General features: G+C 35.1%; 1 protein-coding gene across 2 annotated transcripts; it reads right to left on the bottom strand.

The window, feature by feature from the left end:
* Positions 1 to 22,770: 22,770 nt before the first annotated feature.
* On the bottom strand, positions 22,771 to 66,124 carry LOC145661289 (uncharacterized). 2 transcript variants are annotated; one of them, XM_081726696.1, is made up of 11 exons: positions 65,880 to 66,124; positions 53,448 to 53,520; positions 43,088 to 43,148; positions 37,051 to 37,187; positions 33,391 to 33,499; positions 31,843 to 31,901; positions 30,950 to 30,985; positions 29,060 to 29,198; positions 26,398 to 26,483; positions 25,837 to 25,864; positions 22,771 to 23,431 (listed from the first exon to the last, which is right to left on the bottom strand). In XM_081726696.1, exons 2-11 carry the CDS (start codon positions 53,481 to 53,483, stop codon positions 23,352 to 23,354), a joined length of 771 nt encoding a protein of 256 aa, XP_081582822.1. In that variant the 5' UTR covers positions 53,484 to 53,520; positions 65,880 to 66,124; the 3' UTR covers positions 22,771 to 23,351. The 2 variants fall into 2 exon arrangements, with proteins under 2 accessions (XP_081582822.1, XP_081582823.1); XM_081726697.1 differs by lacking the exon at positions 65,880 to 66,124 and adding an exon at positions 59,363 to 59,587.
* Between the last annotated feature and the right edge of the window lie 5,965 nt (positions 66,125 to 72,089).

Raw genomic sequence — 72,089 nt, 5'->3', positions numbered from 1 at the left:
ACTTTTACAATATGCCAGCACCGGGATGACCGCAGCGAAGCGGGACGGGTTAACATAAATGACAGGCGATATAATGTTAAGATTTACTGCAATCTTCTATGGTTTTTATCATATCACTTGAAAGCGAAAAAGTAAAAATTATCTAAGTAACAAAGTTTATTGCGTTCCGGGGTGACCGCAGCGAAGCGGGGTGAACGCTGCTAGTTTCAAATAAGACTTATCTTTAAAACGCATAGTTGACAAAATGGAGGAAAATTACCAGCGTAACAATAGAAAATCTAGTTAGGTCAATGTCAAGGAGGGTGCAGGAGGTCATACGGCGAAAAGGAGAACCCACAAAGTATTAAAAGCTGGGGCACAACAACCCAAGCTATTGCAGATGAATAGTATTTCTTAGTAGACGAATACTTTATTGACGTGAAATATGTTTAGTTCATTTTATTTGTACGTTTTCGTATGCTTTGAATATGAAATAAGTTCATTTCTATGTTTGGTATATATAAGTGTAGTGTAATGAAATATCTGTATTTCGCTCTTCGTTTTAATATTGAGTTGAATGCAAATTATATGCGTACAAACATTTCAGTTCTGGCCGGACGAATACTTATTTTGCTCACTTTACTACATGGAAGTGCGTCGGGATCGTAATACGGCAAATTACGGATGCGTTAAAATATTAAATAATACTTTTGATAAAGTGGATATTTTCTAATATCTAGGATCAATATTAACAGACAAAAATCATATTCACGAAGAAATTAAATGTCGACTAAAAGCAGGGAATTCGTGTTATTATTCAGTTCAAAATCTCTTGTTATCGCGAATTCTGTCTCTAAAATATAAGACGATAATCTTGCCTGTTGTTCTGTGTGGTTGCGAAACATGGTCGCTTACTGTGAGGGAAGAACATAGACTGAAAGTATTTGAAAACAAGATCATGAGGAGGGACGTAAAACTCAAAAACTCAAAAACTCAAAACTCAAGATCCTGAGGCGAATATTCGGACCCAGAGGAACGGGAATGGGGAATGGCGGAAACTTCATAACAATTAACTACATAATTTATACGGTTTACCAAACATTGTTAGGGTCATCAAGTCTAGGAGGCTTAGGTGGGAAGATCATGTAGCTAGGATGAAAGAAAGTAGAAACAGTTTCAAACTCTTGACTGGAAGACCAATCGGAAAACGACCATTAGGAAGACTTAGGCGCAGATAGGAGGACAATATTAAGATGGATTTCACAGAAATAGGAATACAAAGTAGAAACTGGATCCAGTTGGCTAAGGATAGAAGTCAATGGAGAGCTTTTGTGAACGCGGCATTGAATTTCCGGGTTCCATAGTCCATAGAGTTAGTTAGTTAGGTATTCCACTATGAGCCCAGACAACACGTACGTGTACGATACATGTTCACTATCCATGCATAAGCCGTACATTTGCACATGTGCATTTGTGTGGATGATGAACACATACAAAACCCGTGCATAAGCCGTACACTTGAAATGAAGCACACATACATAACCCGTGTATGTGCACATGTGCATTTACGTGGGTTATGCACACGTACATAACCAGTGACTAAGTCGTGCATGTGCACATGTGCATTTGCATGGATAAAGTACACATTTACATAACCGGTGCCTAAGCTGTTACATACACATGTGCATTTGCGTGGATGAAGCACAAGTACAGAACCCGTGCTTAAAACCGATATATGCATATGTGCATTTGCATGGATGAAATACGCATTTATATAACCCGTGCTGTAGCCGTTATATACACACGTGCATTTGCATGGATGCAGCGCACGTACGTAACCCGTGCTTAAGCCGTTATGCACACATGTGCTTTTGCGTCGATGCAGCGCATGTACATAACCCATGCTTGAGCCGTGCATGTGCACATGTGCATTTGCGTGGACGAAGCACATTTAAATTACCGGTGTTTAAGCCGTTGTGTACACATGGGTATTTGCACGGCTACTTCACGTGTGTGTGAGACGTCCATAATACCGTACAAGTGTATACTTACACTTTCATTCTTTTACTCTCATTCTCATCAACAGAAAGTAACCTCCATTTTTGGTAGGTGTCGTTTTTCCTCCAGACGGGGTTATAGAAACTTTTCGACGAATAACAGCTGAATGATTGTAAAAATTCAATAACGTCCACTGAGCTAGGATACAAGATCAACAGGTGGCAGCATTGTACTGATGTAACTACAGTCACACAGTTCATAGGTTTACAAAATTATTTTCGTGACGTATTACAGCAGAATATGTTGCTTTATTTGTTACTTGGCAAACATGTCAAAGATACTACCTAAAGCTTTGCTTGTTGCAAATAATAAACTCCAAAACAAATTCTCACTGACAATTATTAGTTACTTGTTATATACTTTGAAGGTGATGTCTTTGCAGTTGGTCCAAGAGATCAATCGAACACTGCAGATTGCAATTGACACCTTTCTCGCTTGGTGCAGACGCTGGAGATTGAAATTAAACGCTGGCAAAACACAAACAATCATATTTCTTCCTCCGAACAAGCGCACTCGCGTCTATCGCAATCCGGCTAACTTCTCTGTCCATGTCGACCACGTTCCTCTCCAGCCACAAAACACTGTTACATATTTAGGCATAGTTTTCGACAGACATCTTAAATGGACAGCCCATCTGAAATCCATATGTGCCAAAGCCTACAATCGTCTCAATCTTTTACGCCGCATCACTGGTACAACTTGGGGCCTAAACACCCGAACACTTTTAACCACTTACAAAGTTTTCCTTCGTCCCGTTCTTACCTTCGGTTTTACTGCCTGGATTGCCGCTGCTCCCTCGTTTTATACTCGACTACAAATTCTTGAACGGCATGCCCTCCGACTAGCTTTCCGAATCCGCCTTCCCAGCCCTACCAACGAACTCTATGACCGCACGCCATTTCCCCACATTCTTTACCATCTCGAAACATTGCGACACCGCTACATTTCTTCTCGGTTTCAAACTCATCACCCCATGCTTCTAGCCACAATGCATCATTTCGCTTTACATCCTTCCAATATCCTTCTACGCCATACCCCGCTTTCCCTCCTCTTTACCCTCTACCACTTCTCCCTACCCCCCGACAGTCCAGACCATCTATTCATCACAGACTACATCACCGCCACGGCATCACCTTGCATCATTCCATCTTATGCACAGTAGTCCTATTGTCTAACTGGGCTTCCCCTGTCTCCATCAGATCCGGAGTCGCCCCCGGATCAGAAGATAACACGCATCTGTTTTGCTAACTATACCCGATGTTGTGACGTTTGGTGCACCTCATTTCCATTCATTCCATCCACCTTAATTTATGATTATGGTTAAAGGCCATAATGTCCACCCCTTTCCACAATCTATGCTTATTTAATCAAATGAATTAATGTATCCCCACTGTATTTATGATTGTGTATAAACTGATGCTGAATAAAGTTTAATAAAAATAATAATACCCATCCACACTCCCCAAATCCTCACGATCCCATTACTCCACTTCCCGATATAAAGGGCGGTACCCTTTGGGCGGGAGCTAGTCGACCGCGACTAGCAAAAAAAAAAAAAAAAAAAAAAAAAAAAACTTTGCAGTTGATACTTAGCAGCTTGACGTACCATACGTCACAAGCTGATTTTTGAACCAAGCCTAGCCTAGCTGGGAAGTGTTAACGTGCCTTCTATGACATTGTGTTGCATACGCTTCACTGGGATTGACAGTGCTTCTCAGTACTGGAGGGTGAGACTTATTTATCATCTCTATTATCAGGATAACTCGATCATAGTTTGAGTTTCTAATCGTGATTCAAGCCACTCGAGTGCCTATTATTGCATTTCTTTGGGATCTTACTGGTCCGAGAGACCATGCATCGCTTGCCTCCGGTAGTTAAGGGCCCAGACCCGCCACCTCCGGGGGATAAGGGGAGGGATCCCCGTCAACAGCGCCGTAGTAGACAGCTTTCTGAAAGCAGTATCGGATCCGTTGAAAAGCGCTCTCGCTCTAAATCACCGCACTATGTTGCTCCATCTACCAGCATTGAGGAACCCATGCAATGTTCGTTTAATGCAACCTCTGAAAACAATCCAGGAACTAAAAACTTAATTCCTCCACGTTTACCAGTTTATTCATTTCTATTGACGGATTTCGATCTCAAATACAATAATTCTCGGCTTATTTTCAACCAAATAGTTAAGTACCTTCCAAGAGCTAGCGTCAAGCAAATAGTCTTCACCAAGAATGGTGTGATTATCCGATCAGAGGATGGGAACTTTGGAACTACATTACGAAACAAGGCTAGCTATGAAATCTTCGGAAAAAATGCCAAGCTGAAACAGCTTACCAGTAAAATTAAGCAAACACCTCCGCCACCAAAGACTCCAATGTTATCTGTTGTTATCCGTGGTGTTCTACCGGAAATCACTGATGCAGAAGTACTGGAAGAGCTTACAGCTGAAGGCATTCCTGTCGACAAATGCATTCGCATCAGAAATCAAACGGGACCTACATACATGGTTCGTGTGCTAACCTCCAACAAATCGTCTATTGATACCCTTCTTCAAGAGGGAGCGTACATCTTTAAGAAAAGGCACAGAGTCGAACCGTCACGTACTAATTCACCCCTGCCTATTCGATGCGAACGATGTCAGACTTACAACTCCCACGTGACAGCAAAATGTCCTAACATCCCTAAGTGTGGTTACTGTGCTGAACAGCACGAGACTAAAGACTGCCCAAATCACCAAAAGCCTGCTCACTGTTCTGTATGTCCTGGGTCACACCCTACATACAGCTACAAATGTAAAGCTAAGCCAGCCCCACCAGCAGATCATCCTGAACTCACAGTGCCATTGCGTACAACTGATCCACCAGTTCAAGCCGACCAATCAATCACTTCCGGTCTTACAGTTGAAAATTTTCTTCGATATTTCACGCTTGTTCTACAAAATATTTTTCCTTTTCAAAGACAGTTCATTCTTGAACATGTCATTGCTGCCGCCACGAGCATTTTCCATATCAATCTGTATGCCACATATTCAGGGAATTATGTACACTTTCACATATCTCCGAGAGAAACTGCTGTCTAAGCCAATAGCTTACTATATTATCATGGGTTTGGCTTTCTTATTTATGAACATACGGTCATTGCCGCAACATAAAGCTCTTTTTGAACACCTGCTCTTAGAAGAAAATATTGATGTTTTCGCATTGAATGAAACTGCTTTAAAACCAACAATGCCATCATGATTTCCACGGTATCAACTCATGCGCTATGACTTTTCACAAGATAATGTACGAGCGCAAGGTGGAGTGGCAATTGGCATAAATAATAAATTATCTTACCGACAGCATCAGACTCGGCTTCCCTACCGGCTTCCTGAAAATCTTACAGCAACTATCTATCTACCTAACATAGCAATTACGATAGCAACAATATATGTACGTCCCGGACACGTGATACCACTCGAGTATTTCACACATTTGTTTCAAACATACAAGCATCTTCTGATACTGGCAGACATCAATATCCATAGCCGTTCCGAGAGGGAAAAGACTCAGTTTGCAGACCATATAGCACTTTCCTTACATGGTCACATACATCTCCTTCCGAAGCACACCAGACCAAGTAGCCAAACGACACCGGATGTTGTTCTTTCTACCACTTCACTCATAGACAGGTGTCATATCGAAGTCTTGGATTGCATAGGTAGCGACCATTTACCGGTGAAAATCACGGTCAACGATGTACGTAAAAATGTTTCTCCGACAGCAGCCGAACGTACCATATATTTGTATGACAAAACTAACTGACATAAATATCGCTCGGATATTGACGCTGCCTTAGAAACTGTACTACCACCGGGTACAGAGGAGAGTCTAAACACAACCATAAGCACACTCACGCAGGTCATTGCTACTAGCGCACATGACAACATTCCCACTTATCACGGTAAAACATATCAGCCTGTTTTGCCTCCGCAATATTTGCACTTAGTAAGAAAATCTCGGCATTATTATAGACAATATGAGCGCACTCATAATCCTGAATATCTAACACAGGCACGTAGATGGCAAAGAACTGTGCACAATTATATTGTCGCCCATAAACGCTTGACGTGGCACAAAACATGCAGTCAGTTGAATGAAGAAACTCATCCCACACGATATTGGAAAAAGTTTCATCAGTTGACCGGACAGCAAACAACAACAAGATATCCACTGTTCCGAAACAATGATCCTTTGCATTCAGATCAGGATAAAGCCGACGCATTTGCCTCTCATTTACAAACTGTGTTCACTCCGCCCGTCGGTCAACATGACGATAGTCCCAGATTCTCAGAAACTACCATCGCTCAATTATTACAGCCATCAACTACTCACACCTTAGATGAGAATCAACCGTTAACATTTTCTATCACCCATGACGAAATACAGACTAGTATCAAAGGAAAACGCAACACAGCGCCTGGTTTTGATAAAATATCCTACCGACTTATCAAAGAATGCTCAGTAAAGTTTTTTATTCTTCTCGCAGCTATTTATACTTTTATTCTCCGTACGGGATATTACCCAGTTGAATGGAAAGTCTCTAAAGTTTGTATGTTTCTAAAACCGAACAAGCCACCACATTCTGTCAATTCGTATAGGCCAATACAGCTGACTGCGACACTGGGGAAAGTATTGGAAAAAATTCTTGTAAAACGCTTACATCAATATCTGCATGATCGTCAACTCCTTCCAATTTTCCAGACCGGTTTCCGACCATCATACAGTATTAATGACCAGTTGCTTCGTTTGACGACCACTCTCGTTAACCAATATAATAGATCGCTCCCATCTTGTTTAATTTTAATGGATCTAGAGAAAGCATTTGATCGAATTTGGCATTACGGTCTATTTTACAAATTGCTTAAATTTGGACTACCACTGACATATGTTAGAGTAATTTTCTCATTCATACTGAATCGAATCGCATATGTATGTATCAACAATACCATCTCCCATCCCATCTTTCCATACACAGGAGTACCTCAAGGGTCCAGCTTGTCTCCTCTTCTATACATTTTGTACGCATCAGACGTACCAGTACCTGCTCCTCCAACTTATTTATTCCAATATGCTGATGATACTGCTTTTCTAACTCTTGAAAGAACTATACAACAGATTAATAGAAGCTTACAACTCACAGTTAATCAATTTCTTGCGTGGTGTACGAAATGGAAACTTACTGTAAATGAGGAGAAAACTCAAACACTTGTCATCATACCACCTAAATGCCGCAGTAAAGTTCACCGCAACCCTAACCTGCTTGATATCACTGTTGGAACACACCGATTAAAACCGACTAACTCAGTGACGTATTTAGGAATAACATACGATAACAAACTACAATGGACGGCCCATTTCCAGAAACTTGTGCTTAAAGCAAAAAACAGGCTACAATTGCTTCGCAGGCTCGTAGGACAGCATTGGGGGCTAAATTCAAGGCTGCTTATTAACACTTATAAAGCGTTCATGCGTAGCATACTTACATTCGGACATATTGCTTGGTCCCCAGCACAGTCTAGATTCTATAATAGGCTCGAAATTATGGAGCGCCATGCAGTGCGCTTAGCATACCGCATCAAATTACCATATTCTAACCGAGAACTATACAATCGAATAGACTTTCCACCACTTGTAGAACATATCTCACTCTTACGTAAACGATACATAGCCAAATGCCTAGAATCTCATAAACATATCTTTCTGGACACATTATTCATAGACTCAGAGCAGGATTCCACTTTCAAATATTGTCATACACCGTTAAGTATCTTGATCACACTTCACGTAAACAACCTTCCTATGGATCACTTTCATCGCAGATTCTTTCAACGTCAAATCATTCATGAAGTCATCCCTCATCTTTTTCCATAGCTGCACAGTTCTTCCTCAACAATAATCTGGGCTCCCCATGTCTACATCAGTCTTGAGCCGCCCCAAGACAGAAGCCTAACATGCATTCGTTTATATTAACCATTTCATTGTGTTGTGGCGTATAATGCACTTTCATCTCATCAATCATGCTAATATATTTATAAAAATTCTCATTATATTCAACATAAAATATTATATATCCTTTCAGTTTATCTTTTCATTATTTTTCTCGCTGATTCCTTGTTTATAACTTTCTCATGTTATATCTTTCGCAATGCTCAGTATCTTAATGTTTATTATGTGTGTTCATGCATATTGTTCTATTAAGCACTTTTGGTAGTACTTGTTTCATTTCGCACGTATAGTTTTCTTTATATCACATTGTACAACTAATATTATTTATGTTTGCACTTGTTTACAGCACATCACATGCCGAGAGAGAGGGCGTAACCCTCTAGCGGCAGTTCCATATGCAACTAATTGATGATTAATACCAATGGAATGAATTTTGCCCTACAAATAAATAAATACTACACCAAAAAAAATCCTATAAGAAAACCCATTCCTTGCTCAACTTAAAATCTTCCTCTCAAAAAAAAAAAAAAAAAAAAAACTTTGCAGTTATACTCAGATTCTATACGACCGAATGCCTTTTCCTCACATCTTATTGCATCTCGAACAACTTCGCCTTAAGTAATTTCAGACACGTCTCACTCTTCATCACCCGCTTCTCCGAGATACTATCAACGCTCATACCAACTTCGATCTTCCACATCCCATCACACATTCTCCTCTTTCCCTCCTTTTCACACTGTATCATTACTCTCTACCACCCGACCACCCTGATCTTCCACTGACTCGTACTTTTCTCATAGACCATCCTCCACCTCATATCACACCGTCATATTCAGCACAGTAGTCCTCTGTTACTAACAGGGCTTCCCATTGTCTCTCATCAATGCTTGGAGTAGCCCCCAAGAGAGAAGATTAACTTGCATCTGTCCTCTAACAATCACCCTCGTGTTGTGTTGTCTAGTGCTTCTCATCTCATAGTCATCTCATTCTTCTCTTCTCCCATATAGAAAGTATTGTCCAATCTTACAATCAATCATGCAATACCGACATTCCCCTACCTCATGATTGCTATCGCAAAGATAGCAATATCCACTTGCTGAATAATAATAAATTTTATGAAATAAAGTGATAATAAAATAATGAAAATTCCCTTAGACCATCTCCCAGTCCTTTCCTCCCAATTCCCAAACTTCTCTTTCCCCATGGAGGGCGTAACCCTCGGGCGGGTAGCTAGCCTTGGCTAGCAAAAAAAATTGCAGTTATAGATGGTGTTACAACGTAAGACACCAAATATATAAACTCCCTTTTTTCGTTGCATCTCGAATTTGCTTTTAATCACCTCTGTACTACGAGGAAATCACCTGTGCACTACATGTAAGTCATCTGGGTACTGCTTCAAATCATCTCTATCGTACATGTAAATCATCTGGGTACTGCGTGTAAATCACCTGTGTGTTACGTGTAAATCATCTCTGTCCTACATGTAAATCACCTGCGTACTGCGTGTAAATCACCTATGTGTTACGTGTAAATCATCTCTGTCCTACATGTAAATCACCTGGTTACTGCGTATAAATCACCTGTGTGCTACATATAAATCACATGTGTGCTACGTGTAAATCACCGCTGTCCTACATGTAAATCACCTGCACGGTAGGTGTAAATCACTTGTGCAGGACGTGTACGTGTGCATTGCACATGTTCTGTGCACGTGAAGATTTTGAATAGGACCTGGCATGTATATGTGCATCACATGTACAGGCGTGCATTTATACAGATGATGCACATGTTGCATCCGTGCAATTGTACATGTACTACTATGAGCAAAATAAATGACGCGTCTCTTTATTTTGAAGTTTTTTGAAAATATCTCCGTTTTCTTTATATGTTCGAAATTTAGGAAGGTTTCCCCAGCAGGAGAGGTTAATAACAAACCCGTTTTTAATATTTGTGTTAGATATTAGCTTAAAATAAAGAAATTAGAAGCAAAAAACATTAAATCGACAGAAATCTCGAGAATTACCAACTCTGCTAAAGTGGGAAATTTTCAGGAACGCGAGGGAATTCTGCAGTTCAACACGAAGCAGCGACATCTATGTCATTGAGAGAAGCGTGGATTAGATCTACAAACGAAAATTTTAACGAAATATTTCTAGTATGTCTTATTATATGCATTATCAGCAAACTCCAAATATATGAATCTATGCTAAGTATTAACGTAAAGATAGTGCAACTAGTGGAAATTACCTATGGAAAAAGACGAATTGTTAGCCCAATCGTAATGAAAAATCGTCTTTACTGTAGAACAGGTTCAGCTTACGTAAGAAAGCAAATAGCTCAGTTAGATATGAGTTTGTATACCGATGGTAGACGGTTCGAATTCCGTGGAAGTAATTTTGTCATTTTTATATCTAAGGTTATTTTATTTATTTTTTATTTGGGAAAGAATCAAATTGTAACATATGTGTAAAACTCATGACGATACCAAAAAAAAAAAAAAAAAGAGAAAATGTCGCATTTGCATTAGTGTCTCTAATTTTTGTTTGCAAACAGATTCGTAATAATTTCCCCTGTGCTCACTGATGCATAACGAATGTTTTCCAGTAAATGTTAATTCTAATTTGGAGAATTTTATAGTTTCACAATGTTTCTCACTATATAGTCTTCTATCTACGTGTTTGGATATTTTGATAACAGATTTCCCTATTAAATGTTTAATTTTCTCTATAAATATTTGTCTTAAATTGAAATTGTTTTGAATTTACTACATAAGCAAAGTTGCCCGAAGGAGGAGAGCTCAAGTAATAGATATTCTACGTAAAAGCAACCTATTGTAGAATGATGATGCTTCTTATCTTCAGCACATAATCTTAACGTTAGAGAGTCAGAGAGAGAAAAATCCTGTTTTTCCTCCCCTATGACCACTCATCTTAAAGTTTTACCTATAATGATTCGTGTCACATAATTTCGGCTCTCCAAAGACATTCATATTTATTATTATTATTATTATTATTATTATTATTATTATTATTATTATTATTATTATTATTATTATTATTATTATTCCTGAATATGCCACCCTTACATAATGTTGTAACTTTAGACATCTTAGTTTAAAGTGCTTTCTTTAGTAATAATTTGAGCACCCACGTCACAAAATTTAAAATGTATGAGGGGGCACGACGTTTTATTTCCCCTCCTCTCTTTTCAGCACCCTCCAACAGAAGGTATATAATTTCTGAGAAGCAGGGCAGACAAAATGAATAAGAAATATATTTAGAGCATCCTTTCCTCCTTCGTGAATGTAATATCACGTAGCATTTTTTATTCTACTGAAGACGACCCTAGGCCGTTATGGTTAGGTAACAAAAGAAATACCTAATATATTTATAGCGCCCGTAACTGTAATATTACCTCTTCTTTATTTGTTCGAGGCTTCCCTACACAACCAAGGGTGACAAAAAGAATAGGAAAAGTGTCTAAAGATTACAAAAGACTTTATATTTTGTCAGAAACAAGGCAGTATATACACAACATTGCTTTCGTTAACAAGTGTTTCACCCTTGAGTCGCTTATAAAATTAGGCAGAATAACTTTTGCCGATCATTGTTCTAGAGGGATTTGTCCAGGATGGTTTGGTGTCGAGCTAATAACGATGAGTATGTTTATTTACATCACCATTAAAGAAAAAGCAAACTTTCTGAAAGGAACTTACTTAGGAAATAGATCTTCCTTCTACTTAGCCAGAGCCCACTCTGAAAAATTGCATTTGGCGTTCTGAGTGAAAGTTCTATGGGACTATTAGAAAAATATATTCCCGTTTCCACGCTGATGGTAGAATTTCTTAAACAGTTAATGAATTACGTTCGAAGGGTAGGCGTAAATAGCGCCCCCGCAACAATGTGGCGTGGGGACCGCACAAGCTGCAAGGCCAAAGAATATACAGAAAGTACGCAGGGGCGGAGCAGGCCAAATTTTCACACGGGCAAAGTGACTTTCTGGCGCCCTTCCCCTAGTAGTAGCCTATATTTTACATTTTATCATAGTGTTTTTAATAATTTAAACCAGGAGCGTCATTTCAGATTTTGCTTTGGGGGGGCAAGACCTCTTGATATAAGTAAAATTTCGCGTTTTTCACTGATTTACTACTATTCTAATGATAAAATCTATATACATCTCAAACTCAGGGGGGGCAAATGCCCCTCCCTGCCCTCCCTAAATGACGCCCCTGTTTTAAACCCATTTTCAAAAAGAAATCCATTACCTAGGAAAACTTCACAAAGAATATGGCCCGCTATAAACAATACCAACTCCACCCCCCCTGGTCTAGTGGCAAGCATGCCTGCCTTCTGTGGTACCGGGTCCAATTCCCGGTGGATTACTGTTGAACGATAAAAGTGGTTCGGATTCCACTATAATTAGTATCCACATCTCCCTTGCCCATTAAGGCATAACCATGGAACGCTAAACTCAAGCAAACAAACAAACAATACTTAATTCCCGGCACTCTTTATTCTACATGCCATCTCTCAATTTTTCGATACAGCCCCCTTAGTACTATGAAACTCTCTTCTTCCATAGTGAAATGGAAAAATATCATATAATTGCCACTACTTTACAAGAATATAAACCAAAAACGTCAGTAGAAAGCACATTATAAAATTTACTTTTTGAGGCTCGTTTTGGTGCCCCTCTTTCTCTGGCGCCCCGGGCAGTCGCCCGGCCCTTAGTCCGCCCTTGAAAGTACGGACGCATAACTAAGGACTGCGGAGGAGAGGTTAACCTTCATGTTATGCCACTGGTTTGACGTGTTTGAAATGTTCAGTAAGTGATCGGTTAGTGAAATAATTTCGACGGCTTATCGCGATGTCACAATTTGATTTTTCCTCACATAAAAAGATAAAAACAATAGTAATAAAAACCCTTACTCGTACTGGGCTCCTAACTAACTAACAACCTAATTCTTACAGACTAGTTGCTCTGACCAACTGAGTTTCGATTTCTTACGCGAAAGAAGTCTGTTATATTAAGAGGCATGCTTTTCATTATCAAAACTGTTCGAAGTAATACGAACATGGCTTAAGAACAGAGACGGAACTGAATTACCACTCGATTGACCTTGAAGGCAAATCACCAAAGCGTAGCTATAAACGTAAGTTCAGCATGCATTTCTCTGGAGTTGTGTTCAGTATTCCTATCTGCCAGTCATGCTTGTTCGTAGGAGTAATATGTTACAAACCTAACCTTTCGATAGAGCACAATGACAGAGCATCACAGGAAAGGAATTCTTGCCATTGTGAACGTGGGATACCACCATGTGCAATAAAACTGACGCGTCTCCTTGAAGTGATATTTCATCGAAAATAACTCGTTTTCCTTTATATAGTCTATCCGAAGTTTTTGAGGGTTTCAAAATGAGGAAATGTTACTGACAAACAAGGACGCATTTAGGGGTGGATCCAGGGGGTCCGGACCCCCTCTGAAACCCCAACTTTTCTGTAAATTTAGCCTAATTTTGGGGATTATCTTTTAAAATTTTATTATAATTTATCCTAATATTGAAGTCGAATTTACACTATTATAGCCCCTAACACCGAAAAAGTTATTTTTCGATACATGTCTATCTGTTCGTCCGTCCGCTCGCTACACTTTTCTGTGCACTCGCCTAGAGGCCATACCGTTCAACTTATCTGCACCAAATTTTGGTTTAAGATTTTCATAGTATTTCCTATAGTTTTTTTTATTTCCCTCCTACTCCCAAAACAAGGGTAGTTTCATGTACGATGAAAATAGAAAAAATATATTTTCTCATAACTGGCTCTAACGATCTTGTTTTCTTTTTTTTATAAATCAATATTTAATTAGCAACCCTATTTTGTGGTATAAGGCATTTATCTGAGAAAAATCTACAAGGGGTAGTTTATAATAAGGGGGTGAGTTTTTTCTCAGTGATTTTCAAAAAAGACTCAAAAGAGTTTATTCATATTTCAAAAATAAATATTTCGTTAATAACCGAACAATATGGCATAGCTCGTTTGTCCTTAAAAATGCGAGGGGTAGTTTATTCTTGGTGGAGTGTTGTCTGTGCGATTTTCTCAAAAACGACTCAAAAGAGTTTATTCATATTTCAAAAATAAATATTTCGTTAATAACCGAACAACATGGCAAAACTTGTTTGTCCTAAAAAAATATGCGAGGGGTAGTTTACTCTTGGGGGTGTTTTTCCTCCACGGTTTTCTCAAAAATGAGTCAAGCAATTTTGTTCGTACTCAGAAATAAATATTTCATTAAAAACCTAGTAATATGGAATAACTCGCTTATCCTGAAAGAATCCTCAAGAGATAGTTTATTCGGGGAGTTATTTTTCCCTCACGATTTTCTCAAAAATTACTCGGACAATTTTATTGATAATTCATAAATAAGTATTTCATTAATAACCCTATATTTTAGTATAAGTCATTTCTATGAAAAAACAATTACAGCGGATAGTTTATTTTTGGGGTCAAGGTTATTTCCCCGACAATTTTCTCGAACGACAGGCGATTTTGTTCAAATTTCGCAAATAAACATTTCATTAATAACCAAAAGTATATCTTAACTCATTGTTCGAAACAATTCACAAGAGGTAGGTTACTCCTGACGTGTTTATTTTTCATTAATCAATATTTAATTAACAACCCTATATTGCAGTATCAGATATTTCTCTTAGAAAAATTTACGAGGGGTAGTTTATTCTTGGAGATGACTTTTTCTCGACGATTTTCTCAGAAAAGACTCTGGCGAATTTTGTACACACTTCATAAATAAATATTTGACCTTACAACATGGTATAAGTCAATTGACCTGAAAAATATATGAGTAGTAGTTTATTCTTGGACTTGAATTTATTCCCAGTGAGTTTCTCAAACACGACCAGTTGGCAACCCTGTATCTCGACAACGAAGCTGAATTCGAAAACTGCAAGAGGACCATTTGTCTCCTTTTGATGTCACGAATCACCTCCCGAAGTTTGTGGACATCTTTCAGGTTCACCCTTAATGAAGCTTCTTTTCGAATAGGCATTGTTTATCTTTTTTTAAATCACAAATGTCGTTATTAATTTTAAGGCAGAGAACTACTTTGTGAGAGAATAGATCTTGAAAAATAATTTTAAAACTTAGACTTTTGTTTTTGAGACATTCCAGACAAGACGAGACATTTTACAAGCTATCTCGTGTCCAAAACATTTGCCTCGTGTTATCTTGGATGTCACAAAGCGCGTCTTGTCTCTTTCTCGAGACATGTCTTATTTCGTGCGCATTCGTTAACACTTGGAAAGGATTATCTTTCTACTCAAAGCATTGTTTTTATAATGGTTGCATATTTATGATAATTGCTGTCCACATAAATTACAGTCCTTTCAGTTGAATTAATTTTTATTATTATTATTATTGAAATTGCAATATCTAGTTTAACGTTGGACGATTATGCACCTACGCTAAGGGAGAATGATGATGAATGAAATGGTGAAATGAAGAAAGTGGGAGGAAAATGGAAAATCTCAAGAAAACACATACCCATGCACACGGTATATGTCCACCTCAAATTTCACTTGGCACGAAGTGGAATCGAGCCACGGACCCCCTGCACAAAAGGTCCCTGCAATGCATTATTATTATTATTATTATTATTATTATTATTATTATTATTATTATTATTATTATTATTATTATTATTATTATTATTATTAATAATAATAATAATAATTGAAGCGAGCTTAACGAGTTTCAACCGTACGACTCAACCAACGTTCGGGTGCCTGTTCGTTCGTCTGCTCCTCTCATAAAAGACATTTCATTTTAATGAAACTAGTAAGTGCCTTCTTTTAGCGCTGCGAAGTAACTATTGCTTGGAATATGAATCTGCAAAACATAAGAGGTAAAATTAACCAAATGGTGCAAGTTTCCACTTATATATTTAAAACAATTTTGCAATATCAACTACGTGGATCTTGTCCCATAAAGAATGAGTTGAGTTGAATTTCAGTTTAGCGTCCCTTTCAGCAGCGAGGCGATGTGAGACGTGGACCTACTGATTAACGTGGAATCCGAACCACATGAGCTCCCGCCGGGAATCGAACCCGGGTCTCCCGCGCCAACGGCGCGTACGCTAACCGCTTAGCCACGGAGGAGCTCTTGTCCCATAAAGAAGCCGAAACCCCTACACCGAAGAGCCCTCTGAGATTTGATCATTGTCCACACGGACTGAAATTGTCATTTGAAGCCAAGACTTTAATATGAAGCCAATAATTTCTTTAAAATAGACGGAAAATTCGGAAGTTATAAGCATTTTCATATTTTTGCCTTTTCCCATAAGGGAGCCGTAGCCCCCTATACTGAAGAGCCCCCCCCGGAGATTTGATCATTGTCCACTCGGACTGAATTTGTCATTTGGAACCAACACTTTAATACGAAGCAAAATATTTCTTTAAAATAGACGAAAAATTCGAAAGTTATAAACATGTTAATAATTTTGCCTTTTCTCATAAGGGGGCCGTATTAGCCTACACTGAAGAGCCCCACGAGATTTGATCATTGACCACTTGGACTGAAATTCTCATTTGAAACCAAAACTTTAATATGAAGCCAAAAATTAAACTTTTACATCAATTTAAACTGACTGGGTTCCAGTTCCCCCCACTATTGTTTAGTTTCGTTAAGTGGTAATTTGTGACAGCTTCACATCATCAAAAGAATGTTTTACTTTCCCCTCCCCTCCCCCAGGAGTTCGTGCTGGATCCACCATTGGAATCAATAGACACTCTTCCTATTCTTTTTGTCACCCTTGATTGTGTAGGGGCTCCCTCGTACAAATAAAGAAGCGGTAATATTACAATCAAGGGGCGCTATATATTAGGTATTCTTTTAGTTACCTACCCCTAACCGCACAGGGCCATCTTTCGTAGATTAAAAAATATTACGTGATATTCCAATCATGAAAGGGGAGAGGATGCTGTAAATATATTTCTTATTCATTTTGTCTGTCCTCCTTATCAAAAATTACTTTCTGTTGGAAGGGTACTGAAATGAGAGGGGCAAAATAAAAAGTCGTACCCCCTCCTACATGGTTGCTCAAATAAGTACTAAAGAAAGCATTTTAAACTAAGATATTTAAGATTTAAACTAGGAAACTAAGATATCCTTACATTATGTAAGGATGGCATATTCAGGATTATTTTTATTATTATTATTATTATTATTATTATTATTATTATTATTATTATTATTATTATTATTATTTGAATGTTTTTGGAGCACCGAAATTTTGTGAGACGAACAATGATATGTAGAGGTTTAAGATGGGTGGTCATAGAGGAGGAAAAACCAGGATTTTTCTCTGTCTGACTCTCTAACGTAAAGATTATGTGCTGAAGGTAAGAAGCATCATCATTCTACAATAGGTTGCTTTTACGTAGAATATCAATTACTTGAGTTCTCCTCCTTCGGTCTACTTACCTTATGTAGTAAATTCAAAACAATTTCAATTCAATACAAATACATTGTAAAACTTTCCCGTAATTAAACATCTAGGGAAAATTAAACATTTAATAGGGACATCTGTTATCAAAATATCCAAACGCGTAGATAGAAGACTATCTAGTGAGAAATATTGTGAAACTTTATAAAATTCTCCAAATTAGAATTAACATTTACTGGGAAACATTCGTTATGCGCGAGCGAGCATATGGTGAGCAGTGAGCACAGGGGAAATAATTACGAAACTGTTTGCAAACAAAATTAGGGACGCTAATGCAAGTGCGACAACGGCATTTTTTTCTTTTTTTGGTATCGTCATGAGTTTTACACATACGTTACAATTTGATTCTTTCGCACATAAAAAAAATAAATAAAATAACCGTAGTGTAGTGATAAAAATGACAACGACACTTCCAGGGGATCGCCAGCTACCGCAGACTCGTTGCTTTAACTAACTGAGCTATTTGTTTTTTTACGTGAACTGAGCCTGTTCTGGTAAAGACGATATTTCATTACGATCGTCCTACCAATTCGTCCTTTCCCATAGATAATTTCCACTATTTGCTCTATCTTTATGTTAATACTTAGCATATATTCATATATTTGGAGTTTGGAGATAATGCATATAATAAGACATACTAGAAATATTCGTTAAAAATTTAGTTTGTAGATTTAATCCACATTTCTCTCAATGACATAGATGTCGCTGCTTCGTGTTGAAATGCAGAATTCCCTCGTGTTCTTGAAAATTTCCCACTTTAGCAGAGTTGGTAATTCTCGAGATTTCTGTCGATTTAATGTTTTTTGCTTCTAATTTCTTTATTTTAAGCTAATATCTAACACAAATATTAAAAACGGGTTTGTTATTAACCTGTCCTGCTGGGGAAATCTTTCGAAATTTCGAACGTATAAAGAAAACGGAGATATTTTCAAAAAACTTCAAAATAAAGAGACTCGTCATTTATTTTGCTCATGGTAGTACTACACGGATACTGTACGTGCATTGTGTTGTCTGGGAGAGCACTTCCAAAAATTAATAGAATCAATCAATCAATCAATCAGAATTAATAGTATACAGTCATTAAAGTTCATCATTAGTTATTATTTAGGGGAGAGAGGGGGAATACCGAACACTTAAGAATTTCGACCTTTTTCTGGAAGACCGTAAACCACGACAAAAAATTCTAGGGTAAACGAAAGAATAATGTCTTGTGCTTTAAACGGATATAATGTTCGATCATTATTTTAAATAGTAGAGAGTACATGAGCAGTTATAGAAGATATATCAAAATTTGAATTTACCCACTAGTGCGGTAAATCCGAACGACAGAAAATGACATCGTACACTGTACAATGACACTGTATGAGACTGACAAAATATAAATATGACTGACAAATATGAATATGAATATGACTGACGAAAGCCTATTTGAATTTAACATATGAATGAAAAACAGGTTACAGCATAGCGCTTGCCACTATTTTTTTTTTCAATATTCGTAAATCTGCTGTACTAATATTTGTAACAGACGAAGTACGAGAACCTTTTAGTTCACGTAGCCCTACTCTGATACCACTACCAATTATATTTATTTTAGCAGCACAGATCCAAGTAGAGTTACAATTGTGCAGACTTCGTACTTCACTGTTGACTTATCTACGCCTACTAATTTCTGCACGGTACAGATCACACTGGGTTAAAGTCACTACAATCCTCGTGACATCACTCCTTATATTTGTCACACTGATTCCACTTTTAGCTGTGTGAAGTTAAGTAATTTTTTCCGTCATATTTCTTCTACGTCCATCATTCCGCCTTTCCCGATGCGAAGCCGCAATTTTAACGCTGTGTTTACAGAACAATTAGACCTCTATCTAACTGTCAACATCCCTGCTTAAATTATTGCGTCATTTCGTTCGTGAAACACGAACTCAATATCAACATTTTGTAGTGAAAGAAATCCGAACTTGTTGTGAGCCTTCTGTTAATCTTTACCCCACTTTGTACTTGAATGGAATATTCCACTTCCCGTCTCAACACAGCAGAGCAATATGGATATGATGTTACACATTAGTAATTCACCAATGTCAATCATAAAATATTATTGCCAACACCATAATACTATTTGTGCTATTTGGCTACAACTACTTACTTATCTTTATAACACAAAGGTGTCAAATTGTTTTTTGAGAATTCTTTCTACAGGTACAGAGTGTCTTCACACTTAACCATTTCTCGTACAAATCTCTCACGTGAAGAAACAAATGAGCACTTCAGACCACTTCACAACGTTGCCAGTTCCTTCAAATTGCAGTGTTCGGAATTACCCGCCGTTCGGTTTTACTCCTCGTTCCCTTAATTAGAAATAGAAATCTTGTTACTTTTCCTGAAGAGCCTATTTCTTTCCTCCTACGGGGCTCTTGTCCTTTTGAGTTGGGGCGAATGCCGCACTTTCACTACTCATGGGACGATCTTGTTCCCACTTGATCGCAAACGAATTATTCCGAATTCGATGCCAAATTAAATCTTAATACGAAAGGTTCTCCTCATTTCTTCATGTTAATTTTTTACTTGTCGGCAATTTCCCATACGCTGTGTGCTACTTACTGTAACTTGAATTTGCCCTATTTAATATGCCTTTTTAAATAATTGCAGGGCATATTAATGTGTGGAAAGGCACGAGATTTTAAAACAGAAATTCAGTGGATCCAATCTGTTTGAAGTCATTTATTTATTTTTAACTTAGCGTTATGTAGAAGAACGAATTCATGCCAGTTTTGAATATTTTTAAATTTACAGTATAGTTCTTAGAGGGGCTGTTTTACTGTTCCATTTAATATGACGTCCAGCAACCAACTTCCTTCCCAATTTCGGCTTAAGATTCGTGTCATGCTCCCAACAAGCCTTCATATATAGTTGGGATCTGTTTCAACTCCTCCTACGCCTTTCCAACTAACTTCCACAAAACCATCTTGTGCAGTTGGAGGTGATAAAATCTATATATCTTTTATTATCCTTTGATTTCCGACCAGACGTTCCCATATCGATTGAAGGTTATTGAGTTCATATCATAATCTATGGGAGGCCAATCTACGGCATTTAGATTTGCTTTACCAGAAAGCCACTCTTTACCCAATCGAGATATATGAATTGGGGATCTATGTTCGAAGTGGTTTACTCTATCTTCATAAAGAACATCTGACAGTAGGAAGCATTGGACAGATGGCCTGATGGATGTGTAAATACTACGTAGCTGTGAATCTCATCTCTGTACGATGAAATAACCAAAAGTCCATGAGAAGACACTAATCCCCAAGCAAATACAGATATCTTATCAGAGAATTTTCAGTAGCAAACGTATAGTGAGTCATGTTTCTTGACATTGTGTTCTTTCATGGCGGTACATAATTGCGCGGATATCATTTTCAGAAGAAAATGTGCACTCGTCACTAAAACAGCGATTCACATTTTCTTGAGTAAATGCAAGACGCCGTTGAATGTGACCTTCCGACTGAAACTTTTTGAATGTTACTCTTTTGGCAAAGAGATTGACAACCCTCTGCCGCCTTCTTGCGGCGTCGTGAGACATAGGAAAAATTGCTGCTTGTCTTAGTTATCTGGGAATATTGAATGTCCTTCCTACCGCAGTTCTCACAATCTTCTTGAGGATGATTAACACATTTTCTTCCACTTCCAAGTTGACACGCAGTTTCTCCTGTCTCTCGATACCACACCAAAAACTGAGCAGTTCACGGAGAAATACAGTATCTCTCAGCGATTTGCTCAGCGCTACAGTCTTCTCGAACTAAAACGTCTTTCACACTTCCGTTCTCTGCCATTGTATCCAGAGCCGGCTCTAGACAATTTGCTGCCCCGTGCAATAACATCATTTGCCGTCTCCTTTCTCCAGAAAGAACAAATCTTAAAAGCCATGATTCTAAGTATGCTACCCTATTATGAATAACGAAGGTGAGAGGAAGCGCATTCGCACTCAGAAAAGCCTGAATACTACAATCTCGTTGTGTCTGTTTTTTTCTTTAAATAATAATCTAGTATGTTAGTGAAAGATAAAGCACACACACCTACAGTAGAAAGATAGTAATTATTATTATGGACTTTAATATCGAGCTTTAATCTCAATATATTGGTTTGCAATTCCAGTGCAACTACGAGCTCTTTTACCTTTATTTCTTCCTTTTCCCCCAAATCTGATTTATTTATTTATTTTTAAAAAAAAACGTGTTTCCACCTTCAATGATAAAGAACTTGTTTGTGATAAAGACAAGACTAATTTTCTCATTAAAACTGTGGTAGCTAACTAAATGGAACAAGTGTTACTGTTCGAGAATTGAGTTCTTATATTTGACAACGACCAAGAAATTCATGCTGAAATTTCTTTGGCCATTTGCTTTAGCACTGTTCATGTGGCCTTAAACTAATGCGACTTAAACATGATTTATGAATGTAGTAATCAAATAGAAGGTCAACTTAATACATTTATCTACCATTATCATAAAATCTGTTTCCAACAAGAAATATTTATTTTAAATAATATGACTAAAACAGAATTTTCCGCCCCTTGAAATTTGCTGCCCCGTGCAAATGCACGTGTTGCACCTATGGTAGAGCCGGCTCTGCAAACAATAAGCTTAACAACGGGTATTGTACTTGGCTTCGTTTACAAGGTTGTAAAACATTGACAATGATTTTGTCTGTAAATAGGAAAATGCTTTCTAGCATTTCTATGTTACGGGTTTCAAATGTATGTGGTCTTACAATAAATAGATAACGCGTATTTTTTCCTCTCTCTCTCTCTCTCTCTCTCGCTCTCCCTCTGTTGTGGAACGTCCAACCACAAATAGAAGCAACGATCCAACACACACACACACACACACACACCCCTTACACACAAAAAAAAAAAAAAAAAACTGAAATGTTTTGTTTCCTTCTTCCCTTATCTGTTAGCAAGAAAACAGTGTTCCTTAGACAATGTAGAATTAAAGACGTTGTTTATGGCGTATTCAAATACTTTATTAAAAGGAAATTATTTATCATTATTTTCTTCATCTTTGAGGGATAACCGTAAGACATGCAGCTATAAATTACAAAGAAATAATATAAACCTCGAAGTACTTTCTTGAAATATATGATCATAATAATACTTTTGTTAATATCCGACAAATTGAATGTCACTTTGTCTAATCGAGGAACCAGGTGTAATAATTGGAACATAATATAGTTTCTTATGTTTATTTAATAACCAAAAAACAAATTGATACAATAGAATTTAAGGTATATACATTTCCTTTATTGCATCAGTTTCACATTTTAAATGCAATGGATCGAAATATTAAATTATATTTTCAGAACAGAACATTGTATCCTAAAATGTTGATTTTTAGAAAAATATATTAAAAAATCACTACATTCAAATATCAGAAATTTACGAAATATTTTAAGATCAGAATTCTAGTTAAAATTCCTATACTTATTATACATGTTTAGGTAAAGAGGTACTCTGATATTGTCTATTGCCTTCGCAAACATAATAATTCAGTTCGATAGGTTTCCATAAGCTTCGGAACCCTGTTACTATTAGCAAACAATCATAACTCCCACCATGAACTATATTGCATGAAACGGAAAACCAATTTAGCCTACATGAACTATTCAAAAGTGACAAAAAAGTTCACTTGACAATAAAATGCTTTCAAGCTATTTAGCAATGACAGTAGTATGCTGCTAAATAGTAAACTGGATGCACCACAAATCATTCTAACATACTTTCTGTGCTAGCAGCCAATCTGTTCCATCTTCTTATTTGCTTCCAACTGTAGATTCTGGAATATTGTGGCCATTCACCTCATGATCATGTCGGTTCCTTCTGCATTGACCAACTGCAAAAAGCAAAAGGAAATATGTATCGCATGATAATTAAGCTTGTGGTACGATAACCTATGATATGTGTAATATGACAACCTAATGAAAATGTTTGCTGAAACAATATACAGTAAAATAAAAAAAAAAAAAAAGCGTTTTCAATGTTTTCATTGAATAAACAGGGGCACCAACTCGAGCACTCGCACAAAAAGAAAGAAGAAAAATAAGAAGAGAAAAGAAGGAAAAGGAAGGAAATAAAACGAAAGAAAAACAGGGCGAAAATTTAATTTTTCGTCGTGTTTCTTAAATGATTTCTTTCTTTATGAAGTGGTGATGACCCAGTAAAGAACTCCCACTACGCTTGGAGGTATTGGAGAGGTATTATTGATTGCGAATTAGAGCACAACTGTTGTGTTTCAAAACCGAACGTTCCTGTGAATCACCTTCTCCAGCTCATCTATTAATTAAAATATAAGGGATTTCTTTTACCTCTATTTTATATAATATGAAGTTAATTAATTTCTTAAATTATGTCATGAAAATAAATTCATAAAACAACATTTTAATATTCTATACTTCTTCATTTCAAACAAATACACACATGTTTTGTACGGACATCGTGCAACTTTCTCTTGATAATACCAACAGAGATTTTGTGATTATGGTACTCACCGGTTAAATCTGGTAATAGAAATTCAATTTTCAACATTCACCAAATTAAAGCGCTGATTACGGCTAATCGTGGTTAATTTTCGGTAATCATGACCATTACGAGTCTCACAGTAATATTGCGAAATTTTAGATTCGTAGTTTAAATTTTGAACTATACAAAAGTGATTATTTCGAATTGGTGAATTCAGCCATTGTATCGATTATGGACAAGTAACGCTAGATGTGGACAAGATATTGGAACTGTTGAATAAGTTTAAAAGAAACTTCTCATCTTCTTAGAAAGCCATATTATATCATAGAACGTGCTACTACTAAGACATCAAAATAATAATAATAAAAAAGCAAATTCGATAATACAAAAGCCAAAACTTTCTTGACATGTTTCGGTGTCCATGGAGCGTAAAAAAATTCAAAATTTGGTATACTGTTTGGTATATTGATTACATGTATTGAAATTGTGTTGCTAAATATATCATTAAGTAGCTAAAACACAATAGTTTTACCCATTCTCAATAACTTGATACTTTCGCTAATTAGGCACCAATTCGTGCAAATAAGACAAATTAGCGAGAGCATAGTATATAAACACTGAATTTATGCATGCAAAGATGCATCGAAATTTAAAACGTTTCAAAATTACGCTTAAAATACTTCTGTAGTACTTATTTTAAAACAAGCATTATATCCTTATATGTTTGGTATAATTCCCGAGTTTATCGGCTTTTAGTGTGATAATGTTAAAAGTACATTATCAATTACTGTGCTATAAATTAAAGAGTAACACGGTAGTTGTAGTTTTTAATTTTAGTAAATGATTGGCAATATTTTTGATCGAGTTAAGTAAGTTTCTTTTATTGTATACTCAGACGCCAAAGAACTTTTATAAATACCTTACAGTCTCAGTTAGGTTTTGGAAGATACTATGGACTTTACTGATGTGATCTTAATTTGTACGTGAAATTGAAATATCTAACGTACTCTAAAATCTCTTCTTGTTAACTTTTTCGTATTACGTGTTACTTTTTTATTATTATTTTCTTATCATATATTTTGTTCTGTTCTCGTCATGTGACTTCATGTTTATAAATTTTTCTGCTTAATATCTTATTTTGTAGTACTTATATATGAATTTCAACTACATTTTCTACAGAAAATTATTTTGAACGTTTAATGTACACTATGTGTCGGTCATTGGCTTTATCGTAACGGACACAAATGGCCTCGCTGTTGACACCCTTATTAAATCCTAATCATTAATTTATGGGTTTGTAGAAACTAAATATAAAAAAGCATTTATTCATACATCAAATTCCAGGCCGGAGCTCAGAGGGTTGCGCAATAGTTAAAATGTAACTACTGAAAATTTACCAAACGTAAATTATTATTTTTTATATATATTTAAAATATCACACTACTAAAAATAGCATTTCACTAAGTACAGGACGAAAAGATTTCAAATATTTAGCAAAAATATTGCCAACATTCCAAATGTTGGATGTGAATAATTGCAAACAAATCAAATCTGCTTTAGATGAGCGAACAACAACGATATAAACTATTCTACCCACTTTTTAGTAACGAATATTAGTATCTTACATGTTAGTAAATGGATTATTCATTAGTCAGGCTTACACCTATAAGACATTAGGCTAAAACCCTCAATTTTTATCTTTTTTTCATTGAAATAAAGATTAATTTCTAAACTTTCTTTGTATAACTATTAATTAATAAATCAAATTATTCTACTTACTCATGACGATATGTTCTTGTGGACAGTTCTGAAATATATGAAGTTAGGTAATGAGTTAATGTGAACTTGTAATGGAAGTCTGTTATAAGTAATGAAAGTAAGTCTTACGCAATTTAAGTTTCATTAACAATTATTATTTGATCCATGGCTTATTGATCGTGATAACAAATCTACTGCTTAGTGGAGCAAATTGCAATAGTATTAAATTTATTTATAATTGATAAAGTACCAAATAGTGGTTTTAAATCTTTTTAAATTTTTTTTAACTTTTTAATACTATTTCTGTTACTGTTTACTTTTTAGTGCAACTTGTATTTCTTTCTAAAGAGTTGAAGTGAAATTTAATAATGGTACGTACGTATTTTCGAATTCAAAGCAATAGTGTTTGAAAAATTGAAAAATTAACAAATTTTCTTTTTAAAAATCTTTGTGTATATAGAAACTTTGAATGATTTTGAAATCGGAATTATTTCTGAGTGTTCAATAATGCAGATGGATAATACTCGTATGAACAAAATTTTCAAAATTCAATTAAACAAAAATTATTGCATAAGAACTTACCCTTTTCATTTGATTCTTCATACATCTGACATAGGTTCTTGAAAGAATGCAAAGAGTTTCCTCATCAAGTCCTCCATAAAAGAATTCTAAATATGGAAAAAATACACAATCAGTCAAATCCAGTACTTTTATTATAGTTTATTATAAAATTTATATTTACCAGTAAAGTCAATAAATATGACTCCAGCTACGTCTACTATTCAAAATTTCAAGCTTTTACTGTGATAAGGAATCTCAATACTGTTCTGTATCAGGTATGATGGCTAATAAAATCTTCATTATTCGGTGCAGCGTTATACTGACGGCTATGTGGCGTGGCAACATATTAGCCGCAAAGTGAAGCCGAAAAAAAAATAGTAACAAAAAAGAAGAAATGAATGCATTTATAAACGGAAACTCTATGGATATTCTGTTAGATGTAATGGGATGAAGCTGTGAATGGTATTGGTCTTTTACTCTTCAATAGGTACTAATTGTTCACTACGTCCGGTGTCAGAAGAACTAGGAACATATCCGACAAGTACAACAGGTTGTCCGTGAAAGTAATTCCCGTACAATTGATCAGAAATATCAGCTGTCAGGCAATTTTGGCAGAGCACTTGCACATAACATGGTTTCCTCACACGCCAAGAGAAGACTATCGGAAGATATACAGGATCATTTGCGGGGAGCTATCTGGCAATATTGACAATGATCTAACATTTCTAAATCAAATTATCACGGTGTTCAGTCATGGTTCCTTCTGTACGAGCCACACTTGAAGTGTCAATCTGCAACCTGGAAGTTGACCAAATGCCCAAACAAAACCAAACAAGAAAAAAGAAAGAATCATAGCAGGACCGATTCAAATGCAAAGTCAGGTTACAAAATTTTCTCGATTCCAGCGGAATCATACAAGAAGAATTTATTCCTTGGGTTAATTACCAAGGAATGACTTTCTGTATCGTCTGCGTAAATCCATCAGTTAAAATTCCATCATCTTTGAAGGAACAGCCATCAACTTTTTTCTTCACGATAATGCTCCATGCATCTCTCTGTTCTTGTGCAATCTGAGCTTACGAAACTAGGAACTATGGCCCTGATGCATTTTGCATATCTCTCCGACCTTGTCCCTGTGATTTGTTCCTTTAGGACAGCTGCATGGAAATCATTTCCGGTTGTTTGGGAAAGCTATCGCCACAGCGATGGAGTTGCTATTGTAGCCCATAAATTCCAGAAAATGTTTGAGCGCTGGATGTATTGCATTATAGGCCAAGAATATCACTTCGAAAATCAATACGCATAACAGGAACGCGGTTCCAGGTATGAACTTTGAAAGCACCCAGTCTTCGAGCTTATTGGCTTGAGTTGTGTAATTATTAATTTAAATGCAAGGTTTAATAACATGAAGATTCTCAGTGTTAATAATTGATTTCTGATACTAAAACTATGTATTGTTTATGGAATTAGTATTAGCCAAAAAATATGGTATTACATTTGTAACGGATTAAAGAAACTAATCCTATTCGTAACATTTTGAACTTTTTTGCAATTACTTTATAACTCAATAGCACTTTTAAATGTTCATCGATTGGTATCCCTTCTATACACGAGGTCGAAATGCTATTGAAAATTGAAATCTATACATTGTTCTTTTACTTTTTGAAAATGATCAAGTTTCTCATATATTAATCAATTCAAGCACAATATTAAGAAAACGAGATACAAATTCTGCAGAGTATATTTTCCAGTAATTACAAGAAAAATAATGTTCTCGAATGCAATATATGAAAGTTGATCATTAAAAGTTTTTTATGAACTTCGTATGATGACGAGTAACTTATATACACACAAAAAGAAAGATAATTTACGATGCAATTCTGTAATCTGTATGAAACTTGTGTACCAATTCTGAAATCTTAAGAGTGCTGCATGGAATATATTTTATTCTTACCGTCAAACATAGCTTTTTACAATGCGTTCAAGAAGCTATTCCGCAGTGGATGTAGGCAGTTGTTATTGTGAGAAAAGGATTGAAAATTCACTTTTCTTCGTGTGTATGCATATCTTATATTGTCCAAATGTCCAACCAGATACGAACAAAGCTAACTTTAACTTCCAACTCTATAGAAACGTATATTGCATAGTTAAGACAGTTTGTTTTACATTGTGCTCACAAGTTATGCTCATTGTGCTCAACAGTTGTTGTGCTCACAAGCCAGTCAGAGGTCTGTTGAATATCGAGTAATACAGGTGTGTATTACAATGTTTAGAATGGAGGAAGAAGTGTTTGCCAGTTGAACACATGTTTCGTGCGGGTTGCAAGTATAGAGAACATGTGAAATACTATTCATTGAGAAGCGATTTAAGACTGTTCATTGAATAGTATCGGAATCGATCTAAAACTATTTATGTACTGAGGAACGCTGTCACATGTAAGGTACATACAATTTATCGATCACCAATCTTTACTTCGAGTATTCCCAAAACTGTGTAGAGGATTGACCTCTGCCTTCAAGCTAAGATAAATAATTTTCAACATTTACTGTAGTGGAGTGTTCTCTTTGCCTAACGCACTTCGCAGATGCTTTTTAAACACAATGTATAAAAAGCTATGTGGTCTAGTCATTTAAATATGCAATTTTAGGAGGAATGCATTGACAAAGGTGAAAACTATACTTACGGTAGTATTGGATCCAAAACGACAAACGAACATTGCATTTTACGTTTGATCTGCTTATTGCACTTGACCATTCAGGACCAGACTTTTCTTTGAGCATTGACTCGTATTTGTCTACATCTGGTAGGCCAGAAGAACGGATCTGAAAATAAAATGAAGTGAGGTATTAAGTAAACTAAAACATTCATTATGTTGATACGAAGAACAGAAGTAAGCTAGGTCCATTAGTGCTATTCAAAACATCGAACAGCCGATTCTATAGTTATGAAATGGTATGAAATCTGTAACGTAACCTAAGCTAATTGGAGATCAAGCCACTCAGCCCTTGAAGGAATGCTCTACCATTGAGAGCCATTGTGTCCCCAAATCAATGCTTATTACAATAACTTGACAGTTTTAAACTTATTACTATACTTGTGTTTATTAAATATTAAATTCACACATCAAAACTCTACTCTCATTAAAGATAGATATACTCTTAAACTACCTTTATTATACTAGAAATCTCTATATCGATATTACCCAAAAGCAATTATCAACAATGTAACTAATAAACAACATAATATAATCGCATCACAGACTAAAACTGCATAGCAACGTTTTCCAACTTCCTTATCATATGATCTGGACTCCATGTCCAGTTACCCATATATATACTTAAAGTTTACTTCCCAACAGCATTTATATAATATTATTACGCATTTTTATATTGTTATTAATTCCATTAATGCCCGGCGGGAGCTCATGTGGTTCGGATTCCACGTTAATCAGTAGGTCCACGTCTCATATAGCCTCGCTGCTGAAAGGGACGCTAAACTAAAAATCAACTCAACTCAATTCCATTAATACTAGTAACAGTGACCAGGATTAAGTTATGCAGCATACTTATGTTAACACTTTGTTAGTAAAATTCATCAAATGTTGAGTAAACGATGAGGATAATTTATGTAAACTGCTCTCTTCTCAACATGACATTAAGGAGGTTTTATTTCATATCGGTTTGTGTTTCTGATAGGAAATTAAACATACTTAATAGAAATGAACTACATCTGCACATAGGTATACTCATATTTCTATTGATTAAATGCTCTGGAAAATCAAAGTTGTTTTTGCAATATATTTTAATTGTCTTCTTAAAACTGAAAAGGAGAAAAACTATACTAGATTCTCAAAAATAATATCCCTCCTGTTTTGCAGTTACTAACCAGTATAATTTACCTGCTTGAGTATATTTCTTTTTATAATGCAGAAGATTCTGTTCAAATTTCTCTTTTATAATTGTGTTACGGGATCTTGATTAGGTAGATTTGACCATTGGATCAAGATACTAAAGTAGCGAAGTCTACAATGGAATTATCGTTAATCCTTACATGTGATTTAACGAAATGAAATTAATGATTGAGGATTTTTTCTAGTTAAATACTGATGTAAAAATCTGACATTTAAAATAGTATCTGGGGCATTTCAGTATGTCTTCGAAAGAAAAACTTGTACGCTGAGAGAATCCCAGCATATGCAAGCTATTGATATTTTGTAGTTGTTTAATGAATAAGAGCTTGTCTTATAGTAAAAGCTACGCCTTCAAATGTAGATGTTAACATCACAAGTTTATATTTCATGATGATATTTCTATATGATATGTAAACCGATACTTGAACATTTTGACCTATGTTAAAACGTAGAAATTAGCTGAGGATTGTAGTGCATGGGGGCTTTTAAATTTGCCGTTAAGTCATTAACCAGTAATGGTAGAATACTAATTATTATTAGAATACTTTTGCTTTATATATTACATCTCAGAAATTACTACATAGCCAACCACGAGGGTATCTTTAAAAGAACATGCGTATAAATTGGAGATTAATTTCTAATTTATGGTAAAATTCTACTTACCATATCCATTCTCTCCAGCACACACTTAGAACCACACTGAAATACAAAGGAAAATAATTGTGAATATAGAATAATCAGACTTTCATTATGTAGAATATAAACATAGAACAAACATAATTCACTTCAGTGTGTCTATTTTTAAAACATCGTTTGAATAAATGTAACTGTGTTGCCTAGCAATAGCCTAAACGTGAATTTACGAATAGCTAATTGTTTAAAGTGAAAGTAAAGTATAAGAACCAGCTTTTAAACTCAGTACAAACAACTAGATTTAATTCATAAGTTTAGTGATGTGATCAATACTTATTCTGAAATGATTTAAAATGACAAAAATATTATTAAAATTACTGTATACTGTATATAAGAGAACATAATTTAAATTATTAAACGCTTTAATTCGTAATTCCTAAAATTATTTTTTAATGTGCAGCAGGGATGCATCATTCATGAAAATAACATATTTACATTACACGCCTGAATTAGATTGTTTCTGGATTCAAACACAATGTAACTTAATATATTTCTTTGACTTCCTTTTCTAAGTTTATATGTCTTTGTGCAACTATCTATCTTCAGTTTCAGTTTAACTTATATACACTAAACCGAGATGGTATCAGTTACAAAATATCTTAATAGCATTTTGCATTCGATAGTCTTTTATGCAATAGCGTTGTTGAATATGTTAAGAGGAAGGTCTGTGGATAGGAGTAGATATCAGCAACACACATAATAGAGAATGTTTGTACTCTGATTTGTAAGAGACTTCTTTGAACGCAATAAAAAAAAACATTACTTAAAGAGATCTTAATTTTGCACAAGTAAAACATTTTTCACTTATACAGATGTTGATATATCATCATTATACAATTATATTGGATTAAGTTTATACTTACAGGTTCTAGTGGTAACTGTCTTCGTGTTCTATTCGCCCTTTCACCAGTTTCAGAAACTCCTGTCAGGACAGAAAAAACAAACCCTTTAGTATTTTATTTGTGATTTGTAATTTTACTTTATTTAAATTACTGCTGAAAGAAATTTTAAGATTGGTGTGTGAAATGTAGCTGTCTTCTTTCATATTGATTCACATTATTTAACATTGATTTGACATTTATTGTATAACTGCAGATAATTTATATAAACTAATAAAATTATTGATTAATTTAAAGAACATAGTAAATGACGCAACAACTAATTTCTGTAGACAAAATGAGGAGTATTTGTAGGAATTCTGTAAGGTCTGCACAAAATGCTGAAAGTCTCTACTCTGCTGGTGAAGACACAATTGAACACGTCGTTCCGTTTTTCTGGCTGCACTTTTCAAGTAACCCCCCGGCCCCGAAGAAAAAAGTCGTGAGTCTCCAAGAGCATTGCCAGAATGAACTAAAAAGAAATATTTTTTCTTATTAACTTCTACAGACCAATTGTTCTATGTACTTTATTATTATACTCAATATATATATATATCTATCTATCTATCTATATATATATATATATATATATATATATATATATATATATATATATATATATATATATATATATATACATTTATAATTTAATTGAATACTAAAATTTTTTCACATGTTTTGTTTAATAGTTCTGTTAAAACGTTCTCCGATATCTTGTTTTACGAAGTCACACGCTTAAAATTGAAAAAATTTCAAAATATCATCTCTCTATCACTTACGGTTTACGAGATATGGCTCCTTAAGTTTACCGAAATCCGAACTTTTTTGCCAATATCTGGGAAACGGTGACCAGTTGGCCAGTGGCCACAGGTTACTATTTGGTGCTAAAATGTAGGTATTGATCAACATATATATGATCTCTCTATGACTTACGGTTCCCGAGATAAGGATCTAAAGCTCCCGAAATCGGAACTTTTTGGGGCAATATCTCGGGAACTGTAAGTCATAGAGAGATGATATTGGTGTTGATCATTACCTAAGAAAATGGTAAACATTTTGGTACCAACGTAGTAACCAGTGGCCAATGGTTATGGCATCTGATGGCAGAATTGGGAATGTCGTTTGGAAGCGTTCGCCAGATTGCGTACAGATATTCTGTAGACGAAGAGGTGAACACTTAGAGAAAACGTGGCTGAATATGAAGGATAGGATTTTTACCAGAAGGTAATCTTGAAACTCATCCCACAATGCGATAAATGACGCAACCGATATTGAGGCTATATCGAAAAATAAGCTAATGTATGTACTATCTGTTGGCTGTATTATTGTATGAAATAATATATAAACGTTTCAATGCAGGCTTTGTAAGCTTACTTTCTGATTACTCCTCGTACAATTATAAAATATTTTATATTGAAAAAATTTACGCTAGTTTTACGATGCACGTTTACTACTTACTTTCCAAAACTAGGTTAATTGCTAAGAGTATGAAATTACAAATAAACGAATAAGAAGAAAATAATTTATTTTTACCTGGAACGGGGTCCAATGGCACTTCTGTTTCACCAAACACCAATTCGGCTCTACATTTGGAAATAGCATCATGCATGGTTGGAGGAACATCTGGCATATCACACCGTACCTGAAAAATCAAATTTTCTTATAAAGATACATGTGCAATAAAACCTTAATTACTCATCTCTTATGTCTGTAGTTTTTCTAACCTTTAACGACTCTAGTGGGGTAGCACAAATCTCAGTCATCATATATTAATCTCTAAATTTAAAGGTGCTCAAAAGATAATGCTGGTTTTCTGTCTACCCTCATAATTTGGCGTAAATTATCATTTTATTAATAGGAACAAAAACGAGTACTGTGACATTTTGTAATGTGAGATTCTTGAGGTTTGAGATATCCCAGAAGAGTATAAACATTAGTATTTTTTTATTAAACATCGTGAACAACAAATTCTACTGGCTCTAGAGAAGCGGCTAGCCAATTTTCAAGTGAGAATGAAAGTTCATTTTAAAAAATAAAAAATCAAATATCAGTTGGAATATGTATATGAGATTACGATTTACTTGCGAAAGCCAAGATAAGGATTAAATATCTAGGATGTTGCTCATAGTTTTCAAGAAAGTTAGAAGAGGAACAAATTAGGAAATGGAAAGCGATGTAGTAACTGAATATGAATTGCAAAAGAGTGGTCACTCAAGTATTAGTAAAGGAACTTGTCTTGAGAAAATACATGACAGTGACAATGTGAAAGAATGAGGTGGAAGTTATTTTCATTGCAGTCTTACATTGTATATCTGGAGATGAAACTAGCAAAAAAGCTTAAAAATGTCTTTATCAACTAATCTATCCAGCCTCTTATTTCTCAACGTAACACTAGCCAGTTCTCAGCCGATTTGAGTTGAATCATTCGAATTTTCATATATTGGCAAATTTATAATACGAGAAACAAACAGAAGAACATTGACTTAGCTGTGAACTTAAAAAAATTAAAAACTGCAACAAAATGCAATATTTGCAGAAGCAATTATGGTTTGTCAGATCCTCCAGAACATATCTTTTACCAGAGTAGTTAAAGGTTAGTCTTAATTCTAAATATATTTCTCCCCTCCTATTCAGATTTCTCTATGCCTTCTAAACCATAGAGAAAGACAATCCTACACCGAACTTAATGATCTCACTAACTACGATTAGTATGTAGATTATTTCTGCCTTCAGGGAGATAATTCAGACTATATCAGAAATTCGTCGCTTTGGTTTTAGTCACTCTTTCAGCTTCCATGTTCGTCTATTGATTATTTTGTGCACATATGGTTCGGATCTAACGTTAAACTTTAGATAAACGTCTCATATAGCCTCAGAACAGAAAGCAATGTTAAACCGAAATTCAACCAACCAATCATCTATTGATTATGTGTAATTTATTCACGACTTGAGAACATCAAATATGGGTTATTCGTAACTTTATCTGTTCGTAGCTGTAACATATTTTCTATTTCTGCAGCACCTATAACACCTATACTCTTTAAATTTTAATTATTATCCATGAAACTTCCATGTGTGAATATAAGTGTAAAAATTGTAAGGAAAATCGACAAATAGAAACATATTTTAACATCTTGTCTGACTGACTAACTCCTTGTCTACTTACTACTACTATTATTAATAGTATTATAAATTGTGGCGATGCAGTCCTTAAGGTGTCCTCCGAGTGGGGAACGTTTAACAGTGTGAAGAGTAGGGAATGAAAGGATTCTCCCGAACACCAACTGATCACTGGACTGCACAAACTGGAGCGTTCAGATGCATAGCTAAGATTTGCGTTGTGTTGATTATAATATTAACAATTTAAACTAGAAATATATCCAAATAAGAGTATGTAGAAATAAAGAAAAAATATAATTTCCTTCCCTAATTTTCCTTAAATGAGGATAGGACATAGATATAAATAATAGATGTTATAATTTTGAAGAAACTTAATTTTGAATTGCAAATCTAGAAAGCAGATGTTGGTGGTACATATATGAAAGTCTTTTGCAATGAGTATAACAAAAGTGATGTAGGATAACATAAACGTAAATCAAAATTAAACAGACACAATCATATCGTTATTACGGTACTGTACATTTTTAATAAGAGACACCATTTGAAAATTCGATTGGCTATCTTTACTATTGAGGCAATATTACTAAAAGTAAACAAGTAAATGTCACTTATCCAATCAAATTTGGCATTTGATACCAGAGAGGAATGTTTACAATAGTAATAATAACGTATTCAAAGTCTGTTACGTAGGAAAGTATAAGTAAGGGATGAATCACCTTTCTGCACAGCGTCATAGGTTCGATGCTAGTCATTAGCTTTATTTCTAGTGATTAGACGAATGTTTATTAATATTCATTAGGGTTATTCGTATTAGATTTTCGAGATTAAAATACCTGAAAATACCATTTTCATTTTCGTGCCTTGTGTGACTCGGTGGAAGGAAGAAGAGTATTTAGTGATACTACCGAATGTCTCGTTTCTTGATTATTTCAATATATAGGCTATTAGGCTATATTATACTGAGCTATAATTGTAGTTGAATTTTAAGTTACCTACGTCTTTTCGAAAACTCTTATAAAAATTCATAGAAACCTTGTTTCTCGACAGATTCAATGACGAATGTTGATGTCAATAATACTTGCTTTGTGCATGCACTCCAGATGATCGAAACTTTAAATGTTTATGTTTCATTAACATGTATTTATTACTCAAATTTCTAATAGCAACCTTCTCATGTTTGCACGTATTAATCACGTTCAAAGATTCTAATAAACTGATGGGTATAATTAACCTACATTAATTAACATCTATTTATGTTACTTACTTCTAAAGTTAATAAGCAAAATCATTAAGCTTGGATATATCCCTTCCGTAATTATATAATGTAGTGCATTTCATTAAAAATTGTTCTTTTAGAAAACAATATCACAGTTTCTTTACCGATCATTCTGCAGCAAAATATCTCTCTATATAAAATGTCAATTTTATAAATCAATACGGGTTTAAACACAATACTACAAACGGCAATTTCAAATTTCCCCAAACTCAAAGTGAATGTTAAGAAAACCTAGATAAATATCGTATTTCTTCTATTCTTTACTAGCATCATACTCATTTGGATCTACCTCATTCTTTGACATTTTCTTGTCAAACTGATACTGGCCTTGCACACGTTAAAGAAGAGAAAAGCTACATTTCTGCGTACCACCCCTTCCATCAGAGCCCATGACTCAACTTTGAAGCTCATAATTAGTATTATCGGTTGATATCTTTCTTCCTTCAAAATAATTTTACTCAACTGTAACATTCTAATTGGGAAAAATGAATAATAATCTACTCAGTGTACTTCTGATCACTTCTAATTGTAAAATAAAATCATGATGACATTTCTTCCGTGAGCTAGGAATATAGGTGCTTATAGCAAGTGAGCTTCCAACACCTAATCGTTTATTTGTTAAAGTGATTTAATTACTTTCAGATATTACTTAATTTGTCTCATTTGTAAGTCACTTTACGTATGTGTGCTTGGGTTTTAAGAACAATTAATGGGACATCTGGATACTTCTCATTAACCGATAAACAGCATTGTTGACTTAGTCAATGGTAATAATTAAAAAGTAAAACATTCCTTACCGTACAATCACGACTATATGCAGCTTGTTTGTGATGACGTCTTTGTCCATTTCTCAAAGGGATGCTTATAGTTAATTGAGGTTCACCATACTCTATTCCCAGTGCTTCTATTGGAATAGGGTAAGCTGTTCCTTTACCTAAATTTAAAACAAAGTAATGCTTAAGTGTATACGAATGTATATGAACTAAGATAAATGATATATTATACATATGAACTTTCAACATAAGACATCATGAGTTAATTAATCACATTTGTGTCAGTTTTATATATATACAAACTGAATTAATCTTAAGATCTTCCTAGTACTTATCTATACTTAGAGTAATTATACTAAGTATTTCCTTCTGAATAAAAATTTAAGAAACGAAAAATAAAACAGCTGGTCAAGGTCCATTTATGCTGCCAATTGACGACACAAGTGAAGAGATCTCTTTTTGTGGAAAAATGAATTTCAGATTTCAACAAATTTATAAGTTTAATGACCTTGTATTTCTGATTAAGTACTTTTTTGATGTCCGGCTTCCGTTCGTTTCTAAATTTTGTCAAGATGTATAGTTCTAAAACGTCCTCCGTTCAGCGTATAGACACAAACTTTATATATATATATATGTACAGGGTTTTCATAAAGTCTGGACGGATTTAATTTGCTTATAATTTTCATAAAAATGCTCATAATGAAATCAAATAAAGTGCAAACGGTAGCGAAAGGATTAAATTTTTACTTGGCAACACTATTAGATTAGCGGCAACTCTGAACACGTTGAGAGAGGGAGAGGGAGGGCAAGGGTCAGTTTCTTACCTAATTCCATCCATTGTTGTTTTCATTGTTGTTTCAATGTTGACTGTTAAAAGTAAGTTGTAAGCTGTATTGGTGTGTGTGTCTTTTAAAGAAATAATGAAATGAAAAACTTCCCTGAGAAGACTATTTTTTACCGTATCAAAGATGGCGTCGGTGAAAGAGAAAGCGCAATGTGTTCTGTGGTACGCAGAGCTAACATCACCAATTCTGGTGTGTCGAAAGTTCACCAAAGAGTTCAAAAAGCCGGCACCGACTGAGAGTGCAATCCGAAAGTGGCATGCTAAGTTCTTGGAGACAGGAAGCGTCCTGGACCGTCCTCGAAGTGGGAGGCCGCCAACATCGCCTGCAATAGTGAGCAGGGTAAGGGAAAGCATCATCAACAGCCCACAGAAGTCGATTCCTAGACGATCCATGGAACTCGCAATTTCACAGACAACCGTGTTTAAGATAGCCAAGAAGACGATCAAGGCCAAAGGTTACAAAATCAAGATAGTCCAGGATCTGCATGATGAAGATTTGGACATCCGGTTCAACTTATGTGACGCCATGCTCAAGCAGTTGGAACATGGCGACGTTCTCCTTTCAGCCATCATGTTCTCAGATGAGGCAACCTTCCATGTCTCCGGGAAGGTTAACCGACACAACTGTCGCGTTTGGGGCACGGAAAACCCAAAGGAATTTGAGACACATGAGAGAGATAGCCCTAAAGTGAACGTTTGGTGCGCTGTGCCCTATGATCATCTGATTGGACCGTTCTTTTTTGAAGAGAAGACCGTGAATGGAGATTCGTACCTGGATATGTTGCAGAAATACCTCATTCCGGAACTGGAGGCACGTGGAATCCAGAACGACATCGTGTTCCAACAGGACGGGGCACCCCCTCACTATGCAATCAAGGTGAGACAGTTCCTTGACGAGAAATTCCCTAACCGATGGATTGGCCGCGGTGGCCCGACCGCTTGGCCGCCAAGATCACCCGACCTTACCCCCTGCGACTTCTGGCTTTGGGGCCATGTGAAAACGGAAGTTTACGCAAAGAAGCCAAGTGGTTTGGAGAACTTAAAGGACAAAATCAGGGCGTCTGTGGCTGTGTGTGTGTGTGTGTGTGTGTGTGTATAAAGTATATATCCCAGCTCTCTTTTTTCACTTGAAGTTGAAAAAGAGAATTTTATATTGAAGTTTGTTTCTTTACAAGAAGGTACCAGCATGGCAAGACTTTGACACGGGTATTACTATGGTCATACATGAACAAAACATGGTCATCTAATGAAATTATACTCTCTAGTATTCAGTTGTTTCAGCTATACCAAAATAAATAAATAAATAAAGGAGAAGAAATCGCATTGCGTTGATGACATTCCATTTATGGGAATGCAAGAATTTAGAAGAGATGTTTAGTTTGAAATATAGATTGGCATAAAAACAATTTAGATTATTATGTCTATCTCATGGAAGAAATCGGATTAATTATAGACGTCATAGACGCAGACTTTTCGATGTTCAAAGATCTAATAAGACTACCAGACCGATTTTCGATTTAAGTAGCAGAAAGGAAAAAGAATTCACATTAAAATTTATAATTAACGGAATGTTCGAATTGGGAATGTTTGTGACTTTCCTTTTCTTTCTTTCTTTTTTAATACTCTCGCCGCCACGTGCACCACCGGTGGTCACATCATATTCTTTTCAGCGGGCCACGTGTACCATCCGCAGACACGTAACCTTTACTCTTTGAGGCCTCGTGCTCTTCCGATGTTATACGTAGCGTGAAGTGGCATGTGCGTTTTAGAAAAGAGAACTTCCACATGTAACATATAAAAATGATTCACGGTTTCCTGTAGTATTTAGTGCTTTTTTGCATGTTGAAAAAGAGCTCTTGATTACCGACTTATTTTATAAAGTTAGATTTATCTTATTTCATTATTTATTGTTTTTTGGAAAGCTATAATCGCACATGTTTAATTGATTTATGCACAAAGATGAAATTTTGTGGGAATAGGTTTCATTTCCAAACTTACTTTTGTGCACACACACACACATATATACTTTTGTGTGCATATATCCTGTATTCAGAATGAAGAAAAATGTTGTGTCTAGTCTTTTTTATTTGTATTTTCATTATCTATTTATTTTGGTGTAGCCAGAGAGAGGAGCCGATGCAGCAGGTTCCATTTGTGATACCGATGAAGTGACTTCTTTTATTAAATTAATTTATCAGAAAAGCAAGTATTGTACAGTCACCTCCAAAAACTTAATTAATTAACACTACATAAAATTTCCCTAATTAGTTATATGCTATATTCTTTTTTTAACCTATTTGATCTCTTTCTCGTTAGGATATGCTTCAAAATTCACCATCTGAGGATGCGAATAGACAGCATTTAAAAAAGAGTAAAGATATTTAAATTTTAATTTCTTTTAATACTTTGCTTCTGTTAAACCGAATAATAAGGGCGCTCGAATTTGGTGTCTGTGGACCCTTACTACCGGTTTTAGAACTAAACTTTTCCGATGTTGATCCAGCTCATGAGACAATTTAAGAGCAAACATGAATTAACATGTAGGGGAACATGTATCGAACAACGGTCCAGAAGGCCAGAAACAATGGAGCTTGGTTGACAAAGCACTGACAACGCATCACTCAATTTAACGAGCGTCATCTGGCCGTTCATAGATATTTATAGACTATAGCAGAAGGAAGTTTAGTCTAGTACTTTCTTGTACCTATTACCTAATTTTATCAGTACGGTGGAACTAAAGAAAACTGAAACTAATGGACGCGTAGTCAGTGGATTGGCTTCCAACACAATATTTCTATCATTCATAAGACAGCATATGTAATTAATGCTAATAAGACAGCGCGATGCTCGAATCCAATTTGACACATAGATCTACATGTTCTGGCTAGACGCCAGGTAAATCCAACTAGTGGAGTAAGTACCCAATACAGCAAGTTGCAACACGGCTCTACGTTCCCTTCAACTTTCACTTTAATTGATTTCAACATAAAATTTAGTTAATAATGCGAATCATTCTTGATTTTTCGCTATGTATGGCGTCGATCCTTTAGGGGGAAGGGTGTCAGCCCTCAATCTACTTGCTTCCTCCAGGGTAATATATATATATATATATATATATATATATATATATATATATATATATATATATATATATATATATATATATATATATATATATATAATTACAACATTACCATTGCCTATTTCACAGTTATTTCTACTTTTGATCAGTTGATTCGAATTTGATTAGTAACTAATTCTGGACACTAAATTGTATTTATGTTAGGCTTTATTTGGCTTATCCGACGATAGGCGATAATTAGTTCTCTTACAATATATGTCATGCTAAAGTCATGCTTGTTGTGACCTCTTAACTTCACCTATGAGGTGTAACGCTTGTCGCTTCGTGGAAGGAAATCTGTTGTAAAAATGTGAAGAGAGAATTTCAGAAATGATTTTAATTTTTGAACAATTATTTCATGTAATACCCTTGAACTTAACCTGAGGTATTTGAAATATTAAACATAAATAACTATTCAAAAACACAGTTGTCCGTTGTTTAAACCTAACAGTTAGTCTTCTGGTATCAGTTCCGATTGTAGAAGCTTTCCATTCTAATCCCAATATGTCACATTAGTAAGTGATTTTTATTTAGACAGGAAAATATATATATCTACAGTATTGGAAAGTCTAGGGAAAGAACTATTAAATTAGTGAATATATATATATATATATATATATATATATATATATATATATATATATATAAAAGGTTAGTCCTTATTTTTTAAGTTCCGAGTTTTTTGAGCTTTACCCCTTAAAACTGTTCCTTATTAGACCAACATAACCCCTGAGAAAAAATAGCTCAATTGAATAATATTAAATGGTGCCTCAAGCGACCTTAATTTTTGAACAGTATATAGTATGAGGCAGAGGTACCTGATAAGTTTGAGAAGACAATTTTAAGTTAATGAAACAGATATTATAAGGGCAGTGACTATTAAATGATTATAGGTAAGTTGGAAATAAGATAACATGCCAGTTTGCGGTGAAAAGCTACCTCAAAATGACATGCCATAAGATCCCCTTCCTATTAAATATTTTGAGCCCGAATCCAAGATTTATTTTATTTTATTTTTATTTTTATTTTAGTTCAAGCACAACACAACAGGCTCTAGGCCCAATTATTGTGTTGTCTTTGACAACGAAATACATAATAATACAAAAGAGTGAAATATACAAATAATTAAAAGAAATACACTTTACAAAATAGACAATTCAAAAATACACATTCATATTGTCTTTGCATATGTGCTCTTTATATGCCGTTTCCAAAACATGCCTGTTTAATTGTTCTTTTGTACACACTTTCCGACATGCTAAATATATCAGTATTGAAGTCTTTTTCGACCTCATTGTGGAAAGTGCTTATCCTCCATATAGGAGATTTCCGAAGGATATTTTTTCTTGCCTTTCTTTGATAAAACGTAGATGTGTTTCCTATCCTCGTTCTGGTTGATAGGACATGGAAACAAAGCAACGAACGCATGTCAATAGAGACAATCTTATCATGTATTAATTTATATAAAAATATTAGATCATTATATCTTTTTCTTTCGTATAAAGTGGGTAGTTGATAATTTTCCAGTAACTCTCTGTAAGATTCATATTTCGGGTAAAGCCTAGTTTTCCTGTACGTTAGAAGTCTTAGGAATTTTTTCTCTATTCCTTCAATCATATCACAGTATTTTTGCATATTTGGTGCCCACACAACAGTAGCATATTCTAATTTTGACCGAACGTAAGTGAAATACAATTTCATTAAAGATAAATCATTACGAAAGTCTTTTACCTAGCCTCATGATAAAACCATAATGGCACACTTTAATATGGCTGGCTGCCATGATGATACTATAAAGTAATAGATGTAGTTCTACCTCCTTTATTTCGATTCAAGATATGATCTCACTCTATCTAGCGCTTCCAAACATACAAGGTATTTTTGCCTCATATTGCACACCGTAAATGCACAAAAAATTTAAGATCGATTGGGCCACCATTCAATTAAGCCAATTTTTCTCAGAAGATACTTTGGCCTAATATGGAATCAGTTTAGAGGGAGAGATTCAAGAACAAACTCTTAAGTTGATAAACAAGTACCAACCTAATGTATCATTCATTACAAGTAAAACAATATGGTAAAATAAAAATGCTCACCTTCGGCTGACGTTAAGTTCTCAAAGTCATCTGTGTCAGTGTTTTCAGTGTAGGAAACAACCTGAAATTAGAAGAATCATATAATTATCATTTAGAGAAGGTGAAGAATTTACTGTACAAGTTTATGTTAGTTTCGGATTTTAAATACACTAATAACCAAAACAATAACGCACAACTTTCTTTAGACGAATATAGCTGTAGAATATTTCGATATATCGATAGATTGATCGATATTTTCAAATATTGAAACATAGATATTGATTTTTTTCTGACCAATATTTAGATATCTTAATATTTCAATATATTTCGATATCTTGATATCTCAATATTTTCTATATTTCGATATTTTTTATATTGGAATATTTAGATATTTTCCGCCTAATACATCATACAATAATGGAACGATCTTGTACACGTATATGTACACATCATGCAAAACTGGTTAAACTTTTAAAATTGACTTTCGAATACAACTATCACCTACCTCGAACTCGGTTTTTAAGATGTTGCATTGATTAACATGTATCTTCAGGGAGATATTGGGGTGCTCAAAATTTACACGAGAAATGGAGTATCTCACGAGTTACTCAAGTTAGGACGATGAAATTCGGTATATGAACCCCGCATTAAAAATATGAGGACATGTGTTCGAATGTTTCTGAAAATTCCCGTTTGAAGGGCGGAGGAAGTAGGGCATTTTCTATATTTTTTCATCACATTAAAGGTGATGTTGTCTCTTTTTTTGTGATCACATCACGGTAAAAGATAAGTTAAAATGATTTTTGGAACATAGTAGACAACCCTTATATAAGCAGGGATTTTATTATGTCACTTTGATTAAATGACATATTCTAAGGAGGGTAGGGAATTCAAAATATATACCATAAAATAATATCTTACGGACTTCTATAATTATAATCACTGAAATGCATATCCTAAGGGGAAAAGTGGTTCAAATATTTTTCACAAACCTCTTCTCCCCATGAGAAGAAAGAGCATTCAGATAATTTCCTTATAAAAACTAATAGTTGCTTGATGTTGCACTATATACAAGATCGAATAGTTCAATTGCTTAATAATGCCATAATTTAGCAGAACATATGCTAGCTGTTTGGATTTTTCTTACTTTAGAGCGATGAAGAAGAGAAGAAAGCATGACGGTTGTAAAAAGACTCTAATTCAAGATTTCAACGCATTTGTACGTTTTACGAGCTGTACATGGCAGGGAAGTGATTCCTCGATGCTTTTCCTTCTGTCAATGCGTCCGTTTTTTTTTCGGTGGGTTTAACTTGCTTTGAGACACTTCCATTCAACGTGCAAAAGATTCTCCAGTCTGGGGAGGAGGAGGGTCGGATTTTGTATGACACTGCTTTAAATGACATTGGTGGTTTACTGGAGTAAGAAAATAAAATATTGTAAATTTCTCAAAATCATCTCTAATGATTTTCTTTATCTACACACACACACACACACACACACACACACACACACACACACACACACATATATATATATATATATATATATATATATATATATATATATATATATATATATATATAACAAATATTAGGGATGGCCAAAACCAGAAATTTTTAATATCTGGATTTCGGGATAGTAAAATCGGAGAAATCCCGACTTTGGTTAAAATCCTGATTTGGGATAAAAATTGCTGTTTATAAACAATTTGCATCTAGATTGCTTTGATTTGATTTTAAGTTTATCGTCCCATTCAACAGTGAGTCTATATGGGACGTGGACCTACATTTTAATGTGGAATCCGAACCACATGAGCTCCTGCCGGGAATCGAACTTGGGTCTCCCACGCAATTTGCATATAGAATCATAGTTACTCTTCAATATAACTGGACGAAAGGTAAGTCAGAACATTACTTGTGCGAACGAAGATCGACAAAGAGACTTCAAAACAGTACATAAATGGCCAATAGCACTGCCATGTCTCGATCTAGTACAGGTTTACTATTATAAAGTAATTACTTATTGTATCAAAGATTATTTAGTGTCTAATTCTGCATACGCCATTCCATTTAAAATTTCCTAATTTCAGGACGTGGAGAATGTAGTTTACGGTCCACCGTTTCAGAGAATTTTCTGAATTTCTTATTGGAAACTCAACCAAACACATGTCAATTGATTAATTTTTGTTGATTTTTTTTTCATATGTAGACACTGTTACGAAATATATACAGATTTCCTCTATCATATGCTCTTGTATTCCTCTGTCTCCTGAAACAAGTTATTTATCACACTGTGTTTGTCTACATGACTCATTCCCTGTGTTACAAATCGTGTTACAGTGTCTGGTTTTCAACCAGACAGTATGGTTTTATTATTTGTTATCTGGTGCCCGGTTCATTAGTCAGACCAGACACCTTTCGTTTGGTCTTTTTATTTGCAAAAATTATGCACATATTTTCAGATAAAGATATGTCGATTAGTTAGTTAATTTTGTACTTAAGTTGGGACTTTATAGAAATATGTTACAGTGACCGGAATCCAAATGTAATGAACATTGTGTATGATCATATTTACTATTCCCCCAAGCTATAGTTACATAGATAAGATTAACAGTAGGATGAAACATGCATGAAATAATAACAGACTGCTCAACTTTTAATGTATTTCCATATCTCCATGTCATGTATTGAATTTATATTATTGAAAAACAATTAATGTTGCACACGAGACGAGAAGCACCTTTTCAAATTCGAGACGAGACGAAAATTTTCTCGAGTCTTGCAGGCAAAAAAAAAAAAAAAAAAAAAACTTGTTAACCCGTTAACTGAAATCTTCGATCTCAAATACCGTTTACTATTAACTCTATTAACTTGTTCATAGTATTTTACAACTATAAGTTATAAAAGGATTGTACGAACATAAGAAGATGTCCACGTTTAAAGATATGCAAGTCATTATCATATACTCCATTAATACATATAGTTTAAATGTTCTTATATCACGCTGTTCGTGGACTTATTATCACACGGAAGTATTCTGTAACTTCTAAATTAAATTAAGAAAAAAATTAAGGCATAAATTTTGCTCATAAGTTTACAAAACGAGACGAAAAATGCTTTCCGAGAATCGAAACGAATCAAGGGGCCGCGGTAGCTCTGTGGTAGAGCGTTCACCCTTGGTGGGTCCTTCATTCAATTCCAGCTCGCGCCAATTGCAATTTGTATTGGACAAATACTGTGTGCAAGGGTTTACTCGGGGTTCACCCGGTTTCTACCACTTTCTTCATTCCAACATTTCATACATTTCTCATCATCACCATCTCCCTCAGCCTTGGCTCATAATCGTGGAACGTTAAACTAAATAGTTCATTTCATATTTTTCGAAACAAACAGAGAAATAATTCGTCGAAAATAAAAGTGAGACGAGAAAGAATTTTTCGAGAATCGAGACGAGACGGAAGTTTGCAAAATGTACGAACGAGATGAAAAAGTGAAAATTTTAAATTTTCCGTCCCACTATGCCGGTTAGGCTAAAGAAGACGGTAATGGTGGAATGTAGAAAGTGATGATGAGAACCCCCAGAAATCCATGCACACGGCGTTTGTTCACCACAAAGCTCATTTGGCGAAGGCTGGGATCGAACCGACGACCCTATGCATCATAGGTGAACGCTCTACCAGTGAGCTACCGCATCCCCAATAAAGCAGACGAGAAAACTTTATATTTAATTTCGTCTTGTTTTATAAACAACATTAAAATCGTTATAAATTTTGTTAGGAAATATTACAAGCTAGGTAGAATTTCCCCTTTCCAGTTAAGCAAAATTGAACTATAAAACTTATGCAACAAACTTAATCTTATTTATTTGAATTTCTCATACCACTGATAACATTTAAAAGTTTTGGATTATGTTGTAGCACTACAAGAATGAAAAGTATTTATTTAGTAATGTAAGCATCAACTAGTATACAAAATTAGCTGCTGTTTTGAGTTTTATGCAGTGAGACTATAATATCCTTTGTCACTAACCTCATTTGTTGATTCAAAGGTTCTTTGAAATAACATAGGCCTTATTTATCCTCTTAACCATATTTAATTCACAGATAAACTACTCAGTACTGGAAAACGGAAAGTGGCAATTCAACGAAAATACAAATAGCTATGTGATTATTATTGCTGCTAATGTAATTGCACAGTATAATGTAAATTGTATTATAACCTAGTTTAGTACCACCGAAAAAAAGGAAAGAAACAATATCAAATATATTAGCTAAAATTATTGCTGATGGCTATATCCTTTTTCGTACTTCAGATAAAGTAATTTGGACAGATCTTGAATTATGGCATGTGTCCGGTAGACCAGAAAAAGAGAACTAGCAACATTGGTTACAAATAGCACTATTCGAACTAGGATTAAGAAATGATGCTATAATGTAAGTAGAGTTTTCCATAGTTGATTTGCCAACACATTTATTAAAATCATGGTCAGTTCTTTTTTATACATTTAATTGTGTCGCTATCTGACTCACCTGGAACAAGATGTACATTTAATAAACTACGTATATAAAAAGGGGAAGGGGCTGCCCCATATCAATCTCTCCATCATTGCAGTAATATTGAAAATTGACTTTGCTTGCATTCAAGTACGTTAAATTTCAGATCCCCGATGCTACAAAGACTTTTTTGATGGTTCATTATGAAATACAATGGTTGTGTACAGTCATGTTAAGCAAACTTCCTTCTCAAAAGGTCTATCTTTAACTCAGGGGAGGTTCTCTAACAGTCACACAGTCACACAGTCAGGGGAGGTTCTCTTGTAGTCACACAGTCACATGCCTTCCCAATTAATACGAAGAAAAACAATAAAAAGAATAATTACGGACATTTATTTATGCAAGCAAAAGGGAACGACTGAATAAACAAATATCTTTTTTGAATATAAAATTTGCAACCCTGATTGGTGTTCACGAGAAATTTGGCAACATAACGTAAGTCACGATGCTTCTTGGTATTCCCTGTTTGCATGTTTTGGCTTAGCTCTTTCTTGGATTATCCTTCCTCACAGAACAGTCGTTTAAACGCTCACTCTTGCGTACAATGTAATCACACTTTTATCTTGACTAAATAAACGTAATTTATACCAAGCTCTTTGCGGCAGGCGGGAAAGGAGAAAACGCGGTGAATCTTTCAAGCTGATTGCTGATTATGCGGCTGCATTGATTGCACACAAACAAGATGGGAAGATTTCGTTGCTGATCGCAGAAAAAGGCTGACTTGTAATATTTCAAGGGAGAGACTCTGCAGTAGATTTTTGAAGCATTGTGCATGGTTATATGCAAATTATTATGAAGAAAAGTAAAATGCTTTATTAGTGCATTTCATAATTTTGAAACTTAATAACAGCTGATTTACAGTATATTTACAAAGCTTTTCTTTGAAGACATTTATGGAAAGCATTTAGCATATTAATATTTTGAACTACATTTTAAATTGATTTACCTCTGTGAAAGTGAGCATGCAAAGGCACGATAAATGTAAATGTTACACTTGTAGTTGAAATAAATAATTATTAAATATCAGAAAGTTGAAACTAGTCATTTGTTAATTTGTGTTCAAGTTAGGGTAAGTTTAAAGTGGGGAATAGTCACGGGTTTAAGTAAATTCGGTCTCCGCTAGATTTACGGAATTTTGTGTGTATTTTGAAGCTTTCCCGTGGACATATGGTTAACAAATGCATATCCGAATGGGATAACAGCAGGTCTATATCTTGGTGCTGAAATGAATTGTCGAATGAATTATCATTTGCTTTAAGGTTGATTCGAGATAAGCGCTCCTTTCAATGTATTGCTAAATTTTTGGGAGATATTTGCTCGACCGTTTGCAGAAACATAGCAGATATCCTCCCCTTATACCCTCCATTACATCTCTGATTTAGATTTGATTTTTTCACCCTTTCAGCACCGAGGCTATATGAGACCTGGACTTATAGCTTAGCGTGGGATCCGAATCACATGAGCTCCCAAATCATGAGTAGAACCGGTGTCTCCCACGCCAAAGGTGTGTATGCTAAGCGCTTAGCCACGAGGAGCTCTACATCCCTGATTTAAAGTGAATATATCCGAACTATAAAAGTATTAGATGGGTATACGCCTTATACTTTTCACTACATTCCTGGCAATAAGACTGTGTGAGACGTAACGTGGGACTCAAACTACCTGAACTCCTACCGGGAATAGAACCCGGGTCTCCTGCGCCGAAGACCTGTGAACTAACTATAAAAGATGGAAGATAATTCCACCAGAAAACTTTGGGAGATGATTCCTTATATGAAATAAACGAAAGAAGTTCTAATAAATTGGTCATAAAACGTCTCCTTTTAGAATTATGAACGGCTGAAAATTTGAAAAATTCACGTTTCAAAACGCCTTGCCTTGAAAACTATGGATCTATGCCAAGCGATTCAAGAAACTGCATAGGAACTAGAATACATTCTACTTAAATATCCGTTTTAGAATCCCTCGGTACTGGCAAAACGAATGTACTATTAATACTTAAACGAGTATCCACATACCCCAACTTCTTTATACAAACTCACTTATTTTTATTATTTCTTTTATTTACTTTCAGTTTAATTGCTTATACGAAACAGAATAAACTTTTAGACGAATCTAATGATCAGCTGTCATAAAGTATATGAATATAATAAAAGTTTGATAAGAAAGTAGTATAGCCGAAAAATGCAGGAGAAATATGATAATGGAGTGTACGGGCAATTATATATTTGTGACTTTCAAACATACATATATTGTATTCGAAATATCGGGATAGTGAAGATAGAGTAGTAATATTTATCCCTTTCCGGCACCTGGTTTTTTGGGCTATTTTTTAGACTTTCAGTCAAGCAGCTACTGCATCGTCACTATTTATCCTAGGATCATGGTTTATACCTCATTCTCTTCAGAATGGAGCTGGCTTTCAAGTGCTATCACTTACATGCTCATACCATATACCAGGAGCGGGAAAAATGATGTCAAAGGGAAAATTTCGGAGGGAATTTTTTTCTCGCAGTTTGGGCCCATCTGGAGCGGCCCTGTGTGAACGTAGCCATATAAATCTGATAAATAGTACTTGGTATACTGAATGTGTGTGCCAAATTTCAAGTTTCTATCTTGAATACCAAGGGCGGGAGAAATTTTATCAGGAATTCCCACCATGCCCCAAATTACCGTAAAACACCATGATCTCAGGTAAAAAATTTCCTGAGACATCCCTAATTACCCTAGGGTCATGTTTCGCCCATCATTCTCTTCAGCTTAGAACTGCCTTTCAGGCGGTATGACTCACGTGTCTCCATCATGTATCTAAGGCGGGAAAATGAGGAAAAACGGGATTTTTTGGGTCTAAATATCCTTTTTTTCAACTTTTAGCCCCCCTGGACCCCCCTGTTTTAGCGCAGAGATCTGAAAAAAATCTGGTAAATACTACTCGGTGGGCTGAATGTTTATGCACAATTCCAATTTTCCAGATGCAAAAGTAAGCCCGCCAAAAAAATATACCGACAATGTCCCATATTCCCGTATACAGAGGGAAATTTTTAAACATTCCCTGAGACATTCCTAATTACCCTAGGGTCATGTTTCGCCCATCATTCTCTTCAGAATAGAACTGCCTTTCAGGCAGTACTATTTACTTGTCCTCATCGTGTATCTAAGGCGGGAAAATGAGGAAAAACGGGATTTTTTGGGTATAAATATCCTTTTTTTCAACGTTTAGCCCCTCTGTATCCCCTGTTTTAACGCAGAAATCTGAAAAAATCTGGTAGATACTACTCGGTGGACTGAATGTTTGTGCACAATTTCAATCTTCTACGTGCAAAAATAAGCCCGCAAAAAATAATACCGAAAATGTCCAAAATTCCCCTATACAGAAGTATATTTTGGTAAAAATTCTCTGACACTTCCCTAATTACCCTAGGGCCATGTGTCGCACATCATTCTCTTCAGAATAGAACTGCCTTTCAGAAGGTACCATTCACTTGTCTCCATCATATATCTAAGGCGGGAAAATGAGGAAAAACGGGATTTTTGGGTAAAAATATCCCTTTTTTTAACTTTTTGACCCTCTGGTTCCCCCCTGTTTTAACGCAGAAATCTGAAAAAAAATCTGGTAAATACTACTCGGTGGACTGCATGTTTGTGCAAAATTTCAATCTTCTACGTGCAAAAATAAGCCCGGCAAAAATACTTTACGTAGCCCCCCAAAAAAAGTATTACACGAAAATATAAATTTTAGACTTATGACGTCATCACCTCCTATGTCTCGACGCAGAAAGGTGTGAAACCATACGTAATGTCTTCTACAATGCCTCTGGACTTGAAAAACAAACAAACAAACAAAAAAACCGGTCGAAAAAGCTCAAATAGGAGAGCTATAACGCAATGTACCATGAAACACCCCGTATGGTACAAATTGTACCATGGGATCCCCAAAGGGTTAATTTTGAATGTAATTTGTCGACTGAGTTGCAGCCTGGATATTCTAATACATGGATGCAAATAAGCAACAAAATTTTACTAGTCCAAGGGAAAAAAAGCTACTAGCCCAAATTCACAATAGAAATCATTTACTTATTTCGTTATGATATTAAATACCACCCGCACCAATGAATCACTTGCCCCGGGCGAGTGGTTATTTGCATCCCTGCTCTAATATATATTCTCTTTCGTTTTCATTGTTTCACCGTAATTGATACCTCCAAAGTGATTTTTTCTCATGTCTAGAAGGTCTAACATTATAACAAAATGCATTTTTCGCTCTTTACATACGAACGTCACTTATTTCTTTATTAGGGATGCGCACAAGACAAGATTTGTGTCTGTCTCGTCTCGAAAATGTGCTGTGAAAGTGATGTCTCGACTCGAAAAATGTATATTTTACTATTGGAAGAGCCGTGTCTCGACTCGAATTTTGTCAGGAAAATCCTGTCTCGACTCGTCTCGTGCGCATGCCTATTCTTTATTTTGTATCCCTCTTTTCGCTATATGAAATTTGGTAATGTCAAGAAGGACTAAAAAAAAATTTTCCCCTCCTAACTATTGTAGATATTACAATGAAACTTGGAACACGCATTACATATAAATCCCAGTGGTGTTCAAGGTATATTTCGGTGCCTGTAGCTGGGCCCGCAGCTGAAGGGTGTTACAATTGAAAAAGGGATTTTCGGACAGAAAATTTCCAATTTTACTCCACATTTCCCCTTTCTCGTACATCACACGCACATTATCATGGTACCATTTGAAAGCCTGTGTGTGTGTGTGTTTTTTTTTTCTGAAGAGAATGACGTATAAGTCATGATACTCAGATGAATAGTACTGTTTGGATTCTTTTTATTTTATCTCACTTTTCCCTATATGAAATTTGGTAATATCAAGCAGGATTGAGAAATATTTTTCCCTCATAACTATTGTAGATATTACAATAAAACTTAGCACCCCATTAGTGTGAACCCCTGTAGTTTTCAAGGTATATTACTTTTGGGTACCTGTAGCCGGGGCCGCACCAGTGGTCACTACATTGAAAGAATGAATTTTTGGAGGGAAAATTACCAATTTCACCTCAAATTTCCCTCCTCTTGTACATCATGTACACATGCACATAGTACCATTTGCAAGCTTGGTTTATTCTGAAGCGAATGACATATGAACCACGATACTCGGATGAACAATAGTGAAACAGTAGCTACTTAAGTGAAAGTCAACATAGAAAATGCAAGAATCTGAGAGTTAGAGCAAGAAATTAACACTACATAACACATATTTCTGTCGATTACACTTAAACTCGAACCAATTCAGTACTTTTATTATCATTTTCGTATTCAGCATCCTCATTTGCATAAGAAAATGTACTTTTCATTTCCAAAGCATGAAAAAAGTTAAAATTTGATGTCCAGTGTAATAGAACAGAGTTAAATAGTTCTTATATAACAAGTGTGATATGTCCTTCTTATGACATTATGACATGTAAATAATTTCGGAAGCATAATTGTGGTTTTGGGGTGTAGGGTGCTGATAATGAGTTATTGAAATATTGTTCTTTTATAATTTTATATTAATTTAACTGGTCTTGAAGAGGAAGCTTGCTACATCACTGCATATAAATATAAAACACTTAAATCGTTCAATAAGTTTCAATGCCAGGGAGTTTACGAAGCAACATGTAACGCATAGGAACACGGAAAAATAGCTTCTAACATTTGATTCTCATTAGTAACAATCTTCAGTTTAATTTCTTTTATTCCTAAATACGTTAAGATGTTACACATTAAGGCGAAGTACTCGCTAACTTATTCGCTAATGTAATTTATTGAACTGGATTTTACATACCAAAATTGCGGAAATCACAGTCAGGTAGCCAATCATTGTGTGAATGAGGTGCACTATTCTTCTATATGTGTATCTGTAACGAAATATGAACATAATTGTTGTTTACACTTCTCAACATTAAAATAACAATAATAGGTAATAATAAAATTTTCATAAGATTATAAAGATTATGCAATACAATACTTTGAGTAACTATGGTGTACCGAAACAAATGAGGAGCATTTTTCAAAACTCAGTAGAGTAAAAGACGTTATTTTTACAGAACTTGCATTTTTGTCATTATTGTACATAATCGCTATCGAGTTATGACAGAACGCTTATGATTTAGTATGCTATACTCACGGCACATATCGAGATTTGCCAATTCGATTTCAGAGCTCGATTGGTTCCATAAAAAATTTACCTATCTCATATATACATCAATTTCTCAAAACTTGTGTTCTATCGAGTTTAATAAAAACGCTCCTCAAGTTTTTCCAGATTCACTCTCCATTGCTACCAATTTTATGTCTTAATTGCAACATAGGACCAATTTGAGCTCGTATCTTTGCTACCTTTCCTCAAATCGAAAATACTATTTTTACTAATTAAAACAACGTGCATATCGAATTACGATCAATGTTTGAATTACCGGTACGGAAATCTTTGGGCTAATTATTAGCGAATGTAAACTGAAGTATTTGTGTGATGGTAATCTTACTGGTAATTGCACTCGTACTGAGGAAAACAATAACTATATTTTCCAGTGCGAGTCTATTATCCCTTCAAGGTTTGATGAAAGTGTTAGATCTCTATTGAGGGATGTAAAGTTTACCCGTAACTGTCCTCGAGTGTTAGAGACTTGTGAAATCCTGACTTACTTTCCGTATTGCTGGTAGATATAGTTTGATATATAAAATAAAAATAATTTGCACTTAATAATTTCTGTGGTCACTTCTTTATTCCATTATTGTCCGTTCAGAATGTATATGTTTTCTTTGATGTCATCACTCATCATCATAGGTATTCTATCATTATTGGGAGGTCACTTACCGCAACCAAGAAGCTTCCATGCTCTGCGGTCTTTAGCTAATCTCCCGTCATGTTTTGATATCGCCCATCAATTTTGCCTCTTTTGCCCATTCACTCTCTTTCCTGCCGCCATACCCTCTAGCACGTCCCTCATGATTCAGTCTCTTCTTAGCCAACGTCCCAAGTAGTTTTTCTTTCTCTTTTCAATAATATCTAAAAATGTTATTTTCTCTCCCACCGTTTCTAGCCTCTCATTCGTTTTCCGCTCCACCCAACTAATTCTATCAATTTTTCTCAACATCCACATTTCGAAAGCTTTCTGTCGTTTTTAATCATTTTTGCGTAATATCCCACGTTTTGCCATACAATACAATACTCCACACGAAGAATTTTATGATCTTTTGCTCAATTCCTCATTCAAGGTCCCATAAACTAGACTTTTCTTCCTCCTAAAGACTTCTTTCGCCACTATTATCCTTGCTTTTACTTCACGTCCGCACTTCATATCATCACTAACAATACTATCCAGGAATCGAAAACTAGTCACCTGCCTTATTTTCTCCCCTTCTACTTCCATATTTGACACTGATTCCTTTATTCCAATCACTATGGCTTTTGTCTTTCTAACATTTATTTTCATTCCATATTCTTCACAGCTCTTCCTCAAGTTTTCAAACATCTTATTCATTTCCTTTTCAGATTCCGCAACAAGCACCACATCTTCTGCAAACCGTACACGCATAATCATTCTAATTCCTACCGAAATGCCGTCTTCGTCATGCAGACTCTTTTTCACTATCTTTTCTACATATATATATTAAATAATGTAGAAGAGAGACAGCATCCCTTTCGAAACTCCCTTACTCGTCCTTCCTTAACTATCTATTAACCCGGAAGTGGTTAAAATTAGCTAATTCTAACTTATCGCCATTAAACAAAAATGGTAATAGATAGTGGCAAGTGCTTTTCTGCAATCGATATAGTGTCTCAAGAGAGCATATCGTCACAACCCACAAAACTCTACCGCGACCAGAAGTGATCTAAATTTACGACTATTTCCGGTTTTAAATTCTGCTTTCTTAGAGCAAAAACTGTAAGAGATATCAAAGTGCAATATTCTTTGGTAATCGATTGAGCAGGTTATGATTTTGCAATCCAAAGAATAGGTTTCGCCTTCTCCATCAACCCTGTAATCGAACCAAACTAGTTCAATTTGATGATTTTCGGTTTCAACATTCATTACCGTAGAACGAAAATTATATTAGTTAGCGGCAAGTGGTTTCCTGCAATTAATTGATTCAGGGTGTTAAGAACATACGACCACAATCAACAACACTACATGAAAACCGGAAGTATTTGAAATTTACTACTACATCCGGTTTCAATACATGTTTCCGTAAAGCAAAAATGGTAAGAGATATCGAGATGCAGTTTTCTGCGATTGATTCAGCTTCCTATGAATAAGTTCTATAACCCTCTACCTAAACCGATATTTACTACTACTTCCTGTTTGTATATTAATTTCCGTAGAGCAAAAACGGTAAGAGATATTGAGATGCAGTTTGTTTGTAGTCGATTGAGCTTCCTCCTTAACCATCTATTCAATTTAGAAGTTGTTAAATTAGCTAATTCCGATTTCAACAGTTTTCGCCATTGAACAAAAATGGTAACAGATAGGGACAAGTGGCTCTACAATGGATTCAGTGTCTTTAGAGAGTATATCGTCGTAACCCACAACACTCTATGAATACCGGAGGTGGTTTAAATATACTACTATATTTCCGGTTTCAATAGGCCTACTGTTTTTCATGGAGCAAAAACGGTAAGACATATCGAGATGCAGTTTTCTGCAATTGATTCAGCGTCCTGATTAACCCTTTAGCGCGCAGCTTTGCATATATGCAAAGTTTACTTTGAAATTGTGTTGCACCATGTAGTTTCTAGTTCGGACATAGAAAAGCAGCTTTGCACATCAGCCAAAATTCCCTTTCATTAATGAAGTTTTGAATTTCCCGCTAGATGTCATAGTAAGCCAGCGTTGGACTCTTTGTCTTACTAGGGGGCCGCGGTGGCTCAGTGGTAGAGCGTTCACCTCTGATGCTTGGGGTCCCGGGTTCGATCCCAGCCCCCGCCAAGTGAACTTTGTGGTGGACAAACACCGCGTGCGTTGGTTTTCTCGAGGTTCTCCCGTTTCCTCCCACTTTCTTCATTCCACCATTACATTCATCACTCATCATCACCGTCTCCTTTAGCCTAACCGGCATAACCGTGGGACGTAAAACTCAAAGATTTCATTTTTTTTGTCTTACTTGTTGCACGCGGAGTTAGGCCATATTGTCATTTTCGAGCTTTCTTTGCTCGTTTAGATGGACAGCTTTGAACTGTTGACTTCCTTTGTGTTAGACAGAAGTGTAATGAGTGCAAAAGTGCAAATAAGCTGACATTGATCGCGTTTTATTGGTTCTAACTGGTTTTAGTGGACTTAGTAGATGTCAGCGCGCAACTTTGCTAGACTCTATATGCAAACACCATAAAATATCACATAGACCCCATATTATTTGCGTTAATGTTTTTTTTTTTTTTAAATCCCGTGTTTCCTACACCGAAAGAACTAGAAATTTTAAAAAAATCAGTCTGATCGGAAAAATGGTGCGTTAAAGGGTTAAATGTCCCAAGTATTCTGTTAACCCTCTATTCAAACTAAAAGTGATTTAACTTATTGATTTCCAGTTTCAACCTTTATCGCCATAGAACAAAAACAGTAAGGTATAGCTGGTAATGGCTTTTTGATATGGATTTACCGTCCAAGAAACAAGTTCTTTCTTTCATCTTATTAATCTATTACAATCAGTAGTTATAGATGCACCTGTAGTTTGAGTATTTAATTCTTATAATTTGAAATTCTACTGTAGTTTTATATTGTGAAACGAAACTCTTGTTTTCTTGGACAATCTGTACTTTGAATAACCACTGATTGTTAAATTATAAGTACTAAGAACAATGTTAGTAATTTTCTAAAACCTTGCTCATACCAATCGCAACATTACAAGATTTTACTCAATATTTTAAAATTTACTGTTTTTGAACAACATTTTACAACCTTAAACAGAATTTTCCAAGAATTGTGCTATATATTTTAAATAATGCTTTATGCTTTATTTTCTAAAATTATGTTTTATTATGCTTTTAAAATTTGTTTCTTCTGGACCCATAGACAACCACAAGTATGTTCAAGGTACGTGTAAATTGCTGTTATGCTTTTTATGCTTTTGGGTTGCCCTACTCAATAATATTAACTGCAAATTTAACATACTGTATTTATATTTTTAAAACCAATATTTACAATGCAAAATCATTGAGAACATAACAATGCAACAATGAAGGGCTTATTTTTATTTCTGTAAAGTTTTCGGTATAATCCTATGACGTGAAGAAAAGAAAAAAAAGGAAAAGAAGAAGAAAACTTTCCACCAACAATGAATAGCACACAAGAACTCCACACTATATTGTTATGAGTACTTCTTGAACTTGAGCACTTTCTGTACTTTTTGGTGACATCTTTTCCTTTCTGTATATATGCACCTCTAAGGAGCACAGAAGTGATAAGAAACTGGCTCGAGTATAGCATATCTCTTTACAGTGCACTAAGTAGAAAGTTCGTTAAATATGAAAAATCTGGTTGCATAAAATATTAATAAATAGATCAAGATATTTAGAATATTTAATGTATAGTAAATATTGTACATTATACACGATTAATCTAAAACAATGATTGAAATTAACAATAAAGCATAATTTGGAAAAAAAAAAATAAAGCATAATTCAACAAAAAATAAAGCATAATGTGGGTTGCACTATTAATGAGTCAAGTTTGTATGTTCTGTTTGTAGTGTTTATTTAAAACTAGCTGAAATGCCCCAGGGATAAAACAGAATTATGGGAAATATGTGAATCTCTTACCCCCTTAGGATATGTATTTCAATGAAAGTGTTTGATTAAAATCCATAATGTAACTTCCTTCTCATCCCTTCCTCTCACTCCCACCTGCCTTAGGCATTGCCGTTTTTAAGTCTTCGTTCAAAGTAAAGAAAGAAGCGAAATAGATGACGAAGAATTGCCCGTCATGAATTGACGTTGAAAAATTGAGTTTTAACCTAATCTCAATATTATTCACTGATATTTATTTATTTGAGTGACAAAAGAGTGATAAATTCTATGATGTATTTTATGAGAACAGTATATATTCTGAATTAAATAATTGTACATTTTGTTCAACTGTTTTTTCCAATCTCACTAGGCTAAACTGAAGATTAAAACATATAATTGGTGAGAGCAATCACATTAATGAACAAAATACGGCGTTTCACAACCATTCCTAAGGAGTCAACTTGGATTATTTTTTTTCATTCCTTCATTTTTAAATCAACACTCCACATTAGTTCCTGCATTAGTTCCACGTTAACATGTGTGTTGAAAGTGAAACAAAACTGTGAATAACAGATAATAATTACTAAATGAATTATTTCTATTCGTGATGAGTAGAACAGTAATATATGCTATGTATGCTATGGTTCAAGTATTATGTTGGGTGTGTTAATAATAATTTAACAGTCTTCTTGAAAGTGGAAGTCCGAAAGTTTTTTTAGTTGTGAAGATTATCACACTGAAGTTAAATTCAAGAACAATTTACATCAGAAACATTGTTTCTAATGTAAATTGTTCTTGAATTTAACAGTGTTTCTTTTGTTTTACATACTTACAACTTAGAATAATTTACTGAACATAAATAGTAAAGTATAATGTTATTTGATTAGTGTAAATATTTCCTCGAAATGAAAGAGCAAAAAAAGAATAAGATTGTAAGCATTTAAGTTTTTTTTTATAAAATCGTATCTGCTACTTACCGTAGCTAGAGGCAAATACTACGCAGTAGTTTTAGTAGGATACATGCATGTAGAGCAGAGGAAAGTGGTTGTTTGAATATTAAAACTCTTCGTCCCAATATTTAAAACACTAAGTACCAGTTTAATAGCACTAAACAAACTCATTGGAGCGTCAATTAGGTCACAATCACTGCAGGGCTCTTTCAGATGAAGAACCATCAGCCCATAGCCTGCTTGCTCTCAAAATGACTGGCGATGTCAACAGATGTGGACCTAGTTTTGAAATCTGACACAGGAAGGACATAATTGCTTGATCCGGTTGGTTTTGTAATGTGTTTTCACCTTACTTTTTTTATTTTCTATAAATGATACATATTAACACATTAGCACATAACGTATATGTTCACACACGAGTACACAGATAAAAGGGGGAAAAAAAATGTGCAACATGGCAAATATTACTTAATATATTTTTACTTTATAGTTTGGGTCAGGTGAACACAAAGGCCCGCATTTAGCATTCCACGCTTACTACCATCATCACACTTGTGATAACAATAATTGTACAAGAAATGTAACTTGAAATAAGTTTAGGTTCAGTGAACTATAAAGCAATGGCGGCTGGTAACAATTTATTAGATAGTGATAAATCTATAATAATAATAATAATAATAATAATAATAATAATAATAATAATAATAATAATAATAATAATAATAATAATAATAATAATAATAATAATAATAATAAAGTAGTGTACTATGTTGTTGTTTTTTCTTTTTTCTTTTTCTTTTTCTTTTTTTTGAAATTCATGCGGCGATCTTTCTTTCTGGCAAAGAAGTCGATAACTTTTTTTTTCATAAAAATTATCTATCTTCTTAAAGAAAGTATGTTCACAACAATGGATGGTTAACACTGTTAATATACCCCTTTAATACTATTTCTTAGAAAAGTTTCATTCAGGGAGCAAATTCAGAACTTCCTTGAGCAGGGAACACAGCTCTGGGAAAGAAGTATAGATATTTTCAATATTTTCCCGATGTATGCAAATGGTGAGTTGGGAGGTTCGTTACGTTTCTCCTTATGCTGCTTGGGATATCAACTTTCAAGCTCCAGTACCACAAAAAATTGATGTTTCTATAATAAATTAATTTCTACATTGTAATAATCCCGTGGAAACGTGCCCTTACGGGTCAGAGTAGAACAAAAAGAACGAAAAGGTCAATAATTTCAAGTATCTGGGAAGTATTTTGACAAGAAACGCTTACTGCACCAAAGAGATCAGGTCTAGAATTGCCATAGTCAAAGAAGCATTCAACAAGAAAAGATCACTCTTAATTAGCAGACTCAATATTGAACTTAGGAAGAAGTTGGTCAAGTGCTATATAAGGAGCATTGGACTGTATGGTGCAAACACTTAGACATTACGGAAATTAGAGAAGAAATATTTAGAAAGCTTCGAAATGTGGTGTTGGAGGAAAATGGAGAAGATAAAATTGACAGAGAGAGCAACAAACGAAGATGTTTTAAAACGGATAAGAGAGAAGAGAACATTTCTAGCCAGCATCTTTCGTAGGAAGGCAAATTGGATTGGACAAGAAATTGTCTTCTTCGTACCGCCATAGAGTGAAAGATGGAAGGAAAGCGAGGAATAGGGAGAAGAAGAACACAACTGATCGATGATTTGAAAAATAAAAGAGAATATTGGGAGTTAAAATAAGAAGCTGAAGCTGAAGATCGAAAAACGTGAAAGAAACATTTTTAGGCCTAAATCTAAAATTTAAAAAAAAATCATTAGTCCCAGAACCTGTCGAAAGGCTGCATACTTAAAAATACTAATATAGTAATACATTCATTTGTTTATTCCTTTCAGTAACTAACAGACAAACTGGTGATTTTACGAGATTTCCCCCAGGGGAGAATTTGACTAAACCGGGGGCAAATGTAGTGCTGCGAAAATACTAGTAATTGAAGTTGAGCCCGATCGGAGAAATGTCCCGAGAGGAAATCTGTAACTCTAGAGAGATTTCTCACCCCCTCGGACCAATCCCTGAAATTATAGCTGAATAGATATACCTTGTTTCTGAGAAGAAAAATATATTTTATATGTTACGCAATATATGAATTGTAGATTTTCAATGTTCCAAAATTGTGGTTAAGAAATAGAATAAAAATTCAACAATCTTAATGGCGTTTAACGTAAAAAGTCTAAAAGCAGACATATATTAATCTATGCATCTCACTGAGTAGAATAAAATTATGTATATCACAAATATTTTGAGAAAATCAAGAAAAACTTTTTTGTAATCTTAAAAATTGCTGCTGTAGAAGTATCGCACCACCTATTTAGGTGAAACTAATACAAACTTCCTCACTCATGTCTTCATTATGACGCTAATAAGACTAGTAATGAAAAGCGGATTCTATATGACAACAATATGCGAAAAGGATCCTGGTAGAGGCGAGGGAAAGCTCAACAGTTTATAGCAAATTTCACACCGACGCCCAGGAAGGTTATGTTGTACGTTTGTGAGACTGTAAAAACATCGTGCATCACAATCTGCTGCCACCAGCTAGAATGGAAGACTCGGGCATGTACGATCGACGATTAGCGCAAATAGACATTGCAATTCAAAAGAAATGTCTGGAAGTGGCCGACAGAAAGGGTATTGTATATCATGCGGACAGAGCCAGACAGCATACATCTTTAATGAACTGTCAGAAATTGAGAGAAGTTGGCTGGAACGTTATAATGTATCCACCTTATGGCCCGGACCTTGCACCTCACCTATTATTTGTTTCAGTAATTGCAAAACTCTCTGAATGATGTTAAGTTAGTTTCGAAAGAAGTCTGCGAAATCCATGGGTCACAATTTTTGGACCAAAATCTACAGGAGTTGTATAACGGCAGGATCATGATGTTTCCAGGAAAAAATACTAAAGATAATTGAACGAAATGGTGTATATGTTGTTTCATAATGTTTTTCTCTAATCATAATAGCTAAATATATTCTTAAGTTTGGTCTCCAAAGGCTCAAAAGTAACAGGAATTAGAGTAATATCAACTAGAATATGATAAAAGGATACTCATTACTTAACATAAATCAAACAGAGGGTTAAAAATTAACATGACTCATAAAGAAACAATGAGAAGATTTATCACTGCATGGAGGATTTTCATAAAAAGCCAATCAAGAACATGTATGGCCTATAAATAAATACACGTCATTCCAGTGGATAACAATGTGAGATCTGTATTTAGTAGTGGTGACACGGGCCACCGATTCATTTGGATCACGACTTTTGGCCAGATGACCTAGGTCTGGGTCTCGGTTCTCAAATCGGTGGTCCAGATGGACCTGCTGGTCGGACTGACCCACACGGAAATAGCTGATACTGTCTCCAATTGAACATTACTGCATAATTTTGTTGTCAGTTGGTTATGTCCACTACTCGAGTTCAAATATTTATGTATCCGATTTCCGATGGCATTTCTTAATCAATATACCATGTGTGTTCAATATTCATTTAATGTTTATTCATATTGCCGTATTAAAAATAAACACTCGTATTGAAGACAACCTTTACAAAAAAAAAAAAAAAAAAAAAAATGTTGTTTGGGCTCAGCACCTTTTCCACACGATACACTCGATTAAACTTTGACATTCCTCATAAGGATAGCATGTAGTTTTTCTCTTCTGCCATTCTCACTGTCTTGCACTTTGAAAGCTTGCAGTTATCTTACAGCCTAGTGCTTTGCCACACACGAACACAACTACAGAGAAAGAAAATGATAAATATGTGACAAGTGAATGTCCAACGATGGTACAAGCGAAATACAAGGAAAGGCACGACAATATGTCGGAAATCATATACTAAGCGTATTTGCACACGATATCGACAAAATCGGCGGAAGCCCCGATAATACCGGTGTCGGTGCCGGCGTACTTTGCACACATCGCCGACAATGTCGGTGGAAGCCCCAATAATATTGTCGTCGGTGATGATTTGCATACGTGGCCGGCAATGTTGGCGCTAGTGTTGGACAGGATGTGAAAGAGAGAAGATTAGTCCAGCTACCAACGAGAGATATCTTCCTGCCTTGTTGTACTTACGACATAGAAACAGGAAACGTAGGTCACGAAATCTTTGGGTTCATCCATCATTGACTGTGCCTTATGTAGAAGGTGCTTTTTACATACTATATGAGAAACTACGCGAAGACGATGCGAAATTTTAAAATTACTATCGTACGTCCACACTAACTTTTGATTTTCTAATAAAAGAATTGGAAACCGTATTCAACGCCAGAATACAGAAATGAGACCCTGTATTTCACCAATAGAAATGTTGGCAGTTGCAATAAGTCTATTATTATTATTATTATACTATAAAGCTCTAATAAAGTTACTGACTGATTGACTGACTACTTGCAAATTCTTCGTTTTTTACCTTCTTTATTCGCTTCCCTGTGGTCGATTTAGGTAGGGTTGCCAGACGTCCGGGTAGGGTTTTCCGGGACAGTCCCATTTTTCAATGAAAATTAACAGTCCCGTAAAACGCTTTCGGGATGCCTGTTTGTCCCGGTTTTCGTTCTTCATATTTAAAAAGAATCAACCTGAAATAACTAGTATATCTCACCTACAAACGGAAGATTTTCGAAAGATTTGTGTAGCTAATTAATTTTGCTAAACAAACAACAAGGTGTTTGAAAATTTTTTCTATTCTTTCGTTCTATAGGATGTTTGGGGGGGGGGGGGAGATAGTTTTGGAAGTGAGAGAAAAGATCTGAGACAAGTGAAGCGTGGAGTCACATCCCTGTTGTTGAGATCGCAATCAAGAAAATGCCAAATGAGACACTTGTTCTTGGGACCTTTGCAAACAGTATTTGATTGTGCTGGCTTCGTTTCAAAATAATAATAATAATAATTCTACTTTAACTTGTCAACAAATATTCTATTCAATCATTGCTTATTGAGTAGAACAGGGAAAAGTGATCTGCACACAATTCTGATGAAAATAAAAGCAAGTAATAATAATCAGAATTTTTTCCACATGCTTATGTTCACAGTGTATCAAACTTTGACAATTATGCTTAAATTAATTTCCAGAATGTAATAGAATTTAAATGCATTAGTAGATTAAAAAATACAATCAAAGAGAGAGAGAGAGAGAGAGAGAGAGAGAGAGAGAGAACAAAAATAAAAAGAGAGTAGAAAATAACCAACGGAAATTGATTATCTAAATTTTCTATATTCTACTTGATATGCCCTAATAGCTTTTTAGAGGGAAATCAGTACTCTTCAGATTTCCCACATTTTATACTTAATTTAATAATAGGAATTAGCTACTCAAAAAACAGAGACTGTAAAAAAAATAATAAGCTATTCCGAATTTGTTTGTAGGACAAGATAATAATAATATTATTATACAATTGTAATGGAAAAATTGAAACAAGAAAATTCCAAAGACAAGAAACAAAACAAGAATACACAGCGCCTTGTTACTCACTCTCTTCACTAAACCACTGTTAGGTCGACTTTATCGGCCGCATGTGCATTCAATCATAAGAAAACATTGCCCCCGACAAAACCGATGTCGGAGATATCGCCAGCAATATCGGGAGCTTTGCCGACAGCATCTGCCGTGTCGGAAGATCGGCCGATAATGTCGGTGTCGTGTGCAAGCTACGATTTGAGTACATTGGAGTCACCACCGACATTATCGGCGCTTCCACCGATATTATCGTTGTCGTGTGCAAACGCAGTAAGAGATAGAAATGAAGAAGAAGTGATGTCAAAATAAGTGCCGTATTGTAACCAGAAGCCATACTATGGAACATAAGCTATATTAGAACAGAAAATTGCTAACCGACAAAGAACTATTCATCGTAAGAGACATCACAGTAATAAGTAAAGAAAAAGAAGAGTTACACTTAATACGTAGATATCAAAACATTACAATACCAAAGAAAATGAACCTGTAGAAAGGACAAAGAGGGAACATAGATAAATGCTAACAACTTACTGAAAACACAAGAACCAATGGAAAATCAAGCAATATTGGAAACAAAATGGTTCACAAGATGTGGGAAAAGACATCTGAAACAATCGAAATCGAAGAAGAAAACATAAAGATTCATAAAAGCATGGTATTATACACATGCAGTATAGTAAAGAATTTCCTGTGAGTCTGGAAACATAGAAACACGGAGAAACAGTAGTATATTTGGGTGGCTCGTATAAACTACCGGTATATAATCTTCTCAGATAGGAAGTGCGGAAGGAGATAATAGTATACTAAAGCGAGAGGAATATAATATTAATTTAGAGTATCTTCATGACTAAGCGGTTAGCATACGCGCCTTTGGCATAGAAGAGCCGGGTTCGATTCCTGGCGGAAGCTCATGTGGTTAGGATTCCACGTTAATACATAGCCTCACTGCTGAAATGGTCATTAAACTCAAATTCAATTAATTTAATTTTGTTTTCTATATTCGAGCTAGAAATAAATAGGAAGAACAAATCCAACTACTTACGTTTCCTAAGCATTCAGGCTTTAAACCCTACTATTTATGTGTTTACACTTTAACTTTTAACACCGGTCAATGCACAAGAAAATCATATATCACTTTTGTTCAAGATAAAACGTCTCAATAATCAATGTAAGAGTCACAAAGAATCATAAAACACTAATTAAACTCATCTCTTCAATTACACTCGTTGAAAATGACTCATTTTGTCCGGATGGGTTGCTTAATCTTTTAAAATAAAAGAAGAAAAAGAAAGTTACTTTTACTTCATGAGAGGAATTTGGGTGACTTCAGTTTCCTGTACCATACCAAGATTACTTTGATCTACCATTAACGTATTACGTTTGTTCCTTTTCTTTTTTATTCATATACCTTCAGGGTAGACAGGTTTGAAATCATGTAGCGTGACCAGATTTAAAGAGACAAGTTGTTTATTAATATTACACGCATATGTATCAAATATATTCAAAGCAAGTCCTTCCCTTATTAGAGCACTGTAAAATTATTTTCAATTTCCGTGAATTAACAATTCGTTCCTAATTTAGTATTCCAAAATGTTATGAAATAAACATAGCATAATTAAATTTACCACTTCCTACCCTAAATTAAGAAATATCCTACAGTATAACTTACCTGGAGGCATTGCAATGATAAATGATGCTTGCAAAATAAGCACACATTCTAACGTAAAAGATTTCAACTCTCCATTCTGACTCACCTAAATTTTAACTACTGGGGGGTATTTTGTTGGTTAGTTAGAAGATTAGAGTTTAGCGTCCCTTTCAGCATCGAGACTATAAGAGAGGAGGAGCTACAACTTAAAGTGAGATCCGAACCACACGAGCTCCTATCGAAATCGAACCTGGTTCTCCCGCGCCAAGGACGCGTGTATGTACTTATTTTTGTATATATACGAGGGTTAGTCAAAACGTTTCTGGAATTTTGTTGTAGCTCTTTATTTTCACAAAATAAGTACGCATTTGCTTAAGAGGCCTCATCCCGGCGAAATTAAAATGCCGCTAATTTTACAGTAATTATGTGATATCTTCAAATAGATAAAAGATAATTGAAATGTAGAACAAGAGCGCCCTAGACAATATTATTTTGCGTGAGGTATCGTTATCACAAGTTGCCTAGTGGCTTTCCGTTTTCAGCTGTTTAGAAACGCGAAAATAAATGCCGATTTTCAAAATGGCTCGAAATCGAAAGCAGATACGCGAGTCGTGATAACGGTTTCTCATGTAAAATAATATTATCTAGGGCGCTCTTGTTCCACATTTCGATTATCTTTTATCTATTTTCAGATATCACATAATTACTGTAAAATTAGCGGTATTTTAATTTCGCCGGGATGAAGACTCTTAATCGCCTTCAAAGTTGGCACACCTTCGGAACACACACACGCTTGTTCAACCGCTCCTGCTATTGATGGAAATACCAAAGAAAGGCCTCTTTTGGTATCTTCTCAAGTTCAGCCATTGATCTCTTCTACATTGCTGAAACGGAAAATGCCCATTTTCAGCTTTGGAAAGAGCCAAACATCCAATCTTGCTAAACTATTTTTAAGGTTATCAAAATCTCTGAATCAAATTTTCCCCAATTTGCACATGAACTTGATGTTTGCTCGTTGCTCGATCTGTGAAATCGCACCGACTGATCACTATACACTCTTCCGTTCAGCGACATTACTCGTACACTGCCTATTGTGACCTGTTCACACATGTCAATTTCATAATTAGGCAATCTAAAAGATTATACTGTACAGGATTCATTGTGATTGTCTCACAGATGCCAAAACTACAACAGCATTCCGGGAACTTTTTGAGTTATCCTCTTATATGAGCGGCTCGGAGGAGCCACATTTTCTAACCTTCGAGTAAATCAGAACAGGAAGTTCAATATCTATGCAATGCAATAGGGGCGAGGTGGCTCAGTGGTAGAGCGTTCACTTCTGGTGCTTGGGGTCCCTGGTTCGATCCCAGCTCGCGCCATGTAGACTTTGTGGTGGACAAATATTGTGCTCGTGGGTTTTTTCGGGGTTCTCCCGTTTCCTCCCTGATTCACAATTTCACTCATCTCTCATCAATACCGTCTCCTTTAGCCTAACCGGCATAATCATGGGACGTAAAACTTGAAGATTTCATTTCATTTTCATCTATGCAATGCAACGCAATGACACATGCCAAACATTTTTCTAATGCCATCTGCACGTAAATTTCCTAAATTAAAATACCTATATACTGTTCTATGCTCTGATCTCAACCCATTCCACCTAATAATTCACTTCACCAGAAATTACGAAATACGTCTCTTATGAGTGAAAATAGATACTAACACAGAGCCTTTGTCATATTAATTATAGGAAATAGGTAATCCAGATCTACGCTTCTTGTGGCATTCTCCACACATAAATCCGGCCAGGAGTTGGAAACAAGGAAAAATATTACTTGTTGGACAATATTACCCTCTTCTGATCAACGTTGATACATTTACTACGTTTTCGACATCATCCTTTATATATATATATATATATATATATATATATATATATATATATATATATATATATATATATATTTACATTGCCACATTAGATGCGGTGACAAGGTTCCAAAATTGAAATCTGATCTCAGTTGTTAAAGTTATACAGCAGCTTTAGTAAGACTGTGATCATAAAAACATGTCGATCGATTTTTGACTTCAGTAGCTCTATCATTCTTTACGACAATCTTTTCCAATGTCCAGTGCTATTTTGACCTATGTGTATTAATTAATACTTCACAATAAGTATAAATCACGTTCTGACATTTAATTCGGTAATACTGCAAATAGAAATAAAATATTAATATTACTGTTAAAATTTAGAATTCTTCGATGTTTCTTTTGAACTGTTCGACATAAAATTATGAAAAGTTTATTTAGAAGCCTATTGCTTTAAACATTTGCACAAATGTAATGTGACGGACACGGGGAGATTACCAAACTCTTTGATTTACAGCTACGAAATGATTGAATCATGAATAAAACTAAATTATCTATTTAGTAGAAAATGTTTATATAAAATATGCTCTTCCCTTTCTATCGACAGCATACGTGAAAGCTAATGCAAATATTCACCTCCATGAATTTAGGAAATTCTACAATGAAGGAGTACAGAAATTTAACTCTTATTACATGTTATTTCAGGACACTTAGCTACAAGGCAATGCATAGCTTGTTTTGGGGCTTCTAATAGACAAGAATACAAATATCTCGCTCACTTGTTGCAAGTTTTCAGTGAAACTCATGGAAAGAACTGTCCTCACAGAACGGTCAGGCAATGTGATGAGATCTGGGCCATAACTTCGAGCCAGAGACAAAGCGATACAGCATGCCATGGAAGCACGCGTCCTCACCTTCCCCTAAAAAATTCAAAGCTGTGCCCTTACCAGGCCATGTAATGCTCACCGTCTTTCTCGACGTCCGGCGTCCGATACTCATCGAATTCTTCGAGCACGAAAATAAACATTAACAGTGAACTGTACTGTGAGATACTCCGTCGCCAACGTAAGTCCATGAACAGTAAACGGCTTGGACTGCTCACGGACACGGCTTGGATTCTGCTCCAGGATAACGCTCGTCCAGACGTCTTCCTGGTCACCCAAAATGTACTCGACAAGTTCAATTCGGAGTAGCTTGAGCATTCACTCTACATACCGGACATGTCGCCCTGCGACTTCCATCTGTTTGGTCCGCTTAAAAAAAAAAAAAAAAAGAAACATCTCGAAGTGAAGCGCTTGTTTTTTTTTTCAGAAGTCCTGTTCAGATGACAATGGACTGAAGGGCACAGTGAAGGACTGCTTGCTGTCACAGTCATAGGAATTCTGAGAACAGGGAATTTATCGGCTCGTGAAACAGTGGGACAGTTATGCTCAGATCTTTGGTGATTACTTTTGAATACAGACTTTGATTATACCCACAGTGTCATTCCGTACTTTTTCATTTGAACACTCCTCGTAGTTAGAAAATAATGCTAATCATTATATTTCATTCCATTTTGATAAATAATTCAGTCATTTTCAATTATTTGGTGATAGTTTAATTATTAAAGGTATTTACGAAAACTACCTAAATCTTCTAAAATAAAAGAGAGACAGACGTGCATAGTTTTAAGATCTACATAATTATTCGGGAAAAATATTCGCTATGTTAGTTGATAAACAATCTGGTTGCTAGGTGACAGGAACAAACAATTTTTTTGATAGTGGTCTTCTTTGATCTACCAATCGTATTGGTTAATTAGCTACCTATAATTCAAATTTTGATAACTCAAACACTTCAGGTGTTGGTTTTATAGAAGGAGAAAGCTGACGGAAGTTCTGTGTTTAAGAAACTGTTTTAAAAATTTTATAAGAAAGCACATAAACAAAACAGCAGGGACACTATTAGTACAAGCTTTAGATAACTCAAAATATTTAATGATAAATAATGGCGCTCAGAATCAAAACAGGAAATCCATCAACACCAGATGGGACATTGGTAGGTTGGAGTATATATAGACCCTATAGTAGACACACAGGTTGGCAGGTTTTCTACGATTCCCTAGGTAGTGATCAATTTTTAATAGTTATAACAGTTGTTAATGGTTAGTTTATAGCTAATAACAAGTAACAGTCTGCTGAAGTATACATTCCAGATAAAAAAAAATGTAACTATTAAGTTCAAATTGTCCAGATTAATGTCAATATTCCAAGAAGAAGCTTTCGGTATTAGACAAGCTATAATAATAATAATAATAATAATAATAATAATAATAATAATAATAATAATAACAATAATAATAATAATAATAATAATAATAATAATAATAATAATAATAATAATAATAATAATAATAATAATTGAAAAGTAAAATATTACATCATCATGCATGCGTACAGAATCTTTCAATGCATTAACGTCTTTAAGGAATTTTCAGTGGAACTGACAAGCCACTTGGATTACCCTAAATCTAAAACATTTATATCAAACAATATTCAAGAATAATAAATCTATACAATTTTTGTTTGTAAAGAGTCATGTAGAAATTAAACATAATACCATCATAGTCTTAGTACTAAAAGAGGCTCATATTAATTGCAAAGTTTTTCCAGTCAAAATTCCATGCTATAATCATAAATATATCACAGCAGAGAAATATACAAATGATATTAAAAAATTTAAGTATTTAGATAAACTCAATCTGGCAAACAATATTGGAAAATAACAGAGAATAAGACAACGGGACATGAGATCGCCCAAAAAGTGTATAGTGTAGAGACCACAATCGAAAAATTGTATTATGTTATAGAATTTTATTTTAACATCTCTCATCCCATATAAATTATTCCAAATCAACAAGAAGAAAACGTACCGGTATTGGTGTGAGAAAGGAATAGGTACTCAAAATCACACTATCTTCAAATAGCACTTTTTCAGTGATAAAATAATTAACTTATGCAGACTTTATACAGACATTTAGGATTTGGTCCATTTTCCTTAAACGAGATATTAACTTCTTACAATTGAAAAGTTGTTGAGCATCTAATACATTTCTTGCATTCAATAAATATTAATTTTTGAACTAGATTAGAGATCATATATATATTTTAAACATTTCCTCAAGTATTAACCATCAGTGGGGAAAAATGTAAATCCATAACAAGATTATTACCAATATTAAAAAGCAAGGAAATAACACGTTATGGTAATAAAAGAAATACGACAATAATGTACTGGAGGAGCTATTTTGTTCAAAGGAAAAGAACTAAGGAAAGATTATCGACTTTCAAGGATAAAATAAATTCAGAGAGTAAACTACAAGGAGATAATCTCTGAGTCACCAAGGAAAATCAAGTGTTGGTTATAGGAATTGGAATCGGAAGTCTGAGTACATGTTATAGTATCTCTTGAGGTTTGTGGAGGTACATGAAATAAATATGTATGTAAATATAACTATGTAATGCACAACACAAGTGTATATATTATGGAAGAGGATATTAGGCCAATAAGCCAGTATGTCCGGAATAAATCCAACAAATAAGTAACCCAAATCATGGTTACATAACACATGTCATACAATGAAGCCAGTCGACAAAATAACAAGGTTAGGAAAATCATATAAAAAAGATAGCATTAACGAACATGGCACATTCCAAATAGAAGCGTCAACATTTCGGAAATCAAGAACAATCACAT

This window comes from Thermobia domestica, chromosome 1 (assembly GCF_964235325.1).
Source record: "Thermobia domestica chromosome 1, izTheDome1.hap1.1, whole genome shotgun sequence".
NCBI classification, from domain to species: Eukaryota; Metazoa; Arthropoda; class Insecta; order Zygentoma; family Lepismatidae; genus Thermobia; species Thermobia domestica.
The sequence above is the reverse complement of the archived record's forward strand: the minus strand, read 5'-3'. Positions and strand labels throughout refer to the sequence as shown.

Coding starts and splice junctions, on each gene's coding strand:
- LOC145661289 (XM_081726696.1), bottom strand. CDS start 53,483: ATGATTGGCTACCTGACTGTGATTTCCGCAATTTTG. Junction 37,188..43,087: donor GAACTTAACGTCAGCCGAAG/GTGAGCATTTTT, acceptor TTTTAAATTTAG/GTAAAGGAACAGCTTACCCT. Junction 33,500..37,050: donor CATATAGTCGTGATTGTACG/GTAAGGAATGTT, acceptor TTGATTTTTCAG/GTACGGTGTGATATGCCAGA.